This window comes from Aythya fuligula, chromosome Z, assembly GCF_009819795.1.
Source record: "Aythya fuligula isolate bAytFul2 chromosome Z, bAytFul2.pri, whole genome shotgun sequence".
Taxonomy (NCBI): domain Eukaryota; kingdom Metazoa; phylum Chordata; class Aves; order Anseriformes; family Anatidae; genus Aythya; species Aythya fuligula.
The window spans coordinates 54,537,191-54,605,454 of record NC_045593.1 but is presented as its reverse complement, the minus strand read 5'-3'; the positions used below and the strand labels follow the sequence as shown (position 1 = coordinate 54,605,454).

Here is a 68,264-nt window from a genome sequence, read left to right as displayed (position 1 = left end):
TGTGCTTATTCTCCCAACACGTGTAAGAAGCAGAAAGACTTCAATGAGACAAAGGTGCGGTACAATCACATCAGCAAAGTTATTAGCTTTCTGGGCAGCTTTTTTCCATTATGTAAAAGCTGTGTTTGTATTAGTATAGCAGTCAGACCCACCAGTGTGAGGATTACAGCTGGTTTTTACATAATGGATTATCCAGATTAAGCGTTTTATTCAGGCACACGAGCAAAAATAACCAATTAGTGACTTTGCAGATTAATTATTTAAAGGCAGCTGGAGGGCAATTGACACAAAACTCTCCTGCTGACTGCAGCCCAAAGACTGGTGCAGAGTAGTCTCGGGGATCTCCAGCATCTCTACCTGACAGGTATGTCTCTTTTCAGCAGAGGTGGGCCAGATTAGCATCTCTTGTGGTAGCAAGGTGTAGCTCGTGTGGCAGCAGCTGGGAACAGAGTAGCTGCTTGGGTGGTTGGAAGTCTTGAGTTGGTAGCTCAGCTTGGATGTCGAAGACAAGATTCAGGTAACTGTGTTTTATTTTTTGCATCAGAAAAGGTACTCAGGGTCAAGTACTCTGCAAGAGTGTATATACTCTTTCTTCCCAAAGGCTGGGAGAAAAAAATATGCTGGGGTGAGAATGAAAATAGAATACCCTGGGATGTGAATACAACCATAGCCATCTGGTGGCTGTCCTGCAATGGCAGATCAAGCATCCAGAAACTGAGTATTATTTGTTATGTTTGTAGAGAAAATTGTGTAAGGTTAAATAATACTAAGATGTATTTTGCTACGAGAAGCTTGATGTAGTGACAAGAGCCGATCATAAACACAGCTTTGCTAGTTTCTCAGTGACATGGGCACTCACTATGAAACAGCATCCTTCCAACCTATCCTATGCTATGCCAGCACATCAAAACATTATTATTGTTCTCAATATAAAAAATCAACAAATTTCAAATTTCTTTCAATTCCTAACAACCTTACCCAGTGTCTGGCTTGATTCATAACATAAAAATGTCATAATCTGCTGTGCTACTACTGTCAAGCAAAATTTTATTGCAAAGTAATTGCTGCAAAAGCTCAGATTTGTCTGGAGTCAGGCTCCACAATGACCAAGCTTCTCAGGCAGAAGGTAGTACTCTACTCAGTGTGGAAGGAAACTAGTTGTAAAACGTGGAGAATGTATCTGTAGGCACAGCATTAACTATCCACATTTACTGCATGAAATAAAACTCTGGATGTTTGCTTTTGTCTTGCAGAATGAAATACGCGCAGTATGTTTTCCTGGCATCGATCCTCTCCACCATCGAATATAGCCTAGCTCAGACCTGCGCAGTGGAGTCTTTCGCTGTGAAGGACAATTTTGATCCAAAAAGGGTAATTTTGGTTACTTCATCCAGTACATAGAGTATATGTGAAGAAATTTCACTATATAAACTGGTTTTACAAGTCATGGGTTATGTTAATCTAAAGGGGTTCCTCACCAAGAAGTTAACTTCTTTTGCATGCTGTGTCTCAAACATTGCTTTTACAGTTTGCTCATCTTGCTACTGATTTACCTCCTGAGCACTGTGGTAAAACTGGCCTCACAGGTCAGGGATGTCACACTATTAGACATAATCTTCTGCTAGCTGAAATTCAGGAGAGATCTTGGTTTTGAGCAGTCACAGGGATGAAACAGTTTAGATCCCTATCAGAGACAAAGCCCAGACGGGTACCATGGGGGAGTTGCGTCCACTGCAGGCCATTCGTGGGAGTCGCAGCAAGCTGAAAATTTGGCTGGCTGGGTATCCTGTGCACAGGACTTTTGTTTTAAACACAACCACATCTGGAGAGGGTTTTTAAAAAATTCAGTTCTTCTGAGGGCTTTGTATTTAGGAATTACGCATGCTATTCCAGACCTCAGCATGTAACTTGCCAAATTTTGGTACTTTTACTGAAGAGTCAAACTTAACACAGCTAATCTCTGCTTTCCCCAGTATTTCTACTCATAATATTAGCTCTTGAGGGCATTCATGCCTGTCACTGACCTATTTATATATTCTTTTCATTTTACTAGGTATTGCTTTTGTATTTTCAGGGAACCTTTTTTTTTTTTTTTTTTTTCCCCTGGGAATTTTCTTCTTAATCTCATTTCATTCCCTCCCAGCTGCTAGTGTCCCCAGTACATCCTTTCCTCTTCATAGTGCATGTATTTTCTGCTTCACTGGGTAGACTCTTTGAACTGTCAGAGATCAGCTTTGGCCCCTGGCAGCCACCAGAGTGGCTCAAGTAGGATGTAGCTAATGTCCATGGCTGCATTTTAGTGTCATCGTTGGCATCTTCCATGGAAAAGTCAGGGTTTGAATGGGAACAGAGAACTGGCCCGGCTCACAGCAGGTGTTTCAGGGTGGGAGAAGCTTTCAGAGTTGGGTTGCTGTGACAGGCTTGTCTCAAGTGATAGAAGAAGTGGATACTGAAATGCAGAGCTGCTAGATCCGTTCCTTAGGGCACAGAGGCAAGGGTTTACCACACCACAGAGCAGGACCTGTATGGGACATACCTACCCAAACTCAGACTTTCTCCATAAGCCAGGCAATGGGTAGTTAAAAGGGCACAGTGTTTACAGAAATGCTTTTTTGCTAATCTTGCTGTGGTGGCTAATCCAGATAGTAATAACCTTCCACTTTAGTATGCAGGGAAATGGTATGCCCTGGCCAAGAAGGATCCAGAAGGCCTTTTCCTCCAGGACAACATCTCTGCTGAATACACCGTTGAGGAAGATGGCACAATGACAGCTTCTTCCAAGGGCCGAGTGAAGCTTTTTGGGTGAGCTTTCTTTACTTTCAGCTCTAGCAGCTGTCATGAGGTACGAGAGGTGGGGATAAGTGCACAACATGACTGGGTTATCTTTGTCAAAAAGGAACGCTCAGTCAACTTTTGAGGTTATACTTTTGAGTCTGGGCTGGTTCTCACCCTGCTTCTGGTCTGGGTCCATCACAAAACTACTGCGTAACTGCCAGTTGAATTATAAAGTAAAATCTTGAATACGGAGCAGTTAGGTAAGTAAATTGCATCTGAGCAAAGAGCTAGCAAATACTGCAGGTGGATAAGTGCACCACAGCTTTGATTTCACTGAGAGGTTCAGGGGATGGAAATGAGCAAGATTAAGCATTGCTCTTGCAGAGTTTTCAACACAGTTTTGCATGGACTTCTGAGGAAAACACTCAGTTGACTCTTGAATACCTCTGCAATTCCTGAACAGACAGATGGAAGGAAGCTTAAGAGTTTCGTTTGTCAGTTATAGTTTCTATAAGGGATTACAGCATGCAAAGGGATTAAATAGCTTTCTGGGTATGGAAAAGACAATCTGGAGTCTCCAACAGGCTAGCGCTACTTCTGTTCTGCATTAACAACCAAAAACTGCCTAGCTGCATGAATAATAGGGGCATGAATAATATGTGGCTGCAAACCTTAGTTTTATTTTATGAGCACAGCACTCCAGGATATTTGAGGCAGGGAAACATATATTTGATATTGGGGTGGGACGATTCCTGAAAGGACTCTTCAGGGACCAGGTGGGATCTCGAGGCTGCCAGATATTTATTTCAAAGGCAGGGCAAAAAGGAAGTATGTCGCTTGTTAGACAGCAAATGAAGATCCTCCCATTGCTTCACAAACCCAGGTAACACTTGCCATACCATGCAGGGGTGATATTCCGAGCAAGTGCAAACAAGATTCATTAGAGGAAACAAAAAGACTGGCTCTTCAGGAAGGTACAGGGTCCTCATAGCCTGTGTGAAGGCTTTTGACTGGTTTGGACAGCAGAGAGGCTGCACTTGTTTCTGTGTATATACCAGGTACCCCTGTGCTGATAGGAGGAGGATTGGGTAAGGAGGGATTCTCCACCATGTTCCCTAAGGAGCCCCGAAGCAGATCAGCTCATTCTGCAAGCTGCTGCCAACAGGGAGTCAAAAGACATCCATCATCCTGCTCGGTGGCTGTCTGCTTGTGCAAAAATGGGTGGTTGGAAGCCTGCTGGGCTGCAGCAGGGTCCCAGTCTGGCCCCAGACACATCGTGGTGGCACTGCAGAGGGGAGGGGAGGCGGGAGCAAGACACTGGCACTGGTGGGATCAAACCCACGCTGCACTTCATGACAAGCAGTGACTTTGCATTAACAACATGCCTAGGCTGTTGTGCTGAGCCTGTCCTGCTGCTTGCCCAGTCCCCGGTGGGGTGCACCCCGCTGGTGGGTTTTGCCTTCATTCTCCCCGGTCTCGTTGCAGGTTCTGGGTGATCTGTGCTGACATGGCCGCTCAGTACACCGTGCCGGACCCAACCACTCCAGCAAAAATGTACATGACATACCAGGGCCTGGCGAGCTACCTGTCCAGCGGCGGTGAGTGACCTCCTCCTGCCTCCTCCCTGGGCTGGCTTGCAGCTAATTGCTGCTTGCACCTGTGTGTTTCAGCACACGAGCAGGAAAAACAGTTGAGCTCAGAGTGCACCCGGGCAAGAAACTTAAAGGGATTTAAAGGGGGTGGCTCTGGATGTGTGGGGAGGCTGCCCCTGCCCTGTGACAAACTGAGGCCCCTCTGCTGGATGGCCCACACCACCTTTGGTCTGTTTTGCCCACGGTGACACACATTCTTTGGTGTTTCAGGGGACAACTACTGGGTGATTGACACCGACTATGACAACTACGCCATCACCTATGCCTGCCGCAGCCTGAAGGAGGATGGCTCCTGTGACGATGGCTACTCCCTGATCTTCTCCCGCAACCCCCGTGGCCTGCCCCCTGCCATCCAGCGCATTGTGCGCCAGAAGCAGGAGGAGATCTGCATGTCTGGCCAGTTCCAGCCTGTGCTTCAGTCAGGTACCTCGAGCTGCTCCGCACACGCACTGAAATGCCCTCACGGGCAGCTTGTAGGGGAGGTTACTGCGTCTGCTGTAAATGCAGCAGAACCGCAGCAGGCCAAGTTATGTTAATTTGACTTTTAACCTTGTATCTGCATCTAATAAGAAAATAGCTGCAAAAAGCCAAGCCTGTGGCAAGGAGAGAGCCTGTTCTGCAGCCTTAATTTCCCCCCCTGTAGGAATCCTGTGTGCTGATGCTGGCACACTACCAAAGGAAGATCAGCTCTTTGTTTTACTAACAGATAGGTTGGGGTGCAACAGCTGGACTTGGACATGTTTGGCTTGGCCACCCAAATAACAGCATCTTACTTCAGGTGTGCTGTCCAAATAGCAGAGATCAGGGGCTGTGAGCAGCAGTTCTGGTTCTGTCTGCTGGCGGTAGAAGTCAGCACTTGCTGCACGTACATGCAAACAAAGCATGCCTAGAGCCTATTTTGAGGACACTTTTTTTTTTTTTTTTTTTTTTTTTCTGGAGCTGTGGAAGCTCATCTTCTAGCTCATCTGCTGTTCCTGATGTGAGCAGATAAGTTTCCAGAGCTATGCTGGAGGCAGGAATGTCTCTACTCGTTGGCAGCTTAGCGCCCACACCATTTGCACTCACAAGGCCTTGCCTGGATAAACCCAAGCCACGCCAAAAATTCATGGCCATCTTGGATTGGCAAAGGCTGGGATGACAGGCACAGAATAACACAATTTATCCTAATCTTTTACTATAAATCAGCAGTACTCTAGGAATGTGGTAGCTAGTTTCACCTAAGACAAAAAGGACTTTACAGCACTTTGCGAATTTACGTACATGGACTGAAGTTTCCTTTTCTTTCTTTGCAGGGGCCTGCTAAAAGCACTCTTCTGATTCTATCCTTAAGCACAGAAACCAGACCCCTTGGTCTTGAAGTTGCCACTCAGCTAATTAAATAAATTCTAGTGTGTTTTTCCGAAAAACACATGAAAATATTGGGGATTTCGTAAACTCTGTGCAATAACAGTATTGGTGTCTGAATTTTCAAGTGGCATTTGTCAATAAATGTTTTTTAAAGACCTGCCTGTGTAGCTGCTTTCTGTTGCATGCTGGTGGGGAGCAGAAGGAGCAGGGCTGGCCCCCTGGAAGGAGAGCCAGAAGCCAAGGGTGGCCCCAGTGCAGCCCGGGCAGTGTCCCTGCCCTGCACCATGCACACAGCAACACAGCAGCTGTGGGGTTCACCTCAGAAGCCCACCCAGTGCGTGAGGGCAGTGAGGCTCAGGGTAGGGCTTGGGGCAGCGCTGAGGCATGCCCACAATGTGGCTCCAGCCAGAAGCAGGACTGGAGGATGGTTAGAGGCAGAGCTATCGGCAATGAGGCTCCCCAGGGGCCTGGGCCTGGGCTCAGCTGAGCTGAAGTGGGCTTGTGGCCCTTGGGCACAGGGTACCTGGGTGGAGGTCCCAAATGAGGGACCTTGTGGGTGCCCACAGGGCCATCACATACATCATACCTCTTCCAACAACATTTCCATCCAGATTGTGAAGAAATTCTCTTATCATCACCTCTTCAGTGAGACTGACAAGTGATCCTTGCTGCCTGGTAATGTCTTAGGGTTACTTGTGGTACACCTGAATACTCTTTGAGCACTTCTTATTAGACCCTGACTCTAGAACGCAATAAAACAAAATGTTCCTTTCAGCAGCGCCGGGCCATTGCTTTAAATGAGCAGCTACTAAATGGCACAAACTGTAATTTCCTGATCTAGTCTCCAGTACCTGAGAGGTACAGAACTGAAGTATGTAGCACTGGCAGGCTTTGTGGCTAAGAATTTAATAGGTAGAGGGAACCAAAAGAATAACATCTAGAGAGCTCCTTGTGGAAAAAGGGTAACCTGAGTCAGCATTTTTGACAAAGAGTTTCCACAACTTGTAGTACAATGAAATTTACTCTGAATATTTCCTATGAATAAAACTGACAGACCGGAACACACCTAACACCATGGTGAACCCTGCAGCTTGCCAGCAACACGAGGACAGAGGGAATACAAAACTGGGCAGCCCCAGCTCTTGAAGCCTTCTTAAAGTACAAGTTAAAATGTTTATATTGAATGAAGAGCTTCAGAGCACCACACCACTGAACAGCTTCTGCAACACGCAAGATCTTATCTGCAGCAACCAAGGACTATCCACTGTATCCGTTGGAAGCATATAAAACACTAACTAAAGACTTCCCCAAGGACAGATATGTTATCCTCAGGTTGCTGGGAGGTCTCTCAAGCTTGCTTTTCCCAGGCAGTACTCCTAAGCTTGTCAGCTAGCACAAAAACTATGGGATAGAGGTGTTCCTCACTCTTTGGGTATAGAATAGCTATCTTGAAGGGAAGCAAGATGTTGAACTACCACATAAAGCTAAGGACAGAAGCAGAGGAGCAGCACACAATGCAAAAGGAAAACCACACAGATTGAGACTATCAAGTGTCGAAAGAGTATTAGCCTGTTGTGCTGAACTAAGTGCAAGGTTGGTGAATTGATTGAGTGTTCACCACTTGCCCACCTCATCCCGTGAGGAAGTATTGGGGTTGAGTTCTGTGAACTTTGGACTTGTATCACAGCTGATTAGACAACACCAGCCCCTAGATGAAAGAGCCTGACCTTTGGCCAAGACATTCAGACCAAAACTACCAGTCCTAGGGGAGTGGGATTTTAATTGTCTGCAGTTATAGCAACTGTTTGACCGAAGCAGATGGGAGTTACAGTAAGCCCAACCCAGATGCAGGACCAAGCACATCCTCAGTGTGCTAGGTATAGTCAGTCCATAAATTAGGCAGTGAAATCCTTCCTCTGTCACACGAGATTGTGCCTCCACAGATGCAGAAAGATAGTGGTGATTCTAGAAGTTGTAAGCATGCATATAGGTCCCAAGTCATACTTCCCATTCTGCACAAACTTTCTACTAACAAGAGAAAAGAAAAGGCTGTTTACGAATGAAAAGAGCTGTTGTTTTGTCCTCAGAAGGTCCTTTGGTGCTGGCAGAAAGGCTATGACTGTGCAACAGCAGGAGGGACACTGCAAGGATCTTGTCCTTCACATGCCAGTGCACCTCCTCCCAGCAAGGACACTGCAAGTCCTGAGATCTGATGCTAGGGTATCACGCTGTGTTAGACCAGTTTTCCTTTGGGCTTAAATAAGTGTCCCAAGCTGTGATAACTGAGGCACTCTGTGCATTTAACGTCCTACTTCAGCCTTGAAACTTTTTATGGCCACACTCCCTTCATGCTTCATTTCTACATAGGGCTGGAACTTGCACCCGTCAGGCTCTTACACCTTGAGAACCGAGGCTTTAATTCACATGATTAAGTGGTCGACATAAGAGTTCTGAGCAGTTTCCAGAACACAATGATCACATCCTGTTTTTACAGGATTCACGTCAAAGATTAAACACTGGTCTTACTGTGTAGCACAAAACATGGTAACATGTCCAATATATACACAACAAAATATCCCTCTAAAAGTGTTTTCCCTTTGTATTCATTTTAACAAATAGTTGCAAAACAATCTCAAAAGCTTTTGTTTGTTGAAAAGCAGACAAACAATCTAATTTTGCAGTTGCAGTTTGTGTTTCTTGTATTGGTTGGTCAGCAAGAGACATACCTAAGTGCTCTGCAGTCTTGCCTTTGTTCTGGTTGTACAGAACCACCAAACACGTGTTACTTCCACTTACTGCTAGGCACATCCAACACTTCTAAAAGCTGAATGTGTGAGGGGGAGCTGATTGCTGCCCCAGTAAAGGAGAAGATGGCAGAGTTGAAGGATTAAGCAAACAATGTTGAAAGCTCCCTGAGACAGAATCAGTTGACGGATGGTTATAGAAAACTCAAGTTTCAAGTACTAGGTAGGATATTTTGTAGACCTTATATTACAAAAAAGACCAGAGAGGCCCAAATCTTCTATACGTTATTGGCTGGAAACAATCACCAGCTTAGAAATACCAAATTCTCTCTTCTGATGCAGATTTTTAGACTTGCTCATTGCTTAAAGTAGTAAATTCATATCAAAGCAGCAAAGAAGAAAATGTAAATAAATCATGCTGAATATTAAAATCATGTTTCTGAACAGTCAGTGCACTATTTTTGGTCAGCTCTGTTTTCCATGCACGTTTGCCATTGCCAGCAAAATACTTGAAAAAGCACTGTGGCATCCACCCTTTGGCTGATGCTTAACGTAGAAACCCTAGAAGCAGAAGCTATTGACAGATTTTCAAAGTGGCTGGACTGCATCCTAAGAGACTAGTTTTTATTTGCATCTAGAATATGCTTAGGTACGCCCTTGCAGATAAAATTTCTTCAAGTAGTGCATGGTCCTTGGTTTGAAAACTACTGCTATATTCTGCTAACCAGTGTGGGAAGATTGTGAAGCAGAAGACTACACAAATATGACATCCTAACAGGGTTAACTGTCCTCGCAAGCTTCTGTATCCTCCCCGACTTCAGATGCACTTAAATCTCTTACAGACCAATACTTGATTATTTCTAAGGGTTGTTTTCTGTGTAGTTCCTCTTCATACTGGAAAAACAGTATGTCTTAACTGCTGCATTTATTTGGCTGTATTTCCTGATTTATCACTTAGATGTAGTTATAACAACTTTAAAAGAAATGTTTACTATCTTCATCTAGGTGGAATTTCTCACTAACTCTTTGAAACTGGGAAAGTTATCAGTTACACTCTGATGTCCTCTTTCTGTGCTATACAAACCTTTACAGGTAAGGAGTTTGCAGATTAGTATGTGACAATCACGCCTTAGTAAAACTTCAATGAGGCAAGAAATATTTCATCTGATTTCTGAAACCAGGTGCATCTTTACGGCTAACTTTCAATATAAGCACATGATCAAGTAACTAGGAAGTAAGGAGATGTGAAGCTTCATCTGACACACAACAACTTTTTCTATATGTTTCTTTTCTGTGCTGTGTGAAGCCATTCAAAATAGTTTAGCTCTCTCCTACTGTGCAAACCTATTTTTTTGTCTGTGACCTGAATGTTTCATCAAATATGCAGGCTTTGTTGTTATGCTGGTTAGGTGGCTGATGTCAGCAAAGAGAGCAGTAGGGGAGTTGTTTGTGTGACAAAGTTGCTCCTCTTATGGAAAACACTCCAGCTGTTTTCACTGGCATTATCCTTCCTTCTACAAGCATTTTAAAGGCACGGTTCAAACTGCGCCAGTTGTGAAGCAGGATGAATAAAAAAACATCCCTGCAACTTCAGGGAACTTTGCTGTTACATAAAGTGTTTGGCATTTGCAAGGACAGCCAGAGGTGTTCTGTAGCTCATCTGAGGCAGTGACACACTTGTGCACATGCTTCAAGAAACATAGAAACTCAAACTGTTCTTGATTAGTTTCCCAGCTGGTAGTAGTTAAATGCAAGCATGTGCTGGGGTGTAATATGAAAACACAAAGGGCACTAACTAGAATTTTAACTTTCCTGGCCATCCAAAGCCAAGCCACAGCTCCCTTACAGTCTAAGCATGAAACTCCAGAAAAGAAGCATGTTGGGGAGAAATGTTGCCTGAAGGGCTATAGAAAGCTCGGCTAGGTGATAGCAAGAGAGATTTTGAGGGCTAGAGCCTTCACCATTAAAAGGCAGTGGCTGACAGGCTTGTACAACCACACAGGCCTCCACAGTGTGACTGAGTGACTTGGACAAAAGCACAGAGTGTAAGAGGCAATCTGGTTTGGAGACTAGAGCTTCTTGTGTCTCCTTCTGCTGGTGTGATGGGAATAGCTCTGGAATTCAAGTAACCACCACAAATGCAAAAACAGCTGCATGGAAATCCCTCTGTGAGAGGGTGAAGAACCTCATACACCTGAAGACAGGGGAAGTGCTCTGAAATAATACACCGGACTATCTATGATTAACTGGTGGGGAAAAAGCGACCCTCCACTTCATGATTGGGATGTGGCTGTCTGGTTGCTTTGTGCCCTTCCATCAGTCTGTTATATCAAGGCAGCAAGGCAGCTGAAACAGGCAGTTCACTCTCAGACAAGTCCTCCTCGTGCCTTTGCTGCCATCCTCACTCATACAGCACAGTGATGATACAGCTCCTGCAGCAGTTTAAGGCTTAACAAATCTTAGATTGTCCTGGGCATTAGCTCAGTGAAAAATAGAGAATAACAAAAATTTATTTCCATAATTCCTAGTTAGAAAACCAAATCCCCATCCTATAATTGTTCAAGCTGGGTTGTCAGTTGTGACTGTCTGATAATGCTGACTTTGAAGAGTTAACGGGGGAAGTTGCTTCCAACTTGCATTCCCAACTTGCTTCATCAGGTCCTTTCAATACTCCCTCCTAAGCTTGGGAGGAGTTTACTTTTTCTGGGGAGTTGTCATCTGCAGGGAGCATACACCACTCGGTCAACAAACCAGGCACCACTCTTCAGAGTCACTTGAGAGCTTCAACATACTCCACAGGAACGGAGGACAGGCCAGCCTTCCCCCAGTAGTCAATGGCACGCACTCTGTAAAAGCCGGAGACTGAGCTTCCTGCAAATGAAAAGGTTAGAAATGGTCACTGTGAAAGGCTGACACCACTGGTGCTTGGAGGGTGTCTGTAAAATGTAGGTGTGTGGAATGGCGTGGAGAAGCAGTGAATTCAGTCCTGCACCCTACGTAAGTGTGTCTGTACCTGCCTAACTAAAAATGATTATAAATTCCTCAGGGCCAACCACTAGCCCCTTCTTTTTTTTCCTTTCCATTTGCACCATGTACCTCCTCGTCTTCTTATTTGGATTTGTGAGTAGTGGATTGCTTTCCCAGCATTTCCTTTGGAAGGAGGCTAGGACATATCTACTAATTTCCTTTTTTCCGACTCACTTGAATTCTGCCTATTATTCTGCCTTTGTGACAGGTTATATGCAGACAGGATCAACAAAGAAGCAGAACAAGAAGTATGCAGGCTGACTGAAAACGCTCTGCTCCGGTGGCAGGACGACTTACTCCAAAGGTATGTGAGTTGCTGTTCTGCAGCTCTCCTGATTTTCATCCATGATCCAGTTCGAAGAACACAGCCTTCACTAGCAGACACTTTAACTTCACAAACGATATAAATGTTTGTTGTTGTTTTTGTTTTTCTTTTTTTTTCCTAATCTATTTACTTGACTTTTAGGTGTGATTTAGTATTTTATGTTTTCTTTTTTTAAAGGAAAAAAAGAAGGCTAGGAATAATGAGTAAGAAATATGTACGTAGCAATAATGGTTGCAGAGATGGGGGACTTTTTCAAGAACTCCTTCTTTTTGATGTTTGAAACAAGCAAGTAAATCTGGTAGATTTCCCAGATGGGCAGCACTAGATGATAATGAATTCTAATCTCAGAGATTTTCCTTGGCCATGATTTACAGTTCCTGGCTACTTGTGCAGCCTTTATGTTGCAATAATAGCTCTGAATTTTATTCTGTGCCCACTGCTAAAGCCTTTCTCAGGCTAAGATGCGCTTGTGTTTCTGGAAGAAGCTTCTCTGAATTGCAACTTATTAGTATCACTTTGAGGTAAGGTCTGTCAGTGTTTCACACAGCTCTGATCAGTGCTTATTAGTATTTCTTGTTTGGCAGAATCACATTAAAAATTAGACCACTTATGGTTAAAAAAACCAAACAAACAAATGAGATAACAACAAAGAAAACATTACAGCCTTCTTTCAGCCTTCTTCATCTGGGTACGTCTGCATTACATGTAGGCTGTACTTGAGGAGATACGACCACAGTCATGAGGAGTAGCTTTGCCTGCTGACAAAGATGAACCTTACTTCCCCTTAATGTGAAACCTCTAAAACTTAGGCAGCTAGTCAGGTCTAAAAAGAAAGCTCTAGGAAACAGCAAAGAGAGGATTCTCTCCTTGGTTAGGTGTTCAGACGGCTAAAACAAACTGTCCTACAGAAGGACCTCTTCTGTTTTTACAAACTGGGGGCTTCAGTGGCTTAAGCCTGTCAAACCGTAAACAGGTATAAGAACAGGAACAGATGACCAGGAGGAGTGCAGATGTGCAAGCTTCTGCTGCTGCAGCTCAGAGCATGATAAATGTATGACAGTCAACCCCTGCAAGAAAGGTGGATGTGACCTCATACTTGCTTGTGTGTTGCCAAGGCTGGTAGTTAAACACCTCAAGCCTCAAGTGGTACTAAGCAAATGTTACCAAGGCTGCTTGCTCCTACCACCCTATACGAAGAGCACTGTACAAACTGTATTTGCCACACTCTCAGGCTAACTCATGACCAATATCCATGGGACTGAGCCCAAACCTCAGCATTGTCTTGCTTTGAGTGAACTACCAAAAGTACAATGCCAGGATCAGCACAATGCCAAGCTCTGATCATGTGGAGCAATTTTTTTTGTTCTCATTTTTGCATGCCTCTACACCAGTAACAGCAGAGACAAAGGAGCTGCTTTGCCTCCCAGGGAGCTTGCAAAGGCCCTTGTCTGGGTGACTTTGGTTTCTGTGACAAGAATTTACTTGTAGCAATGTTTATAATAATGTCCTCATGACTATTTTTCAATAAATGCTTGTCCTTGAGAATACGGATTTCACAAAGAATGTGGTCCTAAAAGAAGGGACATGCTCTTATTTGTGATGGGAATGTATGTCACTAGCAAGTTATGTGTTTTCAGTAGTTACTAAGTGGAGTTTCACACATTTATCAATGGAGTAATTAACATGAGAAATTATGTGGTATGTGTGTTTTGGCCTTACCTGGACTGTAGACCCAGAGAGTGAATATTGTGTCTTTGGCATTAATCCGCTGGTAGGCTTTTCCATCTGGTGAGAACTGCACTTCAAATGTCTTTATACATCTAGAAAAGAAAACCAGATGAGCTGGTAAACACAACTGATAGTGCAGTGAATTATCAAATCTTAATCTCAGAGACATAATAACAAATGCCAAAAATAGGAAATATTCAGTTGACTCACTGCTATAAAATGCAGGATGGCATGAATTGTGTATTTTAGGAGGAATCACAGCTCCAACAGGCCACAGAAGAAAATCCAGCCTGACTTGCAATATGGGGTACTTGTGGCATCATAAACTGGTAAGCATTTTTCACTCCCAGACCAGAGGTTATCAAAGATGAAGTCTGACTTGAAAAGAAGCTCTATCAGTGCTTCATGAGGAACTCTGGGTGTATATTGGACCGCTTTGGATAGTTCAGCTACGGAAAGTTTCTATTCCAGTATAGCTTGCTGGAGCAAGGAACTGGAGGTTTTCTCTTCCAACCTATAGACTTATGGATAATTCTACCTAAGCACCTGTTAGTAAAACAGTTTTTGTCATGAATCTTCCTGTTTGCTATGCTGAAGGAAAGTCCCTCAAAAATGTCATTGGATGCTGGTGAGCAGCATGCAGATCCTCTTGCTCAGACAATAAATTTGTCAGAATTACTTCCTGTAAATACATGGGGGTTATACAGTTCATTTTGCCATGCAAATGTACTGTAGCATCTCTCAAGGAGCAAGTAGTCATTAATGAGTAAACTTGTTTCACTCTGAAGGACTGGTGGCAACTTAGTGAGTCATGTGTTGGTTATACCCATTGTATTTTAAAAGGCACTTACTTTGAATTTACACAACCATCGTCCCACAACACAACAACCTGTCCTTTTGTGAGAGGGATGAAACGAACACCAGTCACCTGTCCAAAGACAAATGCCCATATCAGAAAGCTGTACAAACCAATCAGTAAGGCTAGATGTTCTGTCCTCATCCTACCTTACTGAGATTTTCCTTTGATTCTTTCCATTGAGACTTGGATTAAAAAACAAAATTTCTAGCTCTACAGCTTTGTAGACTACAAGTCTCCAACCTCTAGACCTTGCAGAAGACCTTCAGAAGCTCTGTGCACCACTATGAGCATGGTTATCTTGGGACTGAACATGCAGATACAAATACCTAACCTAGGACAGGCATGAATTCACTTCATTTTTAGCTATGAATTATTAACTGGAGAGCTGTTGTCAAGCCTGGTAGCACATGACATAATTTTAAAGCAGAGACTGTATTGCCGCATTATTATTTTCCTACCATTGGTAAACGTGCTTTTATCTCAGTGATGGCTCCTATCACTTGCTGTGGAATGCTTTATCTTGAGTTATGCCTCGGATAGCCTTCTTATCAAAGGAGAGAACTGTTTATTTACTAAGTGTACTGTGGTACTTTTAATAAATAATAGGCCCAAATGCTTAATGAGATTTGAAGAAGGAAGCAGTTTCTAATTTGGCACGTCTGTTGGTAAAACTCACATACTTGATCAGGTACAGAACTGGGTCTTGCACAGATGTGGATGAGAAAGACTGAGGGAACGGGGAAGTCTTGCTTCAGCGTCAGGATGCCACCTTCAGGAAAAGCGAAGGGGCCTGTTGCCACTGGGTCCTGTGGATTCAAAGACAGGACTTGTGAATAATCTTCCATCATTACATTACAGAATGCAATATCTAACTGTTACATCAGTGTAAAATGACTGTGCGTTTACTTAGGGGCTGTAAAAAAATTCTGGTAGAGTTGTAAATATTTGCTGATACATGGTTTATAACCATCAAAGTTCTTCAACCTAGCAGACTCTTTTCTATTTTGGCTGTATTCCATCCCTTCACAAGACACACAGCTTACGTCCATCCCACAAAATACTAGGCCACAGTGCCCTTTAGCTGCAGTCTGCTGGTTTAAGTAACCTCTCAGGCATGCCTTTCAGGCTCTCAGGTCTTTACAAACTGCCCCACCTCTTTGCTGTAGATCTCCAGTGTGCACTGAAAGTTATTGCTAGCTGCAGCAGCCACTCAGATGAGGTTTCACAAGACGGCCAAAAGGATCTAAAGCCTTTTTGCTGTCTTGCCAAAGGAAGACCTGATGGCTCCTATAGGATCCCATAGGCCTAAGCAATAGAGGTTTATAGTGATTGGGAAGAGAAGACACAGTACTACTGTACACCAAAGTCAGAAGGCAATTACTGTCTGTGAGCACTGAGTTGGTAAAGGTGTTCGCCTTTATTTTAACCCATGGGTCCGAATGCTATGAGAGAACGAGCTAAAATTACCTGCCACTCACATATTCTCATACACAGTGAGTAATCTGGGCATGGCTTTTCTCAATGAGGGGGGACACCTAAGAACTTATTCCTCAGTCCCCTCTGGGGTGAAATCGCAATTGGTGAGGACAAGGGGAAACTGCAGGCCTCCCCAGGAGCCCCTGAGAGGCACAACGAGGAGAGGCCAAGCGTCTCCTGAACTAGCACTGGGTAGTTTCCACCTCAAGGGGCTGTTTGTTTTCTGTTATTATTGAGGGGTTTTCCTTTCAACTATCTGCTGAGGCAGTGTGACCCTCCTGTAATGCATGCAGGTCCATGGGACTTATTTGGGGCCACTAGCAGAGAAGACAGTGATCTACATTTGGTCGCTTGCATTAACATGAATGCAAAGCTACCAATTGTCTGTGAGATACACTTCTCTGCATGGCTGCAAGTCCATTTCCAAATGCATAGGAGAAACACATGACAGTGGACTAAGGAAAAACATTTGACTACCTGACCTGATGCCTTGTCTCTTTATCTGTAATTAACCAATTAACAACCACTTTGGCCATACAACACTTCAAGCAAATACACAGTCATACCTCAGCATCCCTGATTTGCTGGAACTGCTCTGGGGAGGGAAAGTCAGGGCTTCCTAGTTCCTTCCACTTCAGGTAGGGATTGGTTTGGTTGTTATCCAGGTAATACATCATATACACTGGCTCTTCAGGAACACAAATGAAAGAAAGTAAACCCTCCATTTGGATTTAAGTACCAACAAGGATAAATGTAGCAGAAGGTGTTGACATTGACATTCGCAAAAGTGATTTCAGCATTCTGGATCCTGGCTTCCAGTGGAAAGTCATGAGGTCAGGGCTAGCACTCTTACAAGGCTCTACAACCCAACCTATAGTTTCCAAGTTCAAATTTTAAGTTATTATTTCCACATCCAGAATTGAAGCCCATTTAATTTTGCAGAGGTGCTACATGCATTTGTTGGACAACTGCATCAATTGTGTACTAGTGTGGTCATGTTGGCTACCTTGGAGTGATCTTGGTAAGGGAATTTTTTGCCTGGCATTACCCAGCTAAGACGAATAGCTTTCTGAAAAGGCAGCATTTGCAGCTGTTGTTAAAGACAGGGGCAAAGTAGAAAGAGCTTTTCCTACAAGAGCACCATAGAAAAAAATGGGAGTGCCCAAAAGATGAGTGAGAAAGTTAGCAAATGAAACTCTTGCCAGGAAAATAAACTCATCAGAAGTTTTTCAGCACATGTTCTGCCTTCATAATCAATTATGTGAACTGCCTACGTGGTGTTTGCTTACCTCTAAGTTTGGGGAAGTGGGTGGCATTCACTGTGACAGTGCTGATATTGGATGAAGTCCTGTTATCTTCACTTGAATAAATCAGTAGGGTAGCTTGCCAACTGTCTGAGGGCTGCAGCTCACTTGGGGTGTGCACAGATGCCAGGACACCAACCGTGTCATTTTCAGTGCTTTTGCCTTCACTGCTCTTTACTTCTGCAAAGATCTGCTTTTCTCCTTTGAAAAAATGTGACAACTCTGTAAGCATAACTGCTAGTCTGTCCAACTTCTGATATAAAAAGGGTCAAAATATAAGGATATATAGGCTGAGTGCCTATAGCTTTTTTATCAGGTGTAGCATCAGTCAGGATTATGGGTGGATTTTATTACTGCAGAGCATGCACATACTACAGCAGGTCTTATGCTTAGCAGTTCAGCTAACAAAGTCTACATATGTAACAGTGAGTTAGGATCTTCCTTTAGTAGGCTGCATGTGTCTTACAGCTGTAGGGATTTATTAAAGTCATTTACAGCCTGAAATGATGGCACATGAGGAAGTACCAGTCAACTAAAAAGAGTGGTTGGCATGCAGAATTTGTAAACAAAGCAGTAGATTAAATCAAAGAGATGACAGGCTGTCAGGAAGATTCTCCTGAGCTATTAATTTCTCGGAGGAAACGAGAGTTCATTTTTCTAACAACCACAGCTGGGTAGGAGAAATCTGGCATTTGTCAGGAGTGAGGTGGCTGACCTAATCTCTGTCATGCGAGAAGCTCCTAGGTAGATGAAGTTACTGATGTGCTCTCTCCTCGGTGATTACCATACCTAGCAGTGCCAGCAAGCCCATGACAGTCAGCACTGGTTTCCGCACCATCTGGACATGAGGTGGCTTCGTATTGTTCATCTGGAAACGTGCTGTCAGAGTCCGCTGTGTGAAATAGTGCGGGTAGTAGCTCAGGAAGGCATTGTCATTACTCAGCAGTGTGTAGTTGATGGTGTTGTTGGCTTTGGCAATAAGCAGGTTTTGATGCTGGATGATTACCTAAAAAATCATGGAGAAAATGGAACTTCATCATGGAAAAAAATCCAAAGAAAACACAGTACCTTTATTTATTTTTTATTTTTAATCTTTATGGCATATTAGAAAGAGCTGTCACTGTCATTTAGGAAAGCATGAAGAACAAAACTGTTCTTCACACCTCTTGAAGAAACTATTTTTAGATAATACATTAATCACTGGAAAATTTGAAGTATCCACACAGTTTAGGCAATAAAAATTCTCTGAAATGACTACCACTGGTAGTTTGCAAAAATTATTAATATGTTTCCTTGGTGACTGAACTACAAATGATATTCCTCTGCTTTGAATATTGGATTAGCAAACTGTATTTATTAGCTGAAATAAATGTAAATACTCCATATGTGGAGTTACTTTGTACCCATTAGACTGCCTATAAATTGGTCCCGGATTCCATTCCTCAACGAGGAGTTTTATCCTTTTAGTGCTAACAAGGAATACATTCTCTCTCAGTATTGCACTGGTTACTGAGCTGTTCTTCAAAAAGCCAGAGTTTACTGGATTGTGCCTAGATATCAGAATCAAACACTACTTCAGAAAGCTGACAACAGAGAAGGTCTCATAATTGTGACCCTGAAGAACGTACGTTTAACAACACTGGGCTCCAGCTCCTATCTACCAAAGTGTTAATTTTTTGTTGGATTGGTCTTTTTTATCCCCTCATAACACCATGTCACTATAAACACTGCTGTTTCTCTCACAAACTCCCTGCAATGCAGCCAGTGACTTGCTGCTCTGGAGAAGAATCCTTCTGAATTGCAGCCTAAAGGAGCTAGAAGCCTTTGTCCACAGGTACAGCTGACAACATGCATCCCATTCCTGGGTGACATACATGCTCCCACGTTTGGGAATTACTGCTTTGCACAGGAGTGTTTGGACTCTGGATGCTGTATAAGGTAGTGACTCACAAAACAGGCATGCAGTGGGAACTGTTGCTTTGTAGGGGAAAGACCTGAGCTTGCTCAGGGACCAGACTACTGTTCCTGCAAGGGCAGGAAAGCTGAGCATTCTCTTCGCCTTCTGCTTTTCTGATCAGGAGCAGTATTGGCAGTAACTAATATGACCATGTGTAGAGAATCATTATCCAAAGACAAAGAATGGGCTTATGCTTAGAGCTCAATGGACTTCATAATTATACCTGATGTCCCTTGACAAGATAAACTTGTGAAGAGGCTGGGAAATAATCCCACAGAAGTGAGGTGACAGCTTGGAGAGAGAATGTGTGGGTATAGTCTTATCAGGGGGATTTAACTGAGAAATTGTATACACTATCCAACACATTCTCCAACACATGGATGGCTAGTTATCAGGTTTTTTTTTAGGGCAGATGAAGAAAATTAATACAAAGTAAGTAAAGCTACTGTTAAACTGTTCAGGGAAACACCATCTGTATTTATTAGGCTCTCTATTTTATTTCTGTTATTCTGAGTAGTCAGAATAAGAAAAAATAAAAATTGACTGTAAGTTTACTTTTGCAACTGCATTAACACTTTAGGAGACCCAAATGTGACAAGACTGTCAATGAACAAAGTTACCTTTACAACCATAGCTGCATATGTCACATCAGCTCGCCACGGCTGTGGGATGGACCATCCAACCAGAGGATCTGCTTCATCATTGTATATGGGAACAGAAGCAAATTTTGGAAACAACTTCTGAATCTGTTCAACTGTTTCCACTTCTTGGTCCAAGATGTAGAGAGAACGCCCACCTCCCTGCAAAAATATTTCATGTCTGCTTAATAAAAGCGAGCAAATGGTAGTAGAGACACGACACAGAGTCCTAAATACATTATGAGAACATGTTACCAGAGCTCCTGAGGAGCTTGAGGACTAGACAGTATTAGAATCTTACACCTCATCCACTACAGTATGTGCTGATTGTATGAGCTCCTCCTAAAACATAAGATGTAGAGGAGCTGAATCCCTGTGGGCATTAGGCATGGGCCTTTGAGTTGAAGTCTTGCAACTGACCATATTCTTCAAAGTTTCTTTAGAATAGGCAGCTAGTTATGATTCCTGATATAGGTTGCACACTCACCTAGGAATCAATGTCGTAAATCAGAATAAAATGTAAGTTGGACTAAACTGATTAAAAATAGCTTTAAATTGAAGTCATGGACCAACCTTCTTATGAAGAGAGATGTAGTCCAGTCTTACACCAGTCTCCCCTGTGAAGAAGTTGGTTCCATTGTAGCAATGACACAGAAGATTCCAGCATATGGGTGACTTGGGAAAGGGGTGGAAGGAATCTCCAGGCCCTCCAAATTTTAGTAGAGGACTGGCTGCTCTTAATCCTTCTGAGCAGGCATCATAATAGTTGAGGAACCCTGAAGTCCAAGCAGATACATGTATCAACAATAATAACTCAAAATAGAATCTTGGTCAAAAACTGGGGGGGAGATATTATAACTCTTTCTATTATTGCATTTATTGGCAGGACCTCACAAGCTGAGTCTACTCTTTCCAAGGCACTGGCAACATGAGAAGACACGAAAACCTCTGCTGCATTCACAAGGTTCTTTCAAAGGTCTTGTGAGGACAGGTTCCCAAATCATGCATCTATCAGTGAATGGTTTTCCTCTTACTCCACCCTCCATCCTGCTACCTCTAGTAAACTATTTTATAGTGTTCTATAACCAATGAACAGGACTTAACAGTGTAACTCCTCTTCTGTTTTCCCTGTTCTGCTAGCTCTGTGTTGCACTGATGCTCAAGCAGGGAACAGAGTAATTATTGTAGTAAGTAATATGACCTGAGCAAAAAAGATTAGATACACCTTTCACACTCCTTAGCTCTCCTATCTACCTTATTTCTTTTCCAGCATCTCTCCTTTCTTACTGTTTCCCACCCAACACACACACACACTTCTCCCTTACTACACTAGTAAGTACTCCAAAATATGCTTACCTTCCACTGTCATAGTCACATTGTCAAAGTCATGGTGGTCTGGTTCATTCCAAGTTTCAAAATTCCATTTAGCAACATGCGCCAATCCGTATCTATCTGTGTGAGAGGCCTCATTTATCAGTGAGTTGAGTGCATGTACAGACAATCCTATCAGTTAGTCATGTGCTACACATGAGGTTATACCACCTTGTTATACTGCACTCGAGTGTAAATTAACTGTTTTTAATAATCCGGAAAATGCAATTTTGGTGATTTCAAAACGATACTTCATTTTGGATGGAGCAATATTTGAAAAAGATGACAGGACCACCAACACAGAACTGCAGTGAGGTGATGTGAATAATAGCTTTGTGGGGAGGGCACCCGGCCTAAGTGAGACTCAGGCTAAGGCTTCTGCTTTGTCGGAAATATTTGGAGCTGTCATGTGGGATGCATTCAGGTTATCATGCCCTAATGCCAGCTGGTGGTTTACAACCACAATAACATAAAGAAGTTAAAACTCAGTCCCCAGAGGAAGGCTAAATGTGCTGCCCAGAACACACTGCACATTCAGGCTGTTGGACATGGAATAGCAAAATGGGGCAATTGTCCCATTGGCTATTCTGGCATGGGTCTTTTCCTGTTTTGTGCTGAAATCCAGTGTCATGACATTGAACACAACCCATAAAATTTTCTGAGGTAGTTAGAAAGGATCACAACAGAATAAGTAATAGGACTTGCTTGTTTGTTTTTGTTTTGTTTTGGTTTGGTTTGTTTTTTTGAAACTTACCTATGTATCTCCTGGCCAGAAGTGTAATTAAATTTCTCCACCTTACTGCCTGCTCTTTATCTTCAAAATTTAAAAAATATCCTGACGGATTTCCCATCAATTCAAATCCTAAAATAGACACAAAAAAATAGATTTATTTATTTATTTATTTATTGTGAACGATAATCCCTTTTGATTACCTAAGGGGTTTTTGCATTATCTGAAGCAAACGTGTTAGTGAAGAAACACAGATAACAAGCAGCATTGTTTAGTGGACTTTCTTTCCTGTTTCTACATGTCCCCACTGGGAATATTTCAGATTTGAGGTTGCTCACTCTTGTTACTTGTTGATGACAATAGTAATCAATAATAATAGTTACAATCACAAACTGAAGGCACAGGGTGAACATCGAACACTGCAGAAATACAGGGCAGGCTATACTTTGAGGACCTGCTTCTCTGGCCCCTTTGAGGCACAAAGCTAATGGGTACAAAACTCTCTCCTCTTCAAGAAATCTAATTTTCCAGTTGACACATCTCAGATTGTTGTTGCAAGCAATGTAAAAGAATTTGTGTTGTCTTAAGTGCCCTAATAATGCTTTTCTTACACTGTTTACATTTACGTGGACATGAGGTAAATGCAAGCAGTAAAAAAAATGAATTCGGATCAAAATCAGCTTTGGCAAAGCTCACTAAGAGTGGTTCTATCTGATGATTGCACAATATGGTCAAACAGATGTGGCTAGCAGTGAGGAGACGGAGCTGCTCTTACCTGGAATTAACTTATTTTCCCACAGGAGATCCATAAGGTTATCCAAGGCAGTAAAATTGTAGTGAAGTTTCTCATTCATCACTCTGAAGAATACAGGTGATAAAATGGTCCAATGTAAATATTGCAGCATTTGTTTGCAGACAAGCTAGATGTGTGCCTTATTTTGGCTCTCAAAATTTACATATTACTAGGTTTCTTGCAACTGCACGCACATGTTCTTGCTCTAAAGGTTGTTCACCATAAGCAAGCCATTTTTCTTGTCCAACACATGCTCTTTTCCTATTCCAGCAGCAGCAATAGAAGTCATAGAATGAGGTTGCTTGTTGGGTTTTGAGTGTTTTACAGTGTCTTAGGCTCTCTGTACTCCTCCCAAAGCAAAACTTACTGAGACTGTTATTTCCGACTGATAGGCCAGCTGGTTTCCATCTTGTCTCATATGCAGTCTTTCTTAATGCTCTTTTATTTGTAATATACAATAGACTTTCCTTAAAAGTGCTCATGGGTTGAAAAACTGCTGAGAAAATGCCTTTCACAGAACGGTGAATTTATACACACAATTGTAATTTGCTTGTAATTTTTACTTTATTGTTGGCATTCACTTAATATTTCTTCTGTACTTCTGGGATCTCCGGCTGCAATGATTTGTATTTCCAACTTGCATCTGTATTTAGAAGTGTCAGTATTCTGTCAGCCACATTTAAATATCTGAATTTTCCATATCTGAATAACCCAACTCGAGATACTCTATGATTCTATGAATTCAAAGACTTAGTAAAAGCCCCACGATGTATTCCTTTGTGTCAGAAATTCTTGCAGGATTGCAAAATTCATCAGTGCGAAATTTGGGCATGCAACTGCATGGGAACACCGGAGTTCTTTTACCCAGGGGCTGAGAAATGCAATTTGCAATGATCTATGATAGATTTGAAGATACACTTTAAATTCCTGAAAGATTTTTCTAGCATGGCACCCACTGAAAACAAATATAATGTGACATGTAGGTTGTGTACAGTTTGCCCGAACTTCTGAGCGTGTAGCCTGATTTAACTGAAATCTGACAGGGCAGAAGAGGTCTTGCAGTATGAAGTACCAACAAGGAATTCAGAATTAACTGATGTTGACAGTATTCTGTTAAGGTAACTTACTGCCATTTGGCACAAGCCACAGCTTTGGGCTGGTGTCCAAATTCTGCTTCCGAATGCCCTGAGCAAAAGGTTTTGTAAGCACCCTTGGAGACTAACTGCAGCCCTAGTATGACCCTTAGCCAAGATGTTTAGGGTCTTGCCATTATCTGTCAGAGCTGATTTCTCCATCCTTGCCGGAGAAACCTAATTTCCCTGGTCCACTGCAGCCTGAGCTCTGCCTCTGCTGCCTTAACCACTCTGTCCTAGGCACCCTGCCTCTGCTTGGGTTGTACAAATGAACTGCAGGCACAATGCCCTGGGTATGATAGAAGGGGGAGAGACAATCAGACACAGGGATTTTACCTGATCAGAGCTAGCAAGGCATGCTGGCCACAAAGAGTAGGAAGCAGGAGCAGTACATTCAAGAGAAGATCTCTTAATCACTACTGGATGCTGTGTAGAGATTCACAAACTCGTTTCTTTCCATGCCCTTAACAGGGAAGAAGGGATGTGAGCCACTTTGACAGAGGGTTCTTCCTCTGTCCTCTCTCGACAAGAGAAAGTTTCAGTTAAGAAACTGTAGGAGTAATCTTGAGGTTCTCAGAGAAGGGCTGACAGAATTGCCTAGCCAATAAAGAAGGGAACTGTGCGATGTAAAGATGAAAACATGCCATCAGCATCTCTGACTGTGATTTAGAGAGCAAAACAGAACAGGCAGAACAACTGTAATCCAAGCCATATTAGTGAATACCAACCCCATCTGTGGCATAACCATGCACACACTTTTAGTCCCAGCATGGCCACACGCTCACCAAAGACCTGAAGCTGGCTTATCTCTTTCAAAGCATGTTCTTCCACCATGACAGACATCGTCATGCCTGCAGCCACTGACAGGCTTGCAGCTCCTGCCAAAGTCAAACAATGCAGATGTGAAAGAAGAAAATGTCAGATTTACTGTCGTACCCATATGAGCATTTCAGAAGTTACTGTTGAACTAAAGAATGGCTGTTTGGAACAAGCCTTTTTTCTTTTTTGGCTTAGACAGACATTTAAAAAACAACAACAAAAAAAAGTCTGTCAGTCCTATTCCAAAGTTCAAAGAAAAATATTTTGTTGCAAAATGTAGTTCTGCTCCCTCAGATCCATTAACTATTTCCAGTTATACCCTGTGTTCTATTGAAATATTTGCTTACTTGCACACTTACAGTCAGTGAGCACACGAATGATTAACTCTACTGTCTTGTAAAAAACTTAATAAAGCCATTCAAATAATAGCAAAGGAACAAACGTCGTTCTGACTCCAGTCTAAGGGCTACACAGTACTACGTGAAAATACACGTGTAAACAAGGCCTTCTGTCCTATGCAAGTACACTCAAGGTCCCAGCAAATCTACATTTTTTCTGTTGTGTCCACTAAGTAAAATATTTAAAACAGAATGCCATTGCCAGCCATGACAGAGGTGGCAGTACGTCATTTGCTGTGCTACGTGTGTAGGTGTGTAGAACTTACTTCCTTTGGCTGATCTGCCACTTTATGAGAATATTTTATTGCTTGCAGATGGATTAGTAAGTATCCTGCTATTAAAAAGATATGCAAGTTACAAACTTTTTCTATTTCAATACCTGAAATAATTTTTGTCAGAAAAAAATATATTAGAGGCGCTGCTTTGACATAGCACCAGTCATCAGACCAGGTGTTTGAATAGCTGCCTGAAATAATGTTTTCTGGGCTTTTTATGGGTTTGTATAACCAATTTATCTCCAACTTCAAGAACATAAAATGACTACTTGACTGATATGATTGCCACTTCCACAGACCTTGTTCTTACCCTTTATAATGTCACTTTTCCAATGTGAAGTGGATGTTTTTTTAATGACCTATACGTGATCACTAGAATTCGGGTTGCAAGGCTGCATGTCATGAGGTGTCTGTAGGCAGTGCTGACTGCCACTTGTGAGGCACAGCAGGGAGCTCGTAAGCTGGTATTAAATACGGACTTTCTGCATGGTGAATACCGGCTCAAGTGTCAGGCTGTTACCACACATGACAGCAAATATAATTTCAAGACACTGATGACAAGATCAAAACTGATCAACACAGCTGTAAGAAACAACTGCAAGAAGGCATTTGATTTGACTTGCAAACCTTCACCAATGTGCAACCTCTTGTTTTGCTTCCTTCCTTCCTGATCTCTCTGCTCCTAAGTCATGGTTTCTAGACAGCCCTTGCTCTATTTATGAACAGGCAGAAGTATGTGTGCTCATCATTTCAGCTGAACGCTTGCCAGACTGGGATTGCTCACGGTTTGCTGTTGGCTACTTCTGATGTGGAGCAGCAATCTCTGCCCTGTCTGTGCCTGGCTTTCAGAAGTTCCTCTCCTGTGCTTTTCAGGGAGACTTGCCAGGTAAGCCCTTCCTTTTCTTCAGCCACAAGCAGGAACTGCAGTTAAGCATTTGTACTGACATCCTGGCAGCAATGTTGCTGTAAGTCCCAGGCCTGAGGCTGCTGTACTCCAGAGCCTGCTCCTGCTGGTGAAGCTTCTTTCCAGCCTTTGCCATGGTCATGGTTCCAGGTCCATTGGTATGTGTTTCTCTTGAGTGTCTCATGTCACAGCTGTGCTGTGCACACGAAGAGCAGTGATGAGTAAGGAGGGGGGCCTGCTTACTGCCACAAAGTCTCACGATTTTCTTTTTCGGAAAGATGGCTTGCTTTGTGGGCCATCCTTTGCAGAGTCAAAGGTTACCAGCGGCCACTGTTAACAGCTTTCTGCAGCCTTTCCACATACTGGAGGAAGGGGGGGAATTATTAAGGGGTCAGCACCTTAGTTCACATGAAGATCTGCTTCAGCTAGCACAGCTGTGAATTCTGCTCCTTAGCCTGTGGCTGTGGTGCCCCTCCTGTGCTCAGCAGGTTGCATCTGCCTCTCGTCTGACCTGGGCTGATCCCATCCAGGGATATAGTAGCACACTCTAAAAAAATAGTGCACACACAGACATTGGACCAAATATCTTATCTACAGAGAAGAAAGCAAGAAAAACATAGGCAGGGAGTGTTTCTGTTCCAGGTAATCTTCAGTCAAGTATTGAATCTCTGATAACACGTCAAGGTAACTTTATCAAACTTTGATGTAGTGAACAAAATTCCCTGGAAAAGGAAACACTGGCTGACCCCCATCAGTAGACCACAGCCCTGTTTAGGAATTCAAAGGTAGCGTGTGGGGTGACCATCAGCAGAGGTCTTCTGCTGAGGAGAGCCTTGTCTAGCCTAGAATCGATGTGACCAGGGAGTATCAATACATCAGAGCGGGGCCTTTCTCATCCAGATATCCTCACTCAGCTCGTGTAGCCTCCCTTAGCCCTCCTCATGGACACAGTTACCACACAAGTCAGAAGCTAACGTAGCTCAACTTCTTTTCACCAGTGTCTGAGAACAGCCACAGGGCCGGGTATGCCTGCTGCTTCCATGCAACCTCTCTCCCAGCAGATCAGCTGTGGTGTCTGGCTGCTTACACCCTCACTGGGAGCTCCTCAGGGGAAAGACTGCTGGCCAAGTGGTGAATGCAGACGAAAAACAGGGACAGAAAACTGGCACAAGGTGTTGGCAGAGGTGTGGCACAAATGACAGCTTAACAGTAAACATAATTTTTCCACAAGGTTCTGTTTGACCTCAGAAAAGAAAGGTGCACGCCATGAGGGAGCCACCTAGAAAAGCTCCTAATCCATGGGAGGCTTTCTGCATCTTGTTTAGAGATAACTGAGGGTGAAGCCTGGGCATACTAGGCACCATGGTGTGGTGTCACCTGAGATCATGCTACATACCCGTATTCATCTGATAGATGCTTAGCTGGGTGCCAGACCATCATGTGGCCTGGTACACTGGTTCATGCAGGCATACACTTTGGCCACGGTGCCAGGATGTGGCCTTTGGCTAGGTGACACAGCATGGTAATTAATTGCCACCTCTCAAGTGTAATCAACTGCTTTTTTTTAGGTGGCTAGCATAAGGAGTACCCTTAGATACAGTGTGCCAAGGAATTGCTTTCTGCCTTTCCAATGTTCCTGATGCCATTTTAAGAGACCGTGTATTTTCAGAACAGAATTAATGTGCATGACAAGCAAAGTGTCCCTATAACCTTGAGTCTTGCTTTCTGCAGATGAAAGGAGAACTGATCCTAGGGAATATTCACTGGAAAGGTGTAGGGACAGTCACTGATAAACTCTGTCAGTTCAACCTTTTGCTGCTACCAGCTTCTCCAGCAGGAACAGTCTTACTCCTTCAGCCAGGAAAGCAGTCTGTGAAGTGACAGTGAGTCACATAAGCTGAGGGCACAGCATCTTCAAAATGAAGGTCAAGAGTTCTGGACAGACTATGTCAGCGAGTTTATCTTTTTCCAGGAGGGCAGCTTGCTCCCCTCCAAGTCCTTCTTAGAGCACAAAATAATCCTGCTTCCTTGTTTTTCACTTGACTTTTGGCAGCTATGAGGAGTGAAATGGAGACGGTTTAAAGTTCAGGCTGTTACAAAGACCTTGTTTGCTCCAAAACCACCAACTGTCTACTTGAGATCCTTGTTCTGCTGTGTACTTTAAAACCTTCTGACCTTAGAAGCAGGTCCTACGGGGCTGTGAGTAGTATGGAAATGATACCCCAGAGTATACGAAGGGCAGGGTATTTCATTAGCATTCACCTTTCCAGAGGCTGCCTTCTCAGCAGTTATTGCTCCAGGTTTCGTCAACATCAACCAAAAAAACTACTAAATTGATACCTCAGGTTTAAGCACAAGATCATTAATGAATAACTACGAAATCAGCAGGCTCCTGGGTTATTAATAAACAACACTCCCCTTCTGAACCCAGTGAGAAGCTGACAGTATGATACTCATTCACATCAGAGCTGCTTCTACCATGCTCTTGCTCCACTTGCTCTAGCTTTTTATGGTCACCACAGGTATGGTAGTTGGCCGTCTTCTGTGAAGTGTGTATCCTAAAATGACCCTTTGCAGATTCACAGATGCTGTTTTTTTGTCCCTAGTAGTCCCTATGCAAAACAACCTGTGCTTTTCACAGGCTTTACAGACCAAAAAGCCTCGTTTAGGCAATTTTTCAGAGCTGCAAGACCAAATATTACTAAATAATAATAATATTACCAGCTAAAGAACTGGCATGTTTTACCCCTTCCAGCTTTATTTGTTAGCATTAATACCTCTTTTCGTTTGCTTCTCAGCGATATCGTTTCTGCAAACAGGGACTGAAAATCTGCCTGCTTTGGTTAAGGCACAGCTTCTGCAGAGAGGCAGAACGCCAGAGACTTCAGCACACGCCGTGCCTCTCTCTGAGGGCAGAACTGGGCCTGTGCTGAGAGTAATTCACTCACCCTGTGGAGTGAATGAGTCAGCCCAGCAGTAAGGGGAGGGAGGATGCGCTGCCAAACTACACAGCCAGGCAGCATCCAGCCCTTGCTGATGTCACAGCCTGTCACAGTTAATCCATCCACACAACCAACCAGCACGATACATGCACAAAATGAAGGACGGGTATGAATCTTTGTATTTTAGGAACAAACTGGCTTCATACATGCAAAACACAACATTTGCTAATTACTGGAAATCACGATCTCTTCTACAATCCAGCCAGGAGCTGTGCATTCAGCTGCGTCTTTTTACTTTTAAATGACATCAAAATTGAAATTCATTTTTGATTGAATTCATTCAAATTGAATTTCATTTACAGAGCATCCTAATTAATTTCTTTCCTCTTTGAAATCAGCATCATTCGATGTTTACCTTGCAAAGCAACTCACAGAATTATTGCTGTGATCTGGCTAAATCTCACTTGCACAGAAGTGCAAGCAAACAATGAATGCTCTCAAGCTGCTGTTAATTGTGGCCTATGATTTCCCATTTCTTACTCAGCCTGCTTTTGTGAGCACAGTCTCAGTCCTTCCTTCAGCAATGTGCGTGTTGGTTAGGGGGGAAGAGAGAGAGGCAGACAAAGCATCAGCAGCTTCCTGTGCCAAGGTGAGTTAGCTTGCTAGGAAAATATTGTTAGTCTGTTGTGTCTGTACCCCCCCACCTCCCTCCTTTTAAAACAAATGTAAGATATAAAAAGAAAAACAGGCTACGGAAGTGTAGAAATTTAGGCAACAGTGAAAGGTTTTTTGGTATCTGGCCTCTCCAGACATGTGAACATACCCTATCGGATTACCTAGGCATGGGTAATTTGGGATGTCGTGAGATCTTATTGTGATCTCTTGTTGAGATTTGCTGAGCATACTTTCATTTGTGAAGGGAATTAATCAAATAATGATACGCAGAATCCAGTAGCAGGAATTGATTTTTGGCTGATGCTTGACTACAAATTTAAAGACTTTGATCGGTAGGCTCAGCCACTTTGTAAACTGGGCTGCGAGAGCAGACCCTCCCTTCTGACCGGTTTTGATGTGTGGAAGTGATTTGCTCCTGCATAACACATGACTACAAGTGAAATGTTTGCTGTAGTTTTATACTGTCATTGCTGATGCCACTATAAATAAGCAAAATTTTGGAGAGCTGGGTAGGGAGACTAAATCCATAATGAATGTTAAAGGACGACTTTGCAAATGCACAAAACAAGAAAAAAAAAAAAAAGAGGAATGATGACCAAGTGCTAAAACTAGTTTGAGCCAAGCATGTAACTCCTTTTGGCATTGCCTGGGAAAGCTGTCACTGAACTTTTCATTCCAAGTGGCAGCTGACTGTTCTCTGTACGTATCCAGCACTCTAACTCAAGCACTCGGTGTGATAACGCATCTTCATTGTAGGGAGTCTCCATGGCACATATCTGACTTACTGGTTTAATTACACGGTACTGTTCTTGTTAATTCCTCATTTTCACATCTTTATTTTCTGTTTGAGCTCCTTCTATTATTCTGCCTGTTAGCTTTATGTGCAAACATAGTCCAAAAGTGCGCGAATCCAACTGCACAGGACCTGGCTTATTTACTGTTGTGTGGTAGCACAACAAGGTGTCAGAATGGTTGCACTCCCTGCTGCCAAATACGCAGTGAGAACTAAACTCAACAATGCTCTACACAGTCTGCTCTGTAAATCTGACAAGCACTCAGGCTGCTCAGAGGCTGGACTCATATGCTGCAGCTGGATCTGAAGTTTTGGACTAACACAGCGTGCTGCATTTACCAGGTCTTCAGCTCTGGCCACCCTATGGTTCTCAAAACTTGTTTTCACTTGGTGATATTTGTAGGGAGGAACCTGTAATGGGAGAGCTAGCAAACAGCCAAAGAAAAGCAAAAACATGCATGTCACACTGAAGGTGTGAAGATACTCAGCTAGCCTTCTCAGCTGATGGACTTTTCTAGTGTCCAGCTGAAGTACAGATGGAAAGTGGTGTTTGACTAAGCCCAGCTGGATCTTTTTGCAGGACAGGTGTGCTTTCAGTTGTGTCTTTCTATGTCAATCCTTTTCTGCCCTTGTCTGTATGTCTGACTTAAATATATCACTTACATGCAAAATACAAAATGGAAGGAATCTTCACTAAATGATTCTGAGTTCATTTCCGTATTAAATGATGATGGTGAAAAGGCACAGTAAGTATGTCATCCACTGTCTTGCTCTTATTTTTTCAGAGTTTTCGTGATGAGAGTTTTCTGAATACTTCAGAACTGTCAAATAAGCACTATAACCCAAACTGGAAAGAGTGGCTCTTTAAATGGCAGGTGTGTCACCTCCTGGCTCTTGAATGCAAAAATGTCTTACAGTTAAGCAGATAAAACCAATCAATTGAATTTATAGGCAGTTTTCAATAAAATACAAACCTATAGCTCTCTGCAAGCTTGAGCTGATAATTCTATTCTGAACCTGGTTTTGGCACTACAATTTAGGTTCATGATATATGATTGAATATGGCAGCAAAAGTTCTTCCACTCCATAGTCTTCTTTAGTTCATGTATATCCCTTTCTTCTTCTTTCTTTCCCCACCCCAAACAACTTCCACTACTACGGAAAATCTCTCCCTTTTCAATTTAAAAGTAAATTATCTCATGCACTTATGAAACATTAAAATTTAGCTTGCATTGCAGTAAGAAGTACTCTATTCCCTTTGCACATAGAAAAAAAGGTTTTGAATATCCAGTTAAGATTGCACATGAATGCAAGGAACAGTCGAAGAAGCTTCAGTGCTCCTCATAGACTATCTTTGCTATAGTAAATTTCCCCCAAAGATTTGCAAGTAACACTACTAAAGTTCATTTTGAACTGATGAATAAGCAGGCTTCAGGTCCACAGTTCTGTCTGCTTAGGGATGAAAATGTCAAAAGAACGGGACACCATGGGACAAAGCTACTAACTCTGACTACCGTGAGCCCTCTGATTACTGAAATTCAGTAATGACAGCGTCCAGTCCGGGGTACATCTTTTTTATAGGAGAGATTTCATTGCTTTAGAGAAGCTGAATCCTTGGAAAGGCTGCAATTTTTTTTGTTGTTCTCAATGGAACTAACAAAATCTTTGAAAGTAATTTTCAGACATTAAGGCAGACTCTTGACAATCATTACTAAGGATAGCAATTCTGGGAACCTGCTGAACAAAAAACAACAACACTTTTTTTTTTTTTTTTACTAGACAGACAAGCTCAGGCATTTTATGCTTAAGGGTACCTGAAGGTATGTAAATTCCTCTTAGACATAAGATTTATTAGTCAAGCCCCCTCCATGATGACGTATATTAATGAAAATCTTTTTTCAGTGGACACATCTATGTTAATTACCATGGACAGCTCACCACTGTGCATGTATAAGGGACACTACCTTACCTTAATTCCATTTAACACATCACTGTCTTTTTTTTTTTAATTATTTTTTACATCAAGTAAGTATAGAGAACACCTGAAAATGTTAAAGTCATGACTGTACTTCCGTTCAGTCTCCATGCAGTGCAACTGGCTCTATTAAAACAGAATAGCAGAGACGAGTAAGAAGGTAGAGATTAACGGCCCCTGTACTTTAATGATTTTAAGCTTATCTTCTTCTACCTGTAATTACACTCATGGGACAAAGATTTTTTCCAGTGCTACTATTTATTTATGTTATCTCACTGTAAACACCACTGGAGTAATATAATTGGACAGACTCAATCTATATTATGACAGAATTTCTATTCTACTCCTTTAGAAAGCTGTGCTCCTGAGGAACTGTGCTACTGTGTGCTGATAAGAAATCTGTTGTGGAGCTACCACAGCTACTTCGTGCCTTCGGTAAGTGCTATGCAATTGGTTCTATGCTTGTGGTATGAAGAATGCATATTAAAGGGTGGTCTTACTCATTTTTATATAGATACAAGTTTGCAATGATTTTTTCCTGATCTCAGAATTTCTCCTGCCAGCAGGGACTACAGAAAATTAAAAAACAAAATCAAGAAAACTAACTAATAACATCTTTCCACTCGCATATACATGGAATTTTCAGCGGTATTGGAGACTTGCCACAGCTAGAGAAGGAGTGTTAGGAGTAGCATGTAAGGGCTTTTAAAAGAGCTGAAAAAAACATACTTGTGCTTTTCCCAGGTGATGCTGCCAAGAATATGAAGGAAGGGTTAGTGATTTTCTTTTAACAAACTCTATGCTGTTGGAAGGGTTTAGGCAGTGGTCCTTGTATTTTTCCTCTGGTGGACACGTTGTAGGCTTGGTGGCTTTCCCAACACTGGTTCAAGACCTGAAACTCATCCTGGTATACTGGTAGTTATGGGTGTTGCATGTGAGTAGAGGAAGAGGGTGGAAGCTAATAGAGAGATGTAGAAGGGTTTTCCTCACGTTGTTCTGAACTTAACTCCTGTTATGTGTTCGACAAAGAGTCCACCTGTTTTTGACATTATTGTTCCATTCACCTGTTTCTCCCTAATTCTGCTTTTTTAGAGCACTGGAATAACAAAATTATAACTTTGGAAGTGTTGGAAGGCACTGATGAGGACTTTGCAGCAAATGCTTGTTTTTAGTGCTCTCATCTTTCATATAAAATTGCTACCAAATGCCTACAGCTACTTTGACTGATTTCCAGGCCTAATTTTGAATGTTATACTACATTCTTTAACCCTGAACTGTGAGGAGAACATTCTTGGCATTTTATTGTATTTACCATTGATCATAGTCTGAAGACAAAACTTGATGCTGTTATTCTTGAATGCTCAGGGGATCTGTAGTCTATCCTTCACCGAGATGTTTCAGTGCTACATTTAAATGTTCTTTGCTTTGATTGCTGTTGGGCCACCAGGGGAGCTCACAGACAGTATCTGCAGATCCAGGCACTTTGCAAATGTTTGTAGTTCCATCAGTAAATCCTGGCTCCTGCTACTGTTTCTCTTCAGACATTAAAACCAACATAACTCATGATACTTCATATTACATCCATGGACATAAAAACAAATTACTTTGTTTTTCTTTAGCTAACTACATTTGTATGTGTATTCAAAATGCACTCAGTACTAGATTATCATTTGAATGTGGCATGATTTTCTGAAAAACTAAAATAGTTATTATATGCTATGACTTAAAAAGCTCAAGGAAGTGTTCAAATTAAAGCTCTTTAGAGAAATGCTTCCTATTTCGAAGCAGTGAAATATCATTTCAACCTCACACCAGTCCGAATACGTCATTTCCTTCCAAAATTACAAGTTTAAAACAGTGGTTTGGAAAAAAATGCAGGAAAAAAAAAAAAAAAAAACACAAAAAACAAAAACACACCACCACAACAGACATTAATTCATCACAGTGCAGTGGGAAGTCTTCCTTTCTGCTTTTCTGATTTAAGCAGTTTCCTTCACTCAGCTGAGCCATTCCTGTGACAGTACTGTTAATGTATAGTTTCTGAACACAACTGTTCAGTTTCCTTGTGCATTCTGGATGACACGACTGACCATGGAGTACACCAAGTCTCTTTTTCTTAGCAGCTGTCCTTGCAGTATTCAGCGAGTTTAAGTGCTGTTTTAAATTATATTTGGAGAAAAAAGGGCTATGTCTGGAACATATAACCATTCTGAAGGTCAGCAAACAGACACGACTTTAGCCAGGTTCGTTTCAGTGCCAGGACAAGAGGCAGTGGGCACACACTGGAGCACAGGAGGTTCCCTCTGAACACCAGGAAGCACTTCTGTGCTATTCAGGTGCTGAGCACTGGCACAGGTTGCCCAAAGAGACTGCGGACTCTACTTGGAGATCTTCAAAAGCTGCCTGGACGTGGTCCTGGGCAGAAGGCTCTAGGTGGCCAGGCTTACACAGGGAAGTTGGAGCAGGTGACCTCCAGAGGTCCCTTCCAACTTCAGCTGTTCTGTGAAAACTAAAAAGTGTTTGGCTAAGCAGCACAAGACATCCAAATGAGGAAAACAGTTCCAATATAAGGGAACTGAATGAGTTCTGCAGTCCTAACACCATCCTGATAACAATCAGTAGACTAAATGGCAAACTAGACAACTTCAAAAACCACTAAGAACCCAACTTAGCCCCAAAAGGTGCATTTGGTCTCGTGTTTCTATCTCAGCTTTTAGAAAAAGTAACCTAAAGTAAATTGAAGCAGCACTGAGTTGCTTTGTGAATTGCAACAACCCTAATGAAGGAAAATAAATAATTCTCCATCATATTAAAATCGGAATCACAAATTGGAATACTTAGTAATATGTTTCCATAAATTGTTCTTTTCAAAACACGATTGAAAGAACTGTTTAGGCACATCGCCTGACCAGGTGAGCACCATGGTATAAAGGTAAATTGTATACTAATTAGGGTCCCAAGGGCATTTTAATTCATACAGATATTAATTAGGCTTAAGGGTTTTGTTTGTTTGTTTGTTTTTTCTTAATTCACTGAATTTATCAACTTCAAGCATGCAAAAAGAAGAACAAGGTTATTTCATTTGCACTATGTACTTCTGAGAATTTTATGTTATTGATTTTAGCCCAATAAACAAGCACTTGTAAGATTCCCTATATGAGTAATTTAACAGTTAATTATGCTTTTACGTATACAATTAGGTAACCAGATATGAATTGTATGTAACAGTGCGGTGAATTTTCCGAAACATTCTTCTTTCCTCACGTAAATGTGCCAAAAAAGCCAAATGTATTTTATCTCTTTATAACTTTTTTTTTTTTTTTTCTGAGTGCCATCAGGTAGATTTTGCTTTTAGCCTTTCACTGTTCTTAATCCAGTTAATATTAGGCACCTGTACATAAGCAAAAAAAGTAGGTCAGGCCTACAGGATAGCTGGGGAGGGACTCTTCATCATGGTGTGCAGTGATAAGAAAAGGGATAATGACTTTAACCTAAAAGTGGGTAGATTTAGATTACATTTTAAGTGGAAATTCTTTACTCAGAGAGTGGTGAGGCACTGGAACAGGTTGCCCAGAGAAGCTTTGTTCCCTTCTCATGTTGGAGTTGTGACTTCCCATTTCCTTCATTTTAGTATTTCCTTTTCACTCTTAAAGAACAGCAAACAACTTCTTGTGCTGGGATAAAATACTTTTTTTTGGAATCTGGCCTTCTGTAGACATATTTGTGCATTGCACCTCTGCAACCACTTCCTCTTCTGGCAGGGAAAGAAAAAGTATTTTTGCCTGTATGGCAACACAACCTTTTCCAGGTCTTGCACCTCCCGTCTCAGATTCTTACTGCATGCAAATGTTCCTGTTCTGTCTTGGCTGTGAAACATACACATCTCCTTGTCCTTTAGCTTTTAGCCCAAGACAATTTGCCTGATAAGAATTCTGGGAATTCAGTGGCCCAGAACAAGATCAGAAACTGAATGCAAGTTCCTGTGAGTCATGGCCTTTTGCCCAGCCTGTTAAGCTACACTGCCTAGTAACCATTAAATATTAATTATCACCTTTGTTGGGAGATGCATAATTATTGGTCATTTGGATAGGTCTCCACCAACATAGAGCTAAGGTAGGAGGGGGGACTTGGTCATTTATATACCTTACAAAGAATGAGCAGGAAGACAGTCTATGTCCCACTGACCCGGCTACATTTTACAGTCTTTACACAGAAATAACAGAGATCTTGTGATCTGAAAGCGCTGACATGCAGGAATGGAACTCTGACCTCCAGCAGTCCTGTCCCCTGCAAAGAACAGAAGAGCACTTACTCCAGCCCGTGAAATGCACAAATCTTAGGCAAGACTGCAGTTCAATTCTTGCACCACAAATACGTAAAATTAAAGGTAATGCTATATAGGGAGACATAAAGCAGAGCAAATGTCATATAAAAAACAGCTTCAAAGCTCAAAGATGTGCTGTCCTGAACTAAGCATAATTTTTGCATCAGCATTAGTTAATTAATAATCTTATGTATTATTTAAACTCACATAGTCAGTGAGTGCTGCATATATATCCAAGTTTTCAGAGAAGTACAAGTGACAACACACTACCAAGCAGAGAGCTTAAGATTCTCTAACTACCAATTCTTCCCTTGAAGAATACCTAGTTAATTATTATCATTTATGCAAATAGAGCAAAGCCAGACTGACGACTTTCATTCATTCGAACATGCAAAAACAGAGGTGAACATTCCTGTCACAAAGCTATCCAGGTAAGAGATTTGCCTCCCCTCCCACACCTCTGAACTCAGGATTTGTTTGTTCTTTGCCTGTTTGCCTGTGGCACCTTTGAAAGGTGCCAAACTGCCTCTTTCCAGTTATTTTCCAACAACTGGTGTTGTTTTGCAAGTTTCGCCTTTATTTTGTGCTTCAAAAATTTTGCTTAGAAGGTTGCTACTGGGCCGAAGTTTTTAAAACATGTAGTCTGCAACTGCAGCAAAAGTAATCTTTCCTACTAACCTGGTCTTAGAGTTTAAGATAAGGCATTTGGCTTGTTTTTATCTGTACTTATAAAGTACTACATGAGGTTTATCTGTTTCTCAGTGTTATTATTAAAACTGAACATTTTCAAAGTGATTAAATATGAGAGAGAGAGACAAAAAGTATTGTCCTTATTGCTTGTACTAAACCTGAGATATCAGGGAAAGTATCAGGGGAAAAAACAAAACAAAACAAAACAAAAAACAAGAATGATATACCTATTTATTTTTTTCTACAACAGTTTTAAGTGGCATCACAGCCATGGAACAGGCATCCAGCAAAAGCACAGGGCAGCAAAACACAGTTTACTGTTTAGCATTGAGACTGATGACTAAGGTCTTGGAGAGCTGTCTTGAAAGACATTTTAAAAAAGCAGACTTTCACCTTGTACCAGCAACCTTTCCAAGGCAAGAAGCCTGATTTTTAGGAATGTCCTTTGGTCCTGCAGAAAATGTTTCTTTGGCGGTCATGCCCTAAGACTCTCCAGAGAAAATAACATAGTCTTGCCTTCAAGTGCCTGCCTGTGTGTTGACCAGCATGTTCTGGAACCTCTGAGCAAAAATAGTCCCCAGAGAACTACCTGATCATTTATTTACATGGTCTGATCATTCCCACAGTGATCTGATGGGCCTTCCTTAACAACAGCTGCTGGCTGAATGTATGATTTCTCTTTCAGCCTGCCTATATCACCTCTGGGACTGTTACCTGCCAGTGGCAGTCTTCTTATTCACTGGGACACTGGACTGAGAATCCTCTGGGGAAACACAAATTGAATCAAAGACAATCATGAATGTATTTGAAAATGAGCTTAAGTTGCCTTGGAAATATTAGTTTTACAGCTAGAAGTACAAGTTGTGGTCGAGATTTCAGTTAGAAATACATGACTCTAAAAGACTGATTGACTCTCAGAATAACTCCTTAGCATGAGCAGCATTAGTCTGTTAGACTAACACTATTAGACAAATACTCTGACTTCCCTGACTTACACAGCTCAGTAAACTGTAATAAATTTTCCTCTTCAATTTCAGATGAGCATAAAGTTGAAAAAAAAAAAAAAAGGAAAATGCTTTTAAGCTACTTTATTTTGCCCAGATAATCAAAATAAACTGAGCTCATCTAGTTTCACCTGATTTTCCTCAAAAGCACTCCAACATTCTGTCTACAGCCTGAAAGCTTGCTAGGTCAGTGCTTAAATAAATGGATTTGGTTGCTGGAACCTTGCTTAAGTTTGCTTCCAGGTACATTTGGCTCCTGGCGATCTAAAGCTGAAAGCATAATTGCTTATGCAAGACAGAGAAACATTCATTTCACCTTTTCTATTTTGTTGCTTGATCCTTTCTAAAACTCACTGCATTGACATTTCCAAGTAATTCTGCACAGTAAGATTGATAAATCAAAGCAAAGTAGTATTATACTATAAGCAATTCAGTTTTTTTTTCTTCAGACTACTCAAGTCCTGCAGACTAATCGTCTTCACCACATCAATTCAAATCTATCTGAAGAACCAATTTCTGGCTTAGGCTTTTGTGTCACCATAAAGAGTCAGAATGCACTGGGGAAGAGCTTCTGGGTATTTTCCTTTGAAAAAAGTCTGGTTTGCATGCATAGCACTCCTCTGTATTTTGAATCTATGCACAGTAAATGAGCCTATTTTTTTTGAAAAATGTGTTAATGCTTAAAAGCAGAACAGTAATGTAGTCATAGCCATTAGAGATCAAGAGAGGCTTCTTACAGGCAGAAAAGGTTGCTGATATGAAAGGCAAGTAACATGAACAGTTTAGCTCAACACCCACAGGTGTTTTAAATCAAATGCTCAGCTTAACTGAGGTGTCTCATTTTTTTTGTGATTTGTGCAACAAAAATTTAATGAAATTTCAGATCATAAACGCAAACCTTGCTCCACCCACATTACTTTTTAGCTGACTTTTCATAATTCAAACACTGAAAAAGCTTCAAGCACTTGGCTCAAACTGTATAAAGGGTTCCATCCCACCTTACGCTTGCAATCACTATTACGGGAAGACAGGAGTGATGCTAGCACAGAGCTGTGATACACAGTCTGATTTCTGTCCCCAAAATAGCATTTCTGAGATCTCCTTAGCATAAAAAGGCAGGCTTATCCTACTTTTCCCTCTTATGCTTTTCAGATACAAAGCTTCAGATTTTTTGACGGAAGCAAAAGGATGCATCAGGACACATTTTTTTTTTTTTTTGGTTTGTGCTGTTCTGCAGAAAACAACTCAGCCAGGAAGAATAGTTACATGTGTCCCAGCAGGGACTGCCTGTTGGGGAATCTGCCAAGAGAATTCCCATTGAACATGTTGTGATGAATGTTTTCTCCCATGGAGAGAGCTTTTGTCAGTTCTATGGTATGGTGAAAAGACAGGAAGAAAGGTGGGACTAAGGCCAGCTGGAAAATTGGTAGTTTGTCTGGCTTGAATAGTTCCTTGCTTTCTGTCACTATTTCTGCAGATGAAACAAGTCATTGAATTTAACCTGATCAAATAAGTGGTTAAGGGCTCAAACTGAGAAAAATATGCTTTCTACTCATATGCTAATGGACAATGTGAAAAAACTTAGCCTTTAATATTCCAAACATCAAAATGCAATTAAAAATAACCCAGACTACTTCTCATTGTAATGATATGGATGGCACATTTGTGTGTACATGTAGCTTTCACCATGATTAAACAGTTGAGGATGTCCCAGTATCAAAGTCAAATACTGTATGGTAGACATGTTCTGTGCTATATGTTGCTTCATCTGTGTGTTCCTACTAAGAACAGATCTTTTAGCAAGTGATGGGAAACCTTCATTTGAATAAATGGCAAATACTGTGCTCTGTAAAGTTCTGAGGTATGAGGGGAAGCTGGAAATGTGTTATCCCTGTTCCTATATGCCAATGAGCATGGGCAGAGGTGAAAATGGGTCAGCTTGGCAAAACAGTAGAGAAATCTGTTCAATGACAGCCTGAGGGTTCCTGAATACTGCCTGTGTGCTACCACTGTGGCAGGACAGCATGGTATATCAGCACCAGAATCACCAGGACAGAGTCTACTCATGTGCATGAGAAAAGGCAGATTTGCTCTTCACTCTCCTGTCTTTGGAGGTGGCAAGAGCATTGGAAGCTCCAAGCTCCCTGCCAGGCTGCACAAAGGTATGGGTGATAGCACAGAGCCACAGTGGAATTTTCCTTCATTTCCTTCTGGTGAAACAACTAAATTATTACTGAGCTACAGGCAACACAGTATAAAAATTCTTGGTTTACTCAGCTGAAAAATGTTTTGCTGGGAACAACGTCCCCTCTATTATTTACCGTGGATTTATTATGTTGTTCTAAAACGTCAATTAAGCTGTAAACATTGACAGTACCTGCCAAAAATGGAAACCAATAATATCTCATTGTAGAGCTGAGTACTTTACAGCTAGCATGCTCATTTGTCATAGAATTTGGAAAATGTATCTAGAAGAAGAAATTGTTATTTACAAGAAGGAAGCCCTTATTTTCCGGAGGAAAAAAAAATGAAGAAAAGGACCTCCTGTCAGCATTTGTCTGTGTTTTACCTTGAGCACATTCTTCCATCAGAAAGGGTTTTTGACCTTTGGCTAAAATGCATCAAAACTGCTGAAAATATACATATGTTATCAAATTAGCTTTTTTCTTAGCTTTTACGACAACTACCATTCTGATTATGCAGCAGCCCAGATACCATACGCATTATGCTGTACAGCCCAGACATACTACAAAATTATCACTCATACACAAGATCTCTTAACAGATTTTCTAGAGAAATTATATTCTTATATATTAAAAATTACTATCAACCCTCAGGATCAAGCTGCACAGATTATGCATATGCATTATTATTATTTTAATACAAATTTATTTGTAAGTAAATTGCTTGAATTTAGAGAAAGGCAGGCAGCATCTGTACAATTAAATATCTAAGCCTATAGTAGAGAAGCCAATTAAATCTTTTTTTTGTGTAGCCTATCAAAAGCAACCATTGGATATTGAACCGCCCACTAGCTTGTAACTATGTAAAACAAGGCCACTACATTTATTTCTTGGCTGTCTGAATTCATTTGGCTGTAAAGAAGTAGGTGGCATTTGAATAGGACTTGCTGTCCTCAAGTACAAGCCTCTCATTCTCTGAGCTAATTTAGGTAAGACAGGAAATGTTTGTTTTTTGCATCTTAAAAAAATGAGCATCTTTATTACAGTTTCTAGCATATAGTATTTGGTAAGCTTTAATCATATGCTCTGAAGGTTTTTTTTTGGTTCTGTAACTTCTTTCTTTTCTCTCACCTTTGCATTCTAACAGAGGCTAGATCCAACCTATTTGTGGTCCAGGCACGTCTTGCCTAGCATAACTCTCAGTACATTAGAGTCCAAAGTAAGTTTGACAATACAAGTAAAAATAGCCATCAATCTTTCTAAATAATTACATTAAAATTATAATTAGCTTTCCTTTATGAGGGAAAGAAACTGTAACAAAGAAATGTACACAGTGGGAGTTAAAAAACATTTAATGTAATTGGGATGGATAGGAATCTACTAATATTTTAAAATATATTTACACTACTAGGCAGGTCATTAAAAGTTTGGACAATCAGTCCACACATCTCCAACAAGAATCTCTTCTCTGCCTTTTACTGTATTATGATTTACATACCTGAAACATTTAAGCACTCTGTTTCAAGCTGAAGTTAAACTCTGGATGGCCTCAGAAATTACATTATGTCATTTGAAATAATACTTGAGACATTTTCAAAGATTTTTGCAGTAGCTACATATACGTAGTTAATAATTGCTTTCAATTTGCTGACAGAAGGGATCTGTTAGAATCTAGAAAAAAAAGTTCATAAGCAGGATAGACAACCTAAGGAGACAGAAAATACTTTATAATGAGCTTCTTCCTTTAGGGGTGCCCATCACATTACACACTTACAGACTGTTGGCAATGTATTCCTTTGTTTATCAATCATATTCCTAGTTGGGCTCATAAGCTTACTGAGCTTTCTCACTACACTTTAGCTGAATGTTACCAACCACAAATACATTTAAATATTCTTCCTAAGAACAACAACAAAAAAGTATGAAGTTTACCCAGGGAAAGATGACTCACATCACTGTAGTCTAAACTTAATTGTTAACATCATTAAAATATATCAAAAGAATACTGTGCCAGTGAGTGACTTCAAGTTTGAGGAAACTGAAGAGTATGGCTTCTGTCTCTAGATGCTGAAGGAGTTAAAAAACAGCTTCAGCTTTTGGGCTAACACAAGCTTTGACATCTTATTGTAATGTCATACCTGGCATCAAAAAGCTTTGTCATCATAGCTATTCAGTAAGTTTTTCCACCAGCTCTCTTAACTGAGACACAACTTGCACCACAGAAGAACTTGTCAAACCTCAAACTTATGCTTTTGCTGGTAGCAGCTTTACAGGTTATTGTCTATATTGGTGGTTTTGTTTCATGATTTTTTTCACACTCTCTTCACAACCATGCCAGCAAAGATTCTGAACAGGGGTCAAGTCTGAAAATACGTTAATTAGAGTCGTCAAAAAGATAAAATTTATATTATCAAAAATAAAAGCATTTCCATTTTCACTTCTGCAGAACTTAGGGGACTTCCACTTCACTGTGATGTGCAGGTGAATTCTGTTACCTGGACATGTTAATCGAGAGCTTTTAATAGCAGTGATGGTGTATCTGGAATTCCAAAGACACAAGAAAAGCAAAATTTTTAGGGGGATGAAATATTTTGCAAAAAGCAGAAGTGCTTTTGAGCAGGAACCCTTCTTTGTTAAAATGAGACAAAACATCTAATACTTGCACAATTTAGGTACTGGAATAAGGTGCTTTTGAAAAACCTAAACAGCGCGAATTCACACTTTGATTTGCTTAGTTAACTCTGACAATCAGGCTCAAAAAGTTATTCATTTAACTAAGTAACTGCAGTCGATTCTTTGCTTCTTTTATTATTAAGTCTAAATACTGAAAATATTTTGGAATACCAGACCGGCCAAGGGCTCTAGCAATGGTGTTAGAATAGTGTTGCAGAGACCCTGGCTGTTTATTGTAATGTGAGAGGCTGGGCCTGGGAAGTTCTTCCTTCCTAGATTCTGCATATTGTTCACAGCATCGCAAACTCTCTTCTTCCAGGTCAATATGAGGCATTCCTTATCTACCTGTACTAATATATATGCATCCACTTTTGACAATCTTCTCTCTTTCCACTGTGAACCAGATGACAAGACTTGCCACTTGGCATAGTGTTTTTGACATTTTCCACCTTCCTGCTCCTTTCTGTATTTTTAAAGTATTTTTAAGGTCAGGCATTTTTATGTGACATTGTTTGGCCTCTCAGTCACATCTCTCCCTACCCCCAAATGACATATGAAAGCACTAAGCTAATTTCAACTTAAAGTAACAAGCAAAAATGCAGAGATCTGAGTTAGCTGAAAACAGTTGTGTTCAGAAGGACAACAGATACCCAAAAGCACCTCCATCTGGAGAAGACAAATTTTCCCATCCTTTATGTATCAGCAAATGAAATGCAGGAGACCCATAGGAAAAAAACCAACCAAACAAACAAACAAACAAACAGTTCTGCAGCTCACAGAGTGAAGTACTTGGTATATGTTATTTCCTGGAGAGCAAAGCCAGGAAAACTATGATCTTAAAACCTGAAAATAGTAACGTGTAGTGCTCTTCTGAGATGGTGACAGACTTCATCATGCAGCATGGTCCACAGGTTGCCAAAGCAGTATTTCTAAGGAGCTGTTTGTTAATTAATGAGGCTGCATATCAAAGCTGCCTACAATTCAACATGTTTATGTTACATAGCAATTAATAACATAAGGCACAACTTCTAACCATCAGTGGTTTGTGCATATGTTTTTTGCCTAAGACTAAGGATTAATGCTGCCTAGGAAACTGCTTTACGAGTTCTACTATCAAAATCCATCTCCTGTGCACTGAGGACATCTGCAGTGGCATACCACTATATCACACATGAATTCCACATCAGTGCCTACAGAAATGCTATTAAAAAGACCATAGCCTACCTCATTACAGTATGTTTTATTATATGCTTGTTTCACTCCATCAAGTGCTGCCTCTGATAACAGAAACCTCTATAATGCAGCATCTGGAAGAGCTGTTGTACAACAAGATAACTATTTTAACTCCTCTTTCCCTTGGTAAAACAAAATCGGATTCGATCTAAGGCAAACTTAAGGGTTTACAGGAAAGGACTCAATTTGCAGATTTCTAATGTGCCTGGTCACTGTAGTCCTGTGTTGGGATGATGCCTCCTTAAATGCTTCCTGAAAACGTGACAAACTCATCATTACGCATCTGTGCTAAAAACAAACAAACAAACAAAAAATAAGCAAACAACAAAAAAAAACACTTCACAAGTTGCAACCTAATGGGTATTGTTTTCACACTGCAGGAACAGATACGTGAAGCAAACACTGGGACAATGGAAAGACCACTTGAGGCTACCAGGATGGAAAAAAACACTTCCTGCTTTCTCATGGAAAGAAAGACTCGTGTGAAGACCAGTAGGAAAGAGATTGTGCTAGCCAAGCTGAGGAAGAGCTGCTCCTGCTCTCCAAGGAAACTGAAGAACTTCGTCATGGACTTCCTTCCAGTTTTACGATGGCTCCCCAAGTACCAGTGCAAAGAGTACATCTGGGGGGACGTTATGTCTGGGTTAGTGATTGGGATCATCCTGGTGCCCCAAGCAATTGCGTACTCACTCCTGGCCGGTCTGAAGCCCATTTACAGCCTTTACACATCATTCTTTGCCAACATCATCTATTTCTTGATGGGCACATCCCGTCATGTCTCCGTGGGCATTTTCAGCCTGATAAGCCTAATGGTAGGACAAGTTGTGGACCGGGAACTTATCCTGGCTGGGTTCGACTTGAATGATGATGCCCCACCAGTCTTGGGTGACGGCTCCCTGCAGAGTGACGGCCAGCCCAACACAACTGCCTTCAACCTGACCGCGGCAGGGATGAGTGCCGCGTGCGGCAAGGAGTGCTACGCCATCGGCATTGCCACAGCCCTGACGTTTGTGGCTGGAGTCTACCAGGTAAGTGGGTGCTGACATCCAGAGGCAAAGTACGGAAGTCCTAAAGCTCTCTTGCATGACCTAGGCTTTGGTTTGACTCTCCTTCGATGAGAGATACAGCATCATTTCCTTCATATGATCTTGAACTGTCTTCTCCAGGAAGCCTAACTGAGTAACCAGCTCACAGAAAACATGACACAGGCAGTTTAGTAGCTAAAAGCAAGTACAAGTGAAACAACAGTCTTCTGCAAGTCTGATAACACTGTCTCAACACTCTACTGGCTCTTGGCCATGAATCCAAACCAGATCTCATCATGAGGGAAGTTCTGAGGTAACTGTGTACTTCAGCAATGAAGAAATAGAGAAACTAGAATAGAGGTCTTAGCTGTTGTCATTCAAGTCCTGTTCATAAAGCAATGGCTGTAAATTGTAATTGTAATTGCTGCTAGCCAGGAGAAAAAGAAAATTCATATTAACAGAGGCACTTCTGGATCCACTGCTCTTTTGCATGGGAAATAAAATTGAGACAAGTCACTTTAGCGGAGTTCTTTCAGACCAACAATGAAGTTAGGGAACTCCTCATTCATCTCCTGGGTTTACACACACAACAGCAAAAGGAATCATATTTTATAAGTAGACTGGAAACATCGAAGGGTAGTTCCTGTTTTAAGATTCAAGCAGCCAAATGTTATCTCCCTCCAGCTACTTAACTCCCATCTGTAAATAATTGTTTGCAGTACCACTTACAGTTTACCTCTTTTTTTTTTTCCCCATGTTTCTCCAGGTTCTAATGGGAGTCTTTCGTCTGGGCTTTGTATCTATGTACCTGTCTGAGTCTGTGCTAGATGGCTTTGCAACTGGTGCCTCCCTGACCATTTTAACAGCTCAAGTGAAGTATCTGATCGGAATAAAAATCCCACGTAGCCAGGGGCATGGCATGCTTGTAATTACTTGGATTAATATTTTCCGGAACATTTCTCAGGCTAACATTTGCGATGTCATCACAAGTGCCATTTGCATTGTAGTGCTGGTCGCTGCTAAAGAACTGGGAGATCGGTACAAGCATAAGCTGAAGTTCCCTCTGCCCACAGAGCTTGTGGTTATTGTTGTGGCAACGCTGGTGTCACACTACGGAAACTTAAATGAAGTTTATGGATCCAGTGTTTCTGGAGCTATTCCAACGGGATTTATCGCCCCCGAGGTCCCACGTTTCAACTTAATGCTCCGTGTTGCTGTAGATGCTTTACCTCTCGCTGTGGTCAGCTTTGTCTTCACTGTCTCCCTTTCTGAAATGTGTGCAAAGAAATACGCTTACACCATCCGGGCCAACCAGGAGATGTTCGCCGTGGGGTTCTGCAACATCATCCCTTCTTTCTTCCACTCTTTCGCAACTAGCGCGGCTCTGGCGAAAACACTCGTCAAGACATCTACCGGCTGCCAGACTCAGGTCTCCGGGGTGATCAGTGCCATGGTGGTTTTGCTGGTGCTGCTCTTCTTGGCACCTCTCTTCTACTCCTTGCAGAAGTGTGTCCTGGCTTGCATCATCATTGTCAGCCTCCGAGGAGCCCTGAGGAAATTCCGCGATGTGCCGACACGGTACCACGCGAACAAGGTGGACACGGTGGTTTGGGTGGTGACTATGGCTGCCTCTGCCTTGATCAGCACAGAAGTTGGGCTGCTGGTTGGTATTGTCTTCTCCATGATTTGCATCATTGTTCGGACACAGCGGCCACGGACAGCCCTGCTCGGTCAAATCCAAGACACCAGCTTCTACGAGGATGACTTGGAGTATGAAAACCTCTCCTCCATTCCAAAGGTCAAAATATTCAGATTTGAGGCACCACTTTACTACGCAAACAGGAACTATTTCCTAAAGTCGCTGTACAGACTGACTGGCTTAGACCCTAACCTAGAAGTGGCTAGAAGGAAGAAATATGAGAAGAAGGAAAAGCAGCATGTGAAAAAGGAAGATCACACAACTGCTAATGGACTGGGCGGCGCAGACACCACTCTGCAGCTAGTTCCTAAGCAAATTGATTTCCAGACTCTTATTGTAGATTGCTCTTGCATCTCATTTTTGGACACCACTGGAGTTAATACTCTAAAGGAAATTCTGAAAGACTACAAGGAGTTAAACATTTCTGTTCTTCTGGCTTGCTGCAATCCCGCAGTGATAGACTCTCTGAAAAGAGGAGGCTACTTTGGGAAAGATTGTGGAAGCATGCAGGAAATGCTCTTCTACAGCATACACAACGCCGTGCAGTTTGCACAAGACCAAAAGCTTGCAGAAGATTGTTCTGTTTAATCCCGTGTTTCCCCTGATGATACACTTCAAAAGTGACAGATGGGGAGGGGCAGTTTGCAATAGTTAAATTATCAGACATGCTGTGGTCCGTGTACAGCAACGGGCCTACAAATCATTTTTTCCTGAAGAGTTCTGTGGTTTGCTAGACGCTACATAGAACAGTCATTGGGGATATTGTCCAGGACCAGGCTGGAACAGATTGGATTACTATCTGCATCTTCACTTCAGCATGCAGGTGATGTGAAGGTGCTGTGAAGTCAATCTTCAGGGCACCTTGGGACTGATTTCCTCCCTTTGTCCTCACCGTGTGTGACCAAATGCATGTACCATGAGACTGTTGTGCTGGGAAGTCTGCCCAGTGCCAGCTGCCTCTCCCAGTGGCTAATGGCTGGGTTTATTAAGAGGGATGAGCCATCTTCAAAAAAATGCAATGAATCTATCATCTTGGACACATAACAGTGTACGTGGCTTGCAAGGCCCTGCCTCTTCACTCATTCCAGACATGCTCTGATGCAACTCCTACTGTTTGCACACAAATAACATCTATAAAATATTGTGGGATGTGTTATGTCTCTCCTCGTCGCTTTGATTGCACGGGCTTAATGACACAACCTGCCACATGAGAAGAAACCATGATTCACCACAAATTCCTCTCAAAACCATCTCCTCCAAAACAAACTCCTGGAGTCATCTGTATTATTAATTTCAGTGTGGGGTAATTAGTTACTAAAAGTTTTGATACCTTTAATAATGCAGAAAAAAACAAAACAAAACATGACCCTGATGAACAATTTTGTTGTTACTAGTAAAAGAGGATAAATGTGATTAATAAAACAGAATGGCTTTGACTGACAATCATAGGGTTACTGTAGTAGTAGTAGTACCACCCTGTCAAAATGTGTTGCCTCTGTTGGGTAGACTTAACTATAATACAAGGATGCATTAAGAATCACTGAATATAAACCCCAGTACTGTGCCACAGCATGACGTTCCCACTATAACTGCCTGTATGGGTACAAGAGAAGGAGAACAAAACAGAAGAGGGTAGGGTGGGAAGGTAAGTCTGATCTGCCAAGGAGGGGAGCGATGCATCGCACAAAAATGATCACACACAAAAAAATGATCACACAAAAAAAGCTTGTCTTCTCTGATGCAATGCTAATGAAGTTTTACAGTAGCACAACTGGGCCAAGTGAAGTGAACAATGCTTTGCAAGCTGTGTATCCCCATACGCTAGAAAAACCTTGCCACTGTTTGTACATAATACACTTTTCTTTTCTCCCTACCATGTTAGTCTTTGATTAGAGGTCCAATAACCCATGTTTTACTGAAATGGGTTACTTTTTAATAATAATTTGCATTAACAGCTGTTCGTTCTGCATTGTGTCAAATGATACCCTTGGAGTCAGTTTTCTTGTTTTATATACATGCTCTCTCCACAAATATGCACACACCTAGATTTTGACTGCATCACTGTTGGTACTTAGTATTCTAGCATATGGCATTGGCAGAATACCCTCTCTTACATCTAAGCTCATAATTACCTGCATAAAAGTTAGGTCAGGTGCCCTAACGCATGGAAGGAAACTGTCACAGCTGTGCCTTGTACACTTAGCAGACTCTAGGAATGAGTTCTATATACGCTGAAGCCATTTCTCTGCTGTGTCATTTAAAAAAAATTGCTGAGCCAACACATCATGTGACTTGCTTATTTCAACTTTTCGGGTCACTGAGTGAAAGAACGCTCAAACTGAGGTTCTCCAGGTGCCCCAGAGCCTTTCTGGCTCTCAGGAACAAATATTTCATTAAAGGAAAAGCAATGCATTCCCAAAAGACAAAATAAAAAATGTCTTCACAGGGATTGAGAACAGCACAGAATTTGGTAGGTGACTCAACGCTGACATTCTTATGTGCTCATAACAAAACTGTGTATCAGCTGCACAGTTAGCACTGCCAGAGCAGTAAAACCTGACAGAAATGCCTATCGAGAGATTACAGGATTGACCACTGGCAGTGTTTTGATGCCATAAAACAATTTAATTACCTAATTCTTTAAAGTGCTGACTTGGTATGACAAGCTTATTTCTGTCATAAAAGCAAATGAGCAGAGCCCAAGGACAAAGTGCTGCTTTGTGTCTGTTTTTCTTTGTAACAACTCTTTGATCAGGGAGTATCCCTTCTAAAGTCTTGCCAGGACCTCACATGAGGAAGTGGGTTCACAGGAATTACTGTAAACAATTAGTATCAATACAGACACTCTTAGGCTGCTGTGACAAAGCATCCAGTGCTGGAAGTCAACTTAAATTGTTTCAGTCCAAAACCCTTTTATCTTTATGGGTCAAACTACCAACTAGGAACAAAAGGAAAAAATACCTTTAACTCTAGATTAATCTTAAAAATATATATATTAATAATAAAAAAAGAGCAACTCCTAAGGAAGGTGTATCCTTGCAACAGTCTTTGGAGAAAAATGAACAGAAGTTTTCCTTGCAGTCTTTCTTACCCATCAGACTGAGAAATTTAGTCAAGAGTCTCTTTTTTATCCTACTTATTGTAGGAAAAAAAAAAACACTAAAGCAGAGAAACTATTCAATGTGTAACAGAGGGGATGAGCTTTCAGTCTTTTGCTAGGAGGAACCTACCAACCATGAGAAACCAAAAGAACCACTGTCTGTTTCAGTTTCGTTGACAGATCTGGCTCACAATCAAGTTGTGTTGGACAACATCAAACACAGCAGGGAAACAGCTTTCAGCCTTCTGATGTAGGGACACTGGGAGGTTGTGAACTATTTCTGAGTATGCAGAAGGTAAGTAAAAACGTATACCTTTTTTTCTGGCAGGTTAATGTTTGCTATACTACGTTACACCAAGATTATGTGTATGATGACTGAAAATGTTATAAACTGCTGATTCTCTTCTCTCCTGTTGTACCAGGAATTATGTACTGGGACTTGGAGAGGAGCTGGGGATAGTCTTGTAATTCCAAATAGGTTAATGTTAATTTTGAAATAAAATTGTTATATGTCTATTAGAAAACATTATATCCATTGTGTACGTTAACTATATTTTTGTCCACTGTGGTGCCTTGCATACATAATGTATCCAACAAATTTTAGTACTGCTACACAACAATAAAAAAGGGACCTTAACTTGGGGACAGTCTGGGTCCCATGGAGCTGGGCATAGAGTTGGGAGCGTTTACCTTAAGCTCTCCTGTTGATGAGTGCAGGATGGCCAGACTATATGGCCACCAAAATAGCTACATTTATTGGCACTGGTAAATAACAACCTTGGAATTGTCCAGTCCATGGAAGAAACCCTGGGTTCCCCATTACCCTGAATCCTGTGTGGCATGACCTGGAGACAAATGTGTGCTTTTGGTTGGAAAATAAAACTAGCAGTTCTTTGAAAACAGCCTGGCTCGTGGTATCCTTTCACGGGTGGTAAAGTAACAGGATAACGTGCAATAAAGTGGAAGATAAGAGGCAGGCCTGGTGTCCTAGAAAAGGGTTAAAATACAGGGATGCATTCAGTATCGAGTCATTTATTATTAGAAGGCATAATGAGGAAGATGATTACAGAAGTGAAAAAGGAAAAAGTAGAAGTCTTCTAAGTGGACACATCTACTTTTGGGGGGGAACATTTTAGGCACCTTTTTGCAGTACCACTGGGAAGAAAAGCAACGCATGTTACTGGCAGCCTTCCACAGTGGTGATACCTCCCAGCCCACTGTTTTCCATACGGAAGGTACTTCAGTCAGGTCCCTACCATCATCTTTCAGTAAGTCCTCTCTATTCACCAACCTCACAACATAATACAGCTTTGCTGTCAGTGGGTTCTTACTCAAAACCTCTCTACATCCTTCTGGAAGTCAATGGTTCAGAAAAAGAGCTGCACATGCACTGAATCGAGCATCAACACAGAACTCGTCCCGACCAAACCTATGTACACCCTAATACCTAGGAAGAAAACCTCTCCTGTTCCTAATGCACACTCTGAAACCCACTACTGCTCTGCTCACGTCCCTTTTTTCAGAGTCTGAGCTTTCCTTCATCTTGTTGCTTTTCCACGCTTATGACTGGTAAATTCTCATTTTCCCGTGCGAGGTACAGGAGATGTAATAGTGACATGGGTTGTCATGATAAATATGGCCAGCTTAGCAACAGCCTAAGGCTGAAATTTAAGAGCTATTATTGCTTTGAATGTCGTTGTTTTTTTGTTGGTGGTTTTTGTTTTGCTTTGTTTTGTTTTTCCCCATAGTTTGTATTTCCTCCTAGACCAATCAATCCTGTTCTAGGCGCCTTCCCCTGCCACCCCACCTGCCTCATTCCCCCCAGGAACATAAAATCATAGAAAAATATTATGGCTTGGGCTGGAATGAACCTTAAAGAACGTTTAACACAACCCAGCCATGGCCCGGGACATCTTTCACTACACCAAGCTGCTCAGAGCTGTGTACTCCAACCTGACTTTGAACACTTCCAATGCAAGTGAACTACAGTTCCATTACTCCTTGTCCCATCACTACAATCCCCAACAAGGAGTCCCTTCTGTAAGCCCCTGTTAGGTACTGGAAGGCTGCTATAAGGTCTGCCCAGAGCCTTCTCTTCTCCAGGCTGAATGACCCCAGCTCTCTCAGCCTTTCTTCACAGGAGAGGTGTTCCAGTCCTCAGGTCAGCCTTGTGGCCCTCCTCTGGACATAATCTAACGGAGCTACACCCTTCTTGCGCTGGAGGCCCCAGGGCCTGGCTGCACCCCCAGAGGTGGGGTCTCACAAGAGCAGAACAGAGAAGGACAATCCCCTCCCTCGACCTGCTGGCCGTGCTTCTTTTGATGCAGCCCAGAATAAAGTTGGAATTCTGGGCTGCAAGTGCACGCTGACAGCTCATGTTGAGCTCATTGTACACCAGTGCCCCCTGGTCCTCCTCAGGGCTGCTCTCAATCCATTCATCACCCAGTCTGTACTGTTCCTGGTGATTGCCCCAGCCCAGGTGCAGCACCTTGTGCTTGGCCTTGCTGAACTTCATGAGGCTCCCACATAAGCCCACTTCTCAAACCTGTCGAGATCCATCTGGATGGCATCCTTTCCCTCTAGTGTATCAACTGCACAACTCCACTTGATGTCCTTCTCACACCTGATGAAGTTGCACTCGGTCTGTGCCATTAAGAAAGGTATTAAATAGTATCAGTCCTCGCCTGGACCCTTGACAGACACTGCTTACTACAGGTTTCCACTCGGTCATTGAGCCATTGACTGTAACTCTTTGGATAGAGTCATCCATCAGTTCCTTACCATCTGGCTGTCCACTCATCAAAACCACCTCTATCCAATTTAAAGATCAGAATGTTGTGGGAGACCATACTGAAGGCCTTACAGAAATCCAGGCAGTTGACATCAGTAGGTCTTCCCTTGTCCACTCAAACTGCCACTCCACCATTGAAGACCACTAGATTAGTCAGGCATGAATTGTCCTTAATGAAGCCACGTTGGCTGTCCCTGTTCACCTCTGTTTCTTTCATGAGTTTCAATGTAACATCCAGGAGGATCTATGTTCTATGATCTTACTTGGTCAATAAGTTCCAGCATCCTCATTACCCTTTTCAAAAATGTGTGTGATACTCCCTTCTCTACAGCCAATGGGGACTTTTCCAGACTGCCATGACTTTTCAAATACGATGGGGCAACTTAGCAACTACATCAGCCAATTCCCTCCGGGCCCTGAAAAGCATCAGGTGCCACAAACTTGTCTCTGTTCAGGTTTATCAGGTGGCCTCAAACCTGATCTTCGCTTACAAAGGGAGGGACTTCATTCCCCCAGTCCCTGGCTTGGGGTTCCAGGACTTGAGAGATTTGGGAAGAGTGACTGTCAGTGAAAAGTAATGCAAAAAATTGTCAAGGACCTCAGCCTTCTCCACCTTGGTTGTCACTACTTCTCCTGCCTTATTTATCATGGTGGGTGACACATTTTCATTAGTGTTTCCTTTCTGAGCAATGTATTGATATGAGTTAAACGGGACTTGAAAAACAAGGAATTCCAATATTGTCCTCTTAATGGTACTACATATTTGTCTGCCCTTGAATTAGAAATTCTATTTTGTATATGAATCCTTTAGAAAGTGGGTAGTGAACTGGTATGAAAAGCCACAATGTTTTAGCTGTCATTACCTGCCACTAGATGCAGTGCATAGGTAGGTTGAGGAGATACATGTAAAAAGAAATTCCCAAGGGGAAGGACACTAGAAGTAGTAATAACATAGTGGCAGCTTTTATTTGAATCTCTCAAAAAATCAGGTTTGTTTTAATCTTTGTGGGACTTTTTTGCTGTCTCCCAAACTAAAGGACAGAAATGTAAGCTACTTTCCTAGCACTGTTGATAGAATGGCTAATTGCTAGCCAATAACACACTTCTCAACAAAAGCCTTGCTCAGGACAGCATTGCCACTTGAAGTGCTTTGGTAAGGAATGCACTGAATTTACGTTTATCATCATATTCTGCTCTGTTCCCAGCTTTCCCCAAAAGATATAGCTACCTGTAAAGGGAGTGTTAACACTGTGACCTGAATATTAAAACCAGAGTTACAGCCAGAGGGAGCTCTAGGTACATATGCAGAGCCAGGCTGTAGACTGAAACTGTGCTCTGAAAGTCTGGCTTCTCCCAGTTCCTCCTCTCAGTACTGAGTAGCTGAAGGTGTTACTGTGCTAACACCAGACTCTGAAGGAACGGCAGTGATAAACCTAGTGTGTCCTGAAAACAGCAGGAGTAACCGTTGACTGAAATCTGGCTGAGTTCCCTCCATAATACTAGGCATAAATGTCCTGGCTGCAAAGCAGAAAACTTCCTTGCTTAAAGAAGCACTGGGGGCTCCTCTAGAGTCCTGTTTTCAAGTCTGTGCCAAGCAGGATTTTAGAAAGGATGAATGCAGATAAGAAATACTGTCCTATAACCTTAAAGTGTGCAATGGTCGATGAGACACACTTCTGCTGGCCTGAGGCCTCCCTGGAGGTCATGTCACAGCTGAGAATCAAGCCCCTGTGGGCTTGGAATGGCTGCAGTGGAGATGTGGAATGATTGCAGCGTGTCACCTGAGGTGGTCTTGGTAAAGCCTGAAGAGTGCACCCACAGGGCTCTTCAGATAAAAAGAAGCCTCAATCTGCTCCTTAACCAGTTGTTAGGATGCAAAGCATGAAAGCTAGCCTTCCTTCATCTCATACACTCCCAAATTGATTCCCCTCGACTGGCCGTTACCTGACTTCCAGGAAAGCAAAAACTTACCCAGCGTGCAGTTACCCTATGATATCTACCAGTGTGAGCACGCCTTGGGCACTTAACGAGACAAGTGTTTTTCTTGAATTTTGATATTAATTGTTTGCTTACCCGACAGTAACCAATTCCAGTAACCAGTGAATTCGAACTTGTTCAATGCCGCCATGAGGAACAGAAGAAATGTATGCCAGGTTCAGCTCTTGATCTTTGCTCAGGTCAAAGAGATCAGCACGGCTGTGAGGTAAAGGAGGGCTTTGGGAAAAGAAGGACAGAGAAGAGGAAACGTATTACAAAATCAGCCAGCAGTTCCACTGCATTTCCAGAGGTTAGAAGCAGAATTATACTTTCCAAGCCTCTACATTCTTCAGCAATGCTCAGTCCACCTCTAAGCGTAAGGGAGCACTGGAGCATGTGGCTTGTTTCTATACTTAATGCTGCAAGCTGTTTAACTTGCTCAGGGATGGTCAGCAATGACGATGTTAACAAGACTTCACTGTCTACCTACTCCACCAAAAGTCTCCTGGGAACATGGAAATTCTGAGTGCTAAAGTGTTTGCATTACAAGAGAGATAAAAATAATTGTTCCCAAAGTCTGGTAAAATACTTGTATACATCTTCCCATAGCAAGGAGAGATGGCTTGTGCTCTAATATATCGTTCACAGGTAGTTACTCACTTATACAGTTATGCACTAATATAGTTTATGCTTTGCATACTGTGGTATCTCCTCTGATGGGCAGATCACACAAGAGGTCCAAACTTACTACTGCTTCCACACTAACACACAGGTCTTCTAAGTTCAAGTTTCTGCTCTTCAGCAATAAACTTTACTCTTTTCTGCTGGAACAAAACATATAGTTTTGTTCCAAGAGTTTGCTACTGTACACCTGTCTGTACCCCAAAGGGGGAAAAGCCTGACCCCACCTGGAAAAGGATTTGTCACATCTTTTCTCCTAGCTAAGACAGTGCCCATCAATCACCTCATTCCTGCATCCTCATTTGAAAGTGTAAGTCTTGACATGCACTACATCCTTGTAGTGCTTCATACAAATCAGCCAGCACATGTGAGCCCTACTGGGCAACTTTTCTAGCATACAAGGCACTTAAAAAATTATTTCCTTGGGATTGCTGCAAGTCACACAAGACTGAGAAATTACTGATTTCACTCTTACTAAAAATGCTCCAGCCATTTTGGTAGTTTCGATTGTTCCAGTGGATAAGGACAATGTTAACCACTGGATTTTGAAGCAGTGCCTTATGAGTCCACTATGATTCAAACTTGGACCAATGCACTGTTTCAGTGGCAAACTAGACACAAATCAAGGCATAAAGCACTCACATGCTGTGTCCATGCTGAATAAGCATGCTGAAATTCACACCCTGCTGGAGAGAAACCCCAGAACCATGACAAGATAGCACAGAATGCTGGAAGAAAGTGGGTTTTTGTTACTGCTGGTAGCAGTATCTGTCCTTTCCTCTTCTGAGTTCGGGAATCTCAAGCCTTGCAGTCTCTCAGGTTTTAGTGTCTGCTGCTCCCCAAGCTGCACATGTGACCAGCTCTCTGAAACTGTGATGCAGAAAGAAGCTTTAACAGCTGGGCCCCAGTTCTGTCACAGTGGGACCTTTCAAGGGAGCTGGGATCCTACAGCCAGAGAACTACCATGTTTGGACCACGTGTTACGCTATAATTGAATAGCTGCTGACCAGAGGGCCTCTGCTTCTGCTGCTCAGCATCCTCTGTGACATCTTTCTCCCTCTTGTAGTCCGATGAAATTTCATTAATGCAATGAAAAGCATGGATGTTTCTTGGACTGAAGTTTAAATGAGAAAAACATACTATTTAAGGCAGTATTTCATGAATGTTTCTTAACCTTGCAAGAAGAAATTAAAGACACAAGTGAAAGAGCAAAAGAAAAAAAATGCAGAAAGCCCTAATATTTGTCTTCACCAGAATGTATTTCAATTAATGCAATCTATGTGCTTTTAGGGCATGCTGTGTTTCTTCTCTAATATTTTTTTTCAAATTTTTCTAATATTTTTTTTCAAATTTTCTCAGAGTTCCTTCATGGGCTGTATTAAAAAAAAATTCTGTCCTAAGCACATGCTGCTGATTCCACCCCTGCTGTGACTTTTTATCCTTCACCTATTAATTAATCCACTGTATGGCTGAGTGAAGGGGGTCATAATTAGCTTAAAATAAGATAACAACACAGCACAGGAACATGCTGTCTCTTGACTTGCAGCCTGCTAGAAACCTTCATGCTTCTGGAGGGCAGCTCAGGCTCACTTGGTTGAGCCAGACAGGCCTTTCTGAGAGGCAAAGCAGTGTCGGGAGGAGTGGTGGGGCTGGGATTTGTCCACAGCTCCTGCCCAGTCCCCCGACCGTGGTGACCTGGCCTCGCTGAGCACATCGGGGTGATGGTCCACACTGAAAATGCCTTGCAGGGAGAGTAAAATCCTAGAGCTGTCAGGCGATGAAGCTTTGTCGGGTCCTGTTTAGGGGCTGTGACAGTGTAAGGGCTGAAAAGGAAGGGGTGTAAGCCCAGGGTATCACTGCGTGTGCCTTTTTGGGGGCAGGAGGAAGGGCTTTGAGTGTTGGAGGGGCCCTGAAACACAGGCGCAGGACAGAGAGGGGCTGTCGAGTGGCCCCATTTGGCAACATCCCGCTTACTTTAACTGGCCCCACGTCCAGCTCTGCCCATGTTAACACACTCCAGGCTAAACCACAACCCCCAGCACACCGCCGGGCCCTTCACCCCACAGCAGCAAGCCCGGAGAAGCCCGGATCCCTCCATCACACCCCGGGGCACGCCGCCCTTCAGGGGGGCTGCTGGACAGCGGCTCCCACCCTTGCTGCTTGGTTGCCCGCCGCCGTGCACAGCCCCCTGCCCTGAGAGGACCATGGCAGGCTTACCAAAAACCCGTGCTCCGCCAAAAGTGCTGCAGGGGCCGCCCGGCTCGCCCGACATCCACCGACACCATGTAGGCGGCGGAGCCCGCGCCGAGGTGCACGATGAGCCAGGGCAGCAGCCGCATGGCGGCACGGGGGGCCGGGGCGAGCCAAATCGAGCCGAAACGAGTCAAATCGAGCCGAAATGAGCCAAATCGAGTCAAGCTCAGGGCACAACACCAGCACCCACACCGCCACCGGCGCCCTTTATAAACGCAGCACGGACGCGACGCCGGGCGCCCGCCCCCGGCGGCCGTGTGAGGCGCTGGCTGTGGTGTCACCGCTTCGGCGGGCGGGGCCGGGGTCTTTTGGGTCGAAACGGCGGTGTTTGAGACCTCACAACTTGTGTTTTTTGTTTGTGTTGTCGTTGTTGTTGTAGTTCTGCCGGCTGTGAGGCGCTTCCCTCAAGTGGTGGCGCGTCCCGCTGCGCTTACCCCTGTGTGCCCCAGGAGGGGAGCGCACCCCCACGCCGCCACCACATGTGATAGACCTTCAGAAAAACGAACAAACTAGCATGATTGAATCCGTGTCACTTTTTATTTTCAACCGAAGCTTATTCAGTGATCTCAGTGTGGCGAGGAGCTTTTGAAGCGCTTAGTAGGCAGCCTAGGTTAAAGTTATAAATGCTTATTTCTCATGACGTGCCTCAGGACGGGGTCTGCCATGGAGGTGGGGCTCTCTTCCCTAAGGATCTCTGTCACAAATTGTTCAGGAATCTCATCAGATTTTGTGAACTGGAAGAAAAATGAGGGGAGTTGGGCCTCTTTTTCACATCCCAAAATACTGAGGGAGTTTCCCATGCTGTGTTTATTACTTCTGTTGAATTGGATGGGTGGGGTGCTCCAGTCAGATTGCCAACAGAGGCGTTGGATTTTGTCAGGTTGCCAACAGGGGTGTTGGATTTGGGATTCCTATGTTTACAGCTTCATTTGTTTCCTGGGACCTTCAATCACCTTGGGACTCACTGTGAGCTTGCAAGGTGCACGAGGGCAGCCAGCGCTTCTGGCAACAGCACTACATCCCCGAGGGATCTGCATGGGAACACTTGTCTCTTCCAAACTCTGCCTCCCGAGGGGACCCAAGGAAGGTGGAAAGTGTTAAATGAGCAGTGGTAGGAGGAACTGACGAGCTGGGGGCCAGTGGAAATCAGCACCCAGAGCTGGGGCAGTAGCTGTCCTTTGGATGCATGCTGCTGCCTGGGCTTGAGTGAGGACTGCAAGCAGTTTGCCACCTGGAAAGGGCTGTCCATCCTGGCTTCCCTTCCAGTGGGACAGGCAGGAGGAGATGAACAGCTGACTACCAAATGTCATCCTGTGGTTTGTGGGTGAGTTAATGGTGACCCTGCACCTTGGTGCCTCAGAGCATGGAGAACACATTGCAGTGCAGGCACGCATACCAGCACCATCAGCACCTAGCTGCTGCTGCTGCAATGGGGTGGAAGTTACCCCTTGCAGAGGAGTCAAAAGCTTGTCAGTTTAGCTCTCAACCAGAGACCTGCCAGCAAATTTCATTGAAAATTTACAAGGGAGAATCCCTGTGAACCACATGGTTTCCTACTATAGTCTGACGAGTCTGGCACGAGGAAGGTTTGAGCCCTGGAGACCATCCTGACTTTCCCTGATTCACTTTCAAAGCAAAGCTGTTTCATTTCAGTTTGGCTGAAAAGTCAAAATCTACTCTGAAAGACTAGGTGCCAAACATAAACTATGATTTGTCCAGGAAACCTTGGCCCTCTTCAGACACAACGACAGGTATGGTGTAAAACATACCAAAACACCACAGAGCCAGGGATGCAGAGAGCAGCACGAGGCTAGCATGGAATGGATAGCTGAGGACATTGTCAGAGAAGTTGCAAGGGTAAACAGTCTAGAGGGCTGTGTTGACATTTTAAAAAAGTATCTGTCAGAGCTCAGGGAAGGGAAAGACTCTTCACTGGGAGTCTGTCTCCCTTGTTCTGAACCACTTCCCCAAGGGATGCTCCCTGCTCAATGCACATCAGACCAAAAGCTGGGGCATAGAAGTTAAGAAAAAAATATTGTCAAAGGAGAGACAGTCAGTGAAGTGGAGGTTTCTCAGCATTGGCCCTGTGTTTATTTTCTTTTGCCTGAGAAACCAATCAACAAGATTTTCCAAGGTTCGTATCCTGAAGAGCTGCAACTCCCAGCAGAAAATCTTTCCTGCTACCAACAGCTGCCCTTGTAAATCGTTGTACTTTTTCTTTGCAGGAAGAAACTGCAGCAGAAAGATTTACCTCTTCCCTGTGATGGAACCTGATATACCTCTGTTCTCAGAACGTCTGCAGAGATGCTGCAGAGGGAACAGCTGGGGCCAAATGGTTTGCTTTCTCAAAACCTGGGTAGCCAACATGTCCGTGGAGGCATTTGCAGGCTGAATGTCAGGCTACGCTGGTCACATCCAGTGGCCTTGTCTACAACACTCCCAGGTATCTTCTGCCAGGGGCAGAGCAAATGCTAGGGTTATAAGAGGTAACCTCCAGGAAAATGTTTCCCAGGCATATTTTATTCAAGGCTGACCACCTACGCCCAGCTTGCTATGGGCATGATTCTGGAGATGGTCAGTCAGAGCCCTGATAATGACCTTAGCCAAAGAGAAACTCCTCTACTGCTTTTGACTTTCTGCTCATCCAAGGGCCAGGAGAGTGGGAGGTCCCCAGCAGGAGGTTTTCTGTGGGGAGTTTTACCTGGGAGATTTCCCATTTCTGACACTCCCAGCAAAAGGGTGCTGGATGCTTTGTAGCAGCCTCCTCCTTTGTTCATGCACAGACTGGGAGCTTCCTGTCCTGAGGCAATTCCTGAGGAGGCACACAAGTATAGGAAATGGTGGGAGAATGGAAGGAAGTAGCAAGAGAACAACCAGTAAGTGGAAGCTGGCCATTCCCAGCCAGAGTGCCAGCTGCCTGGAAAGCAGAAATTCATCCATCCAGTGTCTCAGGCAGATGAGAGATGTGAGAGCCTGTTACTCCAGACCTGAGTCACTCCCTACTGTGAAAACCATTTGGTCCCAGCTGCTCTCCCTGCAGCATCCCTGCAGATGTTTTGAGAACAGAGACACATCAGACTCCTTCACGGGAACAGTTGACTCTTCCTGCTGCATTAGCTTTCTCTGTCAGGAGGCATCTGGGCACCACAGGGGAAAGCTGTCAGTGCACGGAAAATTTGTTTATGAGGCTTTTCAGTTCAGATGTCTCCTGTACCTTCAGTACTTGTTAAAATTCTAAACTTGGCCTAAAAGAAAATCCCTAGAAAAGCCCATATTGCTTTCTGACACAGCCACCTAATCATGGCACAAGGCAGGAACAAGAATGTTTTGCTACAAAATATGGAACCTATATCCTAAAAAATCATCCAGAGCATTAGTTCTGCTTTTGGCTCACAGAGAAAGTGATGGACAGATATCTGTGGATATTTTCCATAATAACAAAGCACTAGTAAGGGTGAGGCATTCACCTTAAGACAGCCTTTGCTTTTTGGATCACTTCTTATTCCCACACGGTGGCAGCTGGTTTTTGGGCAGATGGACTCAGCTGACTCAAGGATTTGCACGGGTTGATCAGTCACAGAGGAGAGAACATGCTGCTTTACCCCTCTGGGTGTGCTGGGATGTACCATGACCTCCCTGAGGTTTCCAGTTTTTCAGTGTCTACTTCTTTCCTCATGCCAAACCAACATTATTTTTTCCCAACTTCCAATTTTTTCCCAGCTTGGTCTAAAAATACCATTCTGACAAGTGGAAAGGGAAGTGTTTAATGACTTTTGCAATTGACTTTCTGAACTTTATAGGTAAGCTACAGACCCTTTGCAACATGAGGAATTTAATAGCTGGTACGTGGTTACACAGCACAGTCTTGAGAAGATGCAAACTGCCAGACTCTGAAGAAAATACTTCTTAGCCCTGCACAAGTGCTTTCCTTCTCATTGCTTAGTTCACCTAAGATGTGATTGGGAATCTTGCTCTGCATGATTCAACAAATTTAACAAGTTTTGTGTGGTTGCTTGCAATTCTAGAGGCATCCATGTGCATAGCTCTATAATCCCAAAGCTGCATACATTGAAGTGCAACAGCCTGACCAGTCCTGTCCACCACCTCAGAATCGAGGAGCAGGGCAGACCATAAACCAGGAGATGTGGTCAGCCCAGAATCCCAGTCCTCAGGCAAATTCACGGTGATAGGGCAGGTCTGAGGCCAAGGTGGGAAATCAATCCACAGATCAGGGCTCAGATCAACAAGGTCCATGTCTAGATGTTGGTACAGCTGTGGTTGAGACCAGCACTCCTGCAAGATCACTGGGGTGAGGATTGAAGGACCCGGGCTCCTGGCCCTGCAGTGGTGCTCAAGGCCCATGGTGTGGTGGTTTAACACCACAGGCAGCTAGCACCACACGGCCAGTCCCTCGATCCACCCCAGTAGAATGGGAGAGAGAACTGGAAAGGTAGAAGTGCAAGAACTTGTGGGCTGAGATAAGCTGAAAAGTCCCTGGCTCTGTGCAAGCACTGCTCTGCAACAACTGAAACACCGGAGTGTTATCAACACTGCTTTCATGACAGACCCAGAACACAGCCCCAAACCAGCTGCTCTGAAGGGAATTAACTCTGTCCCAGCCAACACCAGGACACATGGGCAGGATTTGTAGGATCTGAGGAGGCTGCTCAGGGCCATTAAAGTGTATTTTTCTCCATCCACCACGCTATTGGATGTGCAAAAATTTGTCTGTCCAAAGCAGATAGAGGCCATGTGTCTTCAGCTCTGGTGGGCTTCCAGTTCCTCCCAATTGTACAAGATTCATGTCAGCTTCTGCTTTGCCGCTGGCCCAGGAGTTAATACTTATTATTCTTCATATATCTGTTCTTAGTGGGTCACAGTGATTGTAAAACAGATTTCAACAGACGGGATTTTTTTTTTTTTTTTGCAAGTTATAATGAGTACTGTCTGCATTTGGTCTGACAGGAACTTATGGAAATCTGTGATGCTGATTGCATTAATCCTAATGATGGTTCATGGCTTGAACTTCAAGTTGCAATTAGATGCCAGTCAAAGTATCAATTAAAATTGGAGACAAACATCAAAAATGGAGAGACGCGGGATTTCCACATTCCCACTTGCTCGCTCCATGGGACATGTGTTGTAACTGATATTTGGCTAGGTTGCAGAGAGGCAAAGGCAATAACAAATTATGAAGTCCTCCAGAAAAAATAAAAATAAAAAAAAAATCACAACGGCTGCTCTCTGAGTCCTTTGAAAAGCTATCGTTGGCTCATTTTCTCAGAACAAGTCAACCCAACTGCACTCGATTAAAACCACACCTCCATTAGGAAGCCATCTGCCACTTTGACACCAAGTATAGCCTTAATTTCCATACTAGACATGGTGTGGCTGTCACATGAGCTCATGAAACAACCCTTCAGGATCTCTTCCAGTCAGGAACCATTTCAATAACTGGGAGCGTACGTACTCCCACAGCACTGTGCTCCTGAAGTAGGGGCATTGTGCCACTGCCCCTCCCAAAAATTGGAGTAAAGAAGCTTTTTACCAATGTGTGAGCTTCTCAGCTGCACGTACATGTATGTATTGCTTGTCATCAGCCAAGAAACCAAAGTTAAGAAATAGATGCTCTGGCTTTTGTCCAGCTTTTGCCACAGCAAACCTATAGTTTACCTCTAATCTCTTTTATCTCCTCTAATCTTTTTTATATGCATCTTGTATAAGCCCTAATTAATATTTAATTCCTTAGCAAAGTCTTCCATTAGGGATCCACTTTATTTCTGGGAGGCATAGGGCCGTCACAACTAACATGTATAATTTTTTTGACAGTTTTATGGTTCAGCTGGAACAATTTGCAGAGCTGTCCATCAGCATCTTCCCTGCAGCTTCACAGCCCTTCTATTTTAATCGTGAACCACAGAACAAAGCAGAGTAACAGGCCCTTAAGTCATACTTAAAAGCTAAAGGAATAAAGTTCAGAAGAGACACTGGAAATACTTTACTTAATGATTTATTAATTTGTTTTGCTTTGTTTTGCAAGGCTTAGTGCTAGTGTGTTAGAGGAAGACCTGTGCTTTAGAGACATCTCAGCAGCATTTTCGTGTCCTGAGCTCCTAGTTCTCCTCTGCAAGTACTAGCACTGACCATTTCTCCTCTGGAATGGAGTAGGGGGTGACAAACGCCAGAAGGCTTTTAGAGAGACTGCCTTTTTGCAGTCTCTGAGTGTCTGGGCATCATCTGGTGGAGCAAGAACTGGGGAGGATGGAAGATGTCACCAGTCTGAACAATTATGTAGCCCTGCGAGCCTTCATGCCAGCAACAAGTCAGTGCTCTCACCCTTCCACAGCGGGTGTGCAGAACAACCCCTAGCTATCTGTGAAACTGCCGTGCCTCTTCTCCATGTTCTCCAAAGGTCTCCCTACTGCTTGCAAATTGTTCTCAAGCATGTCCTGGCTGAGGTTCAGAACTGACCTTGAATCCTGACAGATTTACCTGTGGTCAGAGTTGTACACCGGCCATCTCTAAATCAGGCAGTAAGTTAACGGTGACAATTTGCAGTAACTTTTCCATCCCATTGCCATTCCAAGTGGTTGTGTGGGATACTCATGCTCTGGCCAGCATTTCATACAGCCTCCCAAGGAAGCCCATCCTTCTTCTAAAGAACAATGACCAGTCCCAGGGCACCAGCCCCTTGCCAGCTGCCCCACCACTTTATACAGGGCTCCCTAGAGTCTTTTTTTTATTGTCAGGAGGAACCTGTCAAATCACAGGGTGAACTATGGACAGAAAAGCTTGTGATTTGCACCTCAGACTTGCATTCACCCTTAGCCTGCTCCTGAATGAGAGAAACAAGTCCTGGAAAGAGTATGTCTATACTGGTATCCAGACTAAAGCAGGATGGACTTGTGGACTGTGCTGTTCTGTTGCTTGAGATATTGTTTCTGCCCTTGCCCATGGGTTATCAGTCCAGTGGTGAAGGTGCAGGTTACATTTGTGATTCATGGGCAAACTTCTCAGGCAAAGTTTTCCCATTTATACGGTGCTGGAATGGACGTGCTCAAGTTAACCAGGTGCTTATTTTCAGGGAACTGAACTCTCAAAGCAATACATGTTAAAACAGGCAAAAACTGAAATTCAGAGAATATATTAAAACAGAATGCAAGGTCATCAAGCTTCAGGGATTTGCAGATGTATTGCCTTGATTAATAAAAATGGATACGCACGCACACAAACAGACAGATACACCAGGCAAGTCAGTTCTCAAATTCTTGTCATTCAGAGGTTGCTGTCTGCAAAGAGATCTCCTTGGAGTGGCGACGTCCTGTATCACCATTTTTTGGCATGGTATCTTCACGTGTGACATTTTTGCTGCTCCCAGATTTCCGTGTTTGTTTATAAGGTTCCCCTGAGCATCCTCTTCTCCAGGCTGAGCAGTCCCAGCTCTCTCAGGGCTCCTCCCAGGAGAGAAGCTGCAATCCCTTCGTCATCCTGGCCCTTCATTGGACTCCCTCTGTAACTCCTTGTCTCTGGTGTAGCCTCACCAGTGCTGAGGGGGGAGGAAGGATCGTGTGCCTTAACCTGCAGGCAATACTTTGCCTAATGCAGCCCAGGATGCCTTCTCTGTGGCAAGGGCACACTGCTGGCTCAAGTTCAACTCGGTGTCCACCAGGACCCCTGTGTCCTTTTCTGTGAAGCTGCAGTATACTCCCAAATTAACAAATTTGTTTTCAAGAGAAATTACTTTGAAAAACCACAGATTTGGATACTTGAAAAATGTCTTCTTGCCGTACAGGTGGCCAAGGAAAATGAGGTGTCTTTGCAGAAAACGTGTCTTGTCTTTCCATTGCTGCCCTCCTCCAAACTTTGACCTTTCAAGGCTTCCAGCCAGCTGCAGACTCGGGGGTGCTGTTGGCAGAGCGAGCAGCGTTTCACTTCCAGCAGATGCTCGCTGTCACTGCTGCTGGCGTCCCGTAGGCCTGCTCAGGGAATTTCACCCCTTGCTCTTCCCTGTCACACTGCAGCTCAGTGACGGTGTAAATGTGTTGGGCAGGCACCGACACTTGTCCTGCCGCTGCAGACTTTGGCCACGGCACCAACCTGCTGTGATACCCGTTGGATCACTTCTAGCTCTTCATTATGCTTTCCCTTAACCTTTGCGTTTGTGGCCCTAAAGATTCATTGCTGAATTTTCACCCCTGAAGCCAAAGGGGGTGGTGACCTGACGATTTATATTTGCCTTCTCCACCGCTTTTGTTTCAAAACTGCTGCAACCTCGGTAGCACGTGTGAATGACAGCTGAACTCTGCCTGCCCTGCTCTGCATATCCTGGCTCAACACCCGCATCAGCCTCGGGTGTGACTGCATGTTTATATTCTTCCCTGTGCAGTTAATGTGGGGTGATTTAAGGTGCTCTTAATAATGTGCTAGCGGATCCTCTGCCAGAAAGCAAATACAGAATTTGCAGCACTTCAGAACCCACCTGTATTTAACAGCTGCCAATTTTTAGTTATTCATACGGATGAGCCATGAGCTCAAACACAATGTATGAACAATATTATAATTACAGTGCCTTAAGGCATGTGGCACAGAAAGCTAGCATATGACCTTCTGCACATCCTCTAGAGACCTGCAGAGTAATTGCCATGTTTTTCCTCATTTCTGTCACCTACTGTTTTCTCCTTGAAGAGAACAAAATTGATCCCATCATTTCTGTAATTCTGCCTCAATCATTATCAGTCTGAGCATCATACTTGTTACTGCATCCCATCTTCCTCCACTGATGACAGAGCAAGCTTTGAGCTAGATACCTTATTTCTGGACAGCTAGAGTTGGATGGAATTAATCTCCCACTAAGAAATTTACCTACTTTTGCATGAAACAAACGTAGTAATCTCCTAGTTCTTCTTAAACCTAAGACCACGTTGCAAAGGCTGTGGCATGGCAACTGATCACCAAACACTCCTGTCAAATCCCAAATTTATGCACAGAACTCAGAGCCTGTCCCCTCCAGATACTGCCTTGCTCGGTTAATAGTCAATGGCAACATTCATGTGACTAAAACAGGTGTTTTGTAATTATTTTTTTTACTTCTTCACAATGTTCATTATAAGGTTGCTGTTATTCTCCTTCTTCCCTTCCAAATGATCCTTCAAAATACAACAGAGAAGATGTTTTTTGTTTTGTTTTGTTTTGTGTTGTGTTGTTTTTCTCACCATAATGACATTAGGCTTTCTCCTTACACTTTTTGGCCAGAGGCACCAGAGGTATTGATGGCTCTGCCTGTCCTAGAAATGTCTGAACTCATAAGGTTCACAAAGCCATGCAATAAATGAAGTGTACAAATCTCTGCATCTGTCGGACAGTCATTTAACAAAAATAAAGCATTACTACGAAAAGAAGAAAGTAAGTCAACTTTACTGACGGCCTTCATTCTTCTGTTACAAACACAAAGGTATCCATAAGGGAGATGGACAAGCCCACCAACCCACCAAAAGCAAGATCCTGGTACATGGCTCTTTTTCACCAATTTGTGCTTTCAGTTACAGTTACTGTTTTCTTAGTTAGGATTGCTTTTCACATAACAGAAGATAGATTTTTGTTTTGTTTTCTGCATTACCCAAATATTCAGATCTCAATTTGTCATCCACTAATACGGGAATGGGCAGCTCATCTCCCTTGGCAGATCTGAAGTGCTCTCCCTCCAGATGCAAACTTATGACAGCCTTGAAAGTTTAAAAAAATAACACAACTCAGACATCCCAAAGTCACCATGTGTTTCAGGATCACTGAAGCTCTGATCACTTACATTGCAGTGTCTTTGTTCTTTGCCCCGCCGCAGATGGTGATTGATTTAAATTCTGTCAGTCCCACAGCTGTCTTTCTCAGTACACTTTGTTCGAGAGCCAGCAATTAAGTAATGACTGAAGTGGATTAAAAATAATTTCAGCTGAAGTCTGGGTTTTTGGCCAAGTGGCCTTGTGTGCAGAAGGGT

General features: G+C 42.8%; 3 protein-coding genes across 8 annotated transcripts; 2 read left to right on the top strand and 1 right to left on the bottom strand.

The window, feature by feature from the left end:
- Positions 1–306: 306 nt before the first annotated feature.
- On the top strand, positions 307–5,897 carry LOC116500928 (purpurin). Its single transcript, XM_032206283.1, has 6 exons — positions 307–364; positions 1,254–1,371; positions 2,666–2,802; positions 4,261–4,373; positions 4,638–4,850; positions 5,720–5,897. Exons 2-6 carry the CDS (start codon positions 1,255–1,257, stop codon positions 5,728–5,730), a joined length of 591 nt encoding a protein of 196 aa, XP_032062174.1. The 5' UTR covers positions 307–364; position 1,254; the 3' UTR covers positions 5,731–5,897.
- A 2,201-nt stretch (positions 5,898–8,098) lies between these two features.
- On the bottom strand, positions 8,099–58,418 carry IDUA (alpha-L-iduronidase). 2 transcript variants are annotated; one of them, XM_032205797.1, is made up of 14 exons: positions 58,238–58,418; positions 55,436–55,576; positions 22,709–22,791; positions 21,958–22,065; positions 21,189–21,284; positions 20,406–20,608; positions 19,815–19,994; positions 18,027–18,243; positions 17,223–17,438; positions 16,500–16,621; positions 15,138–15,263; positions 14,450–14,526; positions 13,590–13,690; positions 8,099–11,389 (listed from the first exon to the last, which is right to left on the bottom strand). In XM_032205797.1, exons 1-14 carry the CDS (start codon positions 58,357–58,359, stop codon positions 11,289–11,291), a joined length of 1,893 nt encoding a protein of 630 aa, XP_032061688.1. In that variant the 5' UTR covers positions 58,360–58,418; the 3' UTR covers positions 8,099–11,288. The 2 variants fall into 2 exon arrangements, with proteins under 2 accessions (XP_032061688.1, XP_032061689.1); XM_032205798.1 differs by lacking the exons at positions 22,709–22,791; positions 58,238–58,418 and having other exon boundaries at positions 55,436–55,558.
- On the top strand, positions 11,339–48,834 carry SLC26A1 (solute carrier family 26 member 1). Of its 5 annotated transcripts, none has more exons than XM_032205793.1 (5): positions 11,339–11,403; positions 11,754–11,849; positions 32,993–33,075; positions 45,128–45,775; positions 46,539–48,834. In XM_032205793.1, exons 4-5 carry the CDS (start codon positions 45,158–45,160, stop codon positions 48,057–48,059), a joined length of 2,139 nt encoding a protein of 712 aa, XP_032061684.1. In that variant the 5' UTR covers positions 11,339–11,403; positions 11,754–11,849; positions 32,993–33,075; positions 45,128–45,157; the 3' UTR covers positions 48,060–48,834. The 5 variants fall into 5 exon arrangements, with proteins under 5 accessions (XP_032061684.1, XP_032061683.1, XP_032061686.1 ...); XM_032205792.1 differs by lacking the exon at positions 32,993–33,075 and adding an exon at positions 13,848–13,927; XM_032205795.1 differs by lacking the exon at positions 32,993–33,075.
- Positions 58,419–68,264: the final 9,846 nt, after the last annotated feature.

Coding starts and splice junctions, on each gene's coding strand:
- LOC116500928 (XM_032206283.1), top strand. CDS start 1,255: ATGAAATACGCGCAGTATGTTTTCCTGGCATCGATCCTCTCCACCATC. Junction 2,803..4,260: donor GGCCGAGTGAAGCTTTTTGG/GTGAGCTTTCTT, acceptor GTCTCGTTGCAG/GTTCTGGGTGATCTGTGCTG. Junction 4,374..4,637: donor GAGCTACCTGTCCAGCGGCG/GTGAGTGACCTC, acceptor TTGGTGTTTCAG/GGGACAACTACTGGGTGATT.
- SLC26A1 (XM_032205792.1), top strand. CDS start 13,901: ATGGGGTACTTGTGGCATCATAAACTG. Junction 13,928..45,127: donor ACTTGTGGCATCATAAACTG/GTAAGCATTTTT, acceptor TTCACACTGCAG/GAACAGATACGTGAAGCAAA. Junction 45,776..46,538: donor TTGTGGCTGGAGTCTACCAG/GTAAGTGGGTGC, acceptor ATGTTTCTCCAG/GTTCTAATGGGAGTCTTTCG.
- IDUA (XM_032205797.1), bottom strand. CDS start 58,359: ATGCGGCTGCTGCCCTGGCTCATCGTGCACCTCGGCGCGGGCTCCGCC. Junction 19,995..20,405: donor ACATCTCTCTTCATAAGAAG/GTTGGTCCATGA, acceptor ATATTTTTGCAG/GGAGGTGGGCGTTCTCTCTA. Junction 18,244..19,814: donor ATGCAGCTATGGTTGTAAAG/GTAACTTTGTTC, acceptor ATGATTTTTTAG/GTAATCATCCAGCATCAAAA.